The sequence below is a fragment of the Camellia sinensis genome, unplaced genomic scaffold, assembly GCF_055761805.1.
Source record: "Camellia sinensis isolate YWXY unplaced genomic scaffold, ASM5576180v1 Unanchor10, whole genome shotgun sequence".
Taxonomy (NCBI): domain Eukaryota; kingdom Viridiplantae; phylum Streptophyta; class Magnoliopsida; order Ericales; family Theaceae; genus Camellia; species Camellia sinensis.
Genome location: NW_028128988.1, coordinates 5,464,824 through 5,536,912, shown reverse-complemented (window position 1 = coordinate 5,536,912; position 72,089 = coordinate 5,464,824). Strand labels below are relative to the sequence as shown.

General features: G+C 34.9%; 3 protein-coding genes and 1 long non-coding RNA gene across 20 annotated transcripts in view; 2 read left to right on the top strand and 2 right to left on the bottom strand.

Annotated features, from left to right (window-relative positions):
* Positions 1-14,359: 14,359 nt before the first annotated feature.
* Positions 14,360-34,244, bottom strand: LOC145789251 (large ribosomal subunit protein bL35c-like). Of its 14 annotated transcripts, none has more exons than XM_082911190.1 (4): positions 33,102-34,244; positions 32,903-33,019; positions 28,238-28,294; positions 14,360-14,659 (listed from the first exon to the last, which is right to left on the bottom strand). In XM_082911190.1, the coding sequence occupies exons 1-4, from the start codon at positions 33,357-33,359 to the stop codon at positions 14,609-14,611; spliced, it is 483 nt and encodes a 160-aa protein (XP_082767316.1). In that variant the 5' UTR covers positions 33,360-34,244; the 3' UTR covers positions 14,360-14,608. The 14 variants fall into 14 exon arrangements, with proteins under 14 accessions (XP_082767316.1, XP_082767323.1, XP_082767319.1 ...); XM_082911197.1 differs by lacking the exon at positions 14,360-14,659 and adding an exon at positions 17,260-17,681 and having other exon boundaries at positions 28,218-28,294; XM_082911193.1 differs by lacking the exon at positions 14,360-14,659 and adding an exon at positions 17,260-17,689.
* Positions 34,245-35,731: 1,487 nt separating this feature from the next.
* Positions 35,732-43,218, bottom strand: LOC114315191 (nuclear pore complex protein NUP43). 2 transcript variants are annotated; one of them, XM_082911185.1, is made up of 5 exons: positions 42,479-43,218; positions 38,260-38,329; positions 36,846-37,077; positions 36,304-36,377; positions 35,732-36,153 (listed from the first exon to the last, which is right to left on the bottom strand). In XM_082911185.1, the coding sequence occupies exons 1-5, from the start codon at positions 43,108-43,110 to the stop codon at positions 36,100-36,102; spliced, it is 1,062 nt and encodes a 353-aa protein (XP_082767311.1). In that variant the 5' UTR covers positions 43,111-43,218; the 3' UTR covers positions 35,732-36,099. The 2 variants fall into 2 exon arrangements, with proteins under 2 accessions (XP_082767311.1, XP_082767310.1); XM_082911184.1 differs by having other exon boundaries at positions 35,732-36,377; positions 42,479-43,217.
* A 6,041-nt stretch (positions 43,219-49,259) lies between these two features.
* LOC114315137 (uncharacterized) lies at positions 49,260-49,905 on the top strand. Its single transcript, XR_014357688.1, has 2 exons — positions 49,260-49,547; positions 49,703-49,905. It is a non-coding gene; the product is annotated as an uncharacterized LOC114315137 (long non-coding RNA).
* Positions 49,906-71,545: 21,640 nt separating this feature from the next.
* Positions 71,546-72,089, top strand: part of LOC145814393 (uncharacterized) — a 7,288-nt gene continuing 6,744 nt past the window's right edge. For all 3 annotated transcript variants that reach the window (XM_082911177.1, XM_082911176.1, XM_082911178.1), the window contains exons 1-2: positions 71,546-71,682; positions 71,978-72,057. The gene's annotated coding sequence lies outside the window, so the exon portion shown is untranslated. The remainder of the gene's footprint in view (positions 71,683-71,977; positions 72,058-72,089) is intronic.

The window sequence follows — 72,089 nt, the reverse complement described above, 5'->3', positions numbered from 1 at the left end:
TTTTATGCTTGTTCTTAATGCGTTAAAGTGTTATTATGAGGGATAATAATCATATGTGTTGAAACTTTTCAAGGAATTCATATGTGTTGAATTTCAAAGAATTTTTTTGTGCTTGTTCTTAATGCATTACAATGTTATTATGAGGATAAGACTTGAGAGTTGGAAGAAGTTAATAAATGCTAAGGTTTTTTTTTTTTTGTTAAATCAAAAAATCAGGAAATTTAAATTGGGAGATTGGAGTTCCCACAAGACTTGGGGTTAAAAACCCCTTTTTGCTTAATATATAGTATATAATTATCAATATATGTGAATTGCGATTTTTAAATGTCTTTTTTTTTAAATGTCTTTTTTTTCCCTTTTTTATATTATATTAAAGTTTAATATTTTGATAATAATCATATGTGTTGGACTTTTCAAGGAATTCAATGTCTTCTTTTTTTTTATTATATTATATTAAAGTTTAATATTTTGATAATAATCATATGTGTTGAACTTTTCAAGAAATTTTTTTATGCTTGTTCTTAATGCATTAAAGTGTTATTATGAGGGATAATAATCATATGTGTTGGGACTTTTCAAGGAATTCATGTGTTGGATTTCAAAGAAACTTTTTTATGCTTGTTCTTAATGCATTAAAGTGTTATTATGAGGGTAAGACTTGGGGATTGGAGAAGTTAATAAATGATAAGGTTTTTTTAAAAAAAAAATCAAAAAATCAGGAAATTTAGATTGAGAGATTGGAGCTCCCACAAGGATTGGGGTTAAAAACTCCCGTTTGCTTAATATATAGTAAGTATAGATATAGATAGATTGGGCTATGTTGGTTTAGTTTTTTATTTTCTATTTTTTATTTTTTATTTTTTATTTTTTTTTTGGAATAGTGGACATCCCGCGCTAACTCAGCATTGGTTGGACTGGTTGAGTGATAAAATTGACTGATCAGTTAGGCTGTTGATTAAAATTTGTTAATTTCATATAATTTTATACGAGTCCCTACTAATTGAAATAAAAATATAACAGGGACTCGTACAAAATTATATAGAATTAATAAATTTTAACTAGCAGCTTAATTGATCAATCAATTTTATCATCTAACTAGTCCAACCCAACTCACTCACTTTATCAAATCACACAGGCTAAGTTGGTACAAGGTGTCTAGTTTTTTTGGCACATAACTACCATTTCCAAAAAAAAAAAAAAAATTCAAGGCATTCGAGCCTCAACCATTCTAGGCCCCAAACATTTCCCAAATTACATTAACCGCACTCACCTGAGGTTAAACAAAAGAAAATTTGATGGATGTGTAAAGCATTATGTCTAACGATTAATCTTATTTGGTAAGAAAAACACGTGTTGAAAAATCGTTGAAAATCTATCAACACCGAAAATGTCGATGATGATAGTGGCTAGTAGCAACAGTTGGTGGCGTGAATTGAACAAATAGGTACATAGATAGGTGACACGTATGCAGATAGTATGACATTTGAACATATAGTTGAATATTTGAACAAATAGTTGTACAAATAGGTGACATATCTATACATTTGAACAGACAGTTAGACAGATAGGCAACACTTGTACAAATAAGTACATTTGAATAGAGAATTGGACAATTAAGCTTTTGAGCAGATAGTATGTCTGTTCGGACAGATAACATCTTTTTGGCCCCAAAAAAATTAAGCTTGGCCTATCGGTCCAACAAATTTAGCACTGATGGTTAAGGTTTACCTTGCCTCGAGAGCTGGAGAATTATTTGTATTCTAAGGATACCAATACCAGACTAATAGAATCACCATTCTGCCTCAGTTGTATGCAAACCCCCTTTCACTTCACCCTCTAAAGTGGTTCTGAACGCTACACAACATCATCTTCAACCAACTCTATAGATCCAACTCTCATTGGTGAATCGATCATTCGATATCCTTTTACTTATGAGAAGATGGAATGGAAGAAAAGTCATCTCTGGTTTTAGTATCCTTAAAAACAAAACTATTTCTAAACATAATTTTCTTCAAGTTCTCAATATATATATATATATATATATTTATAAAAATTATATAATAATGGGCTTTGAACATTTCACCTTCGTCCATCTTCAAAGATGTGAAAATCAAAATCAAAGTAAGAAAATGAAAAATAATACTAAATGGTCTATAAAACTCGTTTAGTTAAATTTTTAGAACTTCTTTTTATAATTTTTAAGAAAAGAATTTAAAAACTAGTTCGATAAAGAAAATAAAAATTCACATATTAAAACTAATTCGATAAAAATAAAAATCATATGACAAATAAAAACTAGTTCAATAAAGAAATAAGAAAAAAATCACATGAAAAATAATGATTATTTTTCCATATTAAAAAAATAAGTACAAAACAAATTTTTGTAGTCTTTTTTAGTATTATCTAATTATTTATGACGAGTGCAATTAGAACTCATGTTATTTCATTTTTATTGTTTTTCTTAATGAAATTAATTTGAAAATTTTAATCTATTGTCTTTATTTTTTGAGTAATATTATAGACCCACTCTTATCAACCTAAAAATTATCCAAAATTATTATCTTGTGGTTCAGATTTATTCTATACATAGATCTCACACTACATAAATTTAATCTCCACCACATAATCACCCATCTAGAAAATTTTGGATAAGTAAGTCTAGGTTTACATACTTTTTCTTTTCTTTTTAATAATATCTTTTAGTTATGATTAAAATATTATATCACGAATTTAATAAATGACTCAATACAAATTTACAGAAATTATTGTTAAAACTATGATATGAAAAAGAAAAAAAAAAACTGTGAATACAATTGAGATTTTTATAAATATAGTAAAATCCTAAATAATTCATAAATGTTGAATCTGTCAACAAAGCATTGCAATGGAATGGGGGGTATTTTCGTCATTTCGGATAGTTGGGTGAGGAGGTGGGGGATAGACAGGTGTACCTGAATGGATATACGTGGGGGCCAGGTTTGCTAGAAACGGTGCTGTGGTTGGTGCGTGAGACACGTGTGGAGGCAGCATGACACGTGCGCTTAACACTTTTATTCCCTTGATGACCTAAAGCACCAAGGATCCTCTAGAGTGTTTTTTTCCTAAAGTTTCCTAAAGTGGTGCATTGTGTGGTTGAGATTTAATGCTGGAAAATTGATGTGACTTGTCATTAAATCTCAACCACACAATGCACCACTCTAGGAAACTTTAGGAAAAAAAAACTCTAGAGGATCCTTGCTCGACCTAAAGAGTCCCATTTTTTGGTGCACCAGGTCAATAGTATGAGCTTGAATTTTTACCAACAAGGGTTGGTTCAGTTGGTAAGATTTGTTCTCTTTGTACATTTGGTTTAGGTTCGAGTTCCGCTGCTGGCCATCCTTTGTTGATGAACGATTCGAGTCCTGCTGTCAACAGTCCGTTGTTGATGGACGATATTGCATAACGTTTTTCCTGGCCCTGAAATGAGATAGCCTCCCATTCTCCTAAACTTTTTTTTGAATCAAAAAAAAAAAAAAAAATGAGCTTGAGTTTTTATTCGTGTGCGAATTTGTCACTCATTGTTATATGAATACTACCTATCACCCGTATTATGTACGGTATTAGATGTAAAAAAATTATTTATAATTATGTTAAATATATTTTAAATTATTCATATAAAATATACGTAATATTTCTATTAATATCTATTTATTTTTTAATAAAAAAATAAAAACACACAAATAATTTTGTGCATAATATAAGTGATATGATAGTTAATATTTATATTGTGATAGAGAAGATTAAATGATCTATTATTTAACTAAATAAGTTTTTAAAAATGACAATTTAATTGTAGACAAACAAAACTAATCAAAAGCATAAATCAAACTCATATCACAATATAAATAATTTATATCTATATTGTAACTTTATAACATAAATTGGGTGTATTGGTAACTATTGACATACTTAGTGAAATTCATGATATATCAGTATTATAAAATATTTTATAATATCAAGAATGTCACTTAAAATTCACAAAGAGCGGGAAAAAAAAATCACACTCAATTTTTTTTATTTGATAGACAAAAAAAATGAAAAGAAAAGCAATCAATGAAGTCAATTGTATAAATTAAAGATTTTTTTTTATTTGGTTCCTTAAATAGGAATACCAACAGTAAATATTGCCTTAATAAAATAGGAATACCATTAGTAAACATTGCCTTAATAATAATCTTTTCCAAGAAACATTATTGAAATAAATTTGTTAGACAAAATATAATCTAATCATCATTCACAATGGATATTTTATGTGAATTTAATGAATACAATTTTTTTTTTTTATTTCAAAAAAACACAAAGATTGTCACAACTAGGGGTGTTCGCGGTTCGGATTTGGATGGTTTGCAGATCGGTTTGGACCTGCCCGTATTTATGCGGTTTGGGGAAAAGACAACCCGCAACCGCCCGCAGTGCGGTTTGCGGTTTGTGCGGGTAGGGTTCACGGATGTGCGGGCGGTTGCGGGCGGTTTGCGGATTAGACTTTTTGCTTCAAAAAATTATTTTTGAGCCTTATTTTTTTCTCATTTTGTAAATATTTATTTTGGGTCATTTTCTCCCCATTTTCTAAAATGCTCCAACATTAATAATTAATGAATTAAAACTTATAAAATTAAAAATACAACAAAATCAATTCGTAATACAAACAAATCATTCAAAATCTTAAATCAATTCAGAAACTAACACAAAGCATATATTTCAAAATCCTAAACTATAACTCCATATTCATTAAGGAATTTAAAATTTCAAATCACACTTCATCCGGGACAAGTTCAGTTATATAACAATAATAATATGATTAGTATTTATTCAGTTTCAGTTGATATAATATTATTAGAAAATGTAATGCTAGAGTAAGTTTAAAAAATAAAGGGTGTTTTGTTTTGGACAAAAATATTTAGGTGAGATATAAAAATGAAAACAATAGTTAAGATAAAAAAATAAATAAATAAATAAAGTGCGGGCGGTTTCTTGCGGGTGTGGGTTAAACCCGCAACCCGCAAAGATGCCATATTTCAAACGGCATCCGCCCGCATTGTATTTGCGAAACCGCCCATTTGTGTACGGATTGGGTGGGTTGGGCGGTTTTTGCGGATCGGATAAACCGTTGCCCACCCCTAGTCACAACCCAAACAATTTTTTTTTTCTCATCATGTGATCAAAATGGAGTGCAAAAAAACACAATTAGTTAAAAAATAAAATCACTCTGTGATCAAAATAGAATATAAAAAAACACAATCAATAATAACACAATCACATTTTTGTTCATAATTTTTGCTCAAAAAAAATACAATCACATTTTTGCTCATAATAAATAATAATAATAAAAAGCAATGAAGTTAATTGATAGTTTAAAAACACAATTATTTTTTTTTTTCAAAAAACATAGTGGATTAAAAATCCAATCACAAATTAAGTCAATTAATAGTTAAAAAAACAAAATCATTTTTTTTTTCAATTACAAAAAAAAAAAAAAAAATTGCTAGACAAAATATAATCTAATCATCATCAATAATGGGTACTTTATGTGGACCTAATAAATACAATCTATTTTTTTTTTCAAAAAACACAGAGATTGTTACAACCTAAACAATTTTTTTTCTTTTCATGTGATCAAAGTAGAGTGTAAAAAACGCAATCAGTTAAAAAATAAAATCACCGTGTGATCAAAACGGAGTGTAAAAAATAATAATAATAATAATAATAAGCAATGAAGTCAATTGATAGTTAAAAAACAAGATCGTTTTTTTTTTTTCAAAAAGCACAATGAGTTAAAAATCTAATTACAAATTAAGTCACTTGATAGTTAAAAAAGACAATCATTTTTTTTTTTCAAAACACACAGTAAGTTAAAAAATCCAATTATAATTTTTTTTTCTCAGTATGTGATTAAAATAGAGTGTAAAAAATCAGTTAAAAAATAAAATCACCGTGTGATCAAAACGGAGTGTAAAAAAATAAAATTATATTTTTGCTCATAATAAAAAATAAATAAAAGAAAAACAATCATTAAAAGAATAAATGAAAAGATTAGTTGCATGTTCTTCAAGTTCAATTGAAGATTGTAGCTATAGATGTGAATAAAAAATAAGATGTGCAGCGGTATGTGGAGATGTCAAATACAAAAAAAATATCTCATCATGTGATCAAAATACAGTATAAAAAACTTTGTGATCAAAACATAGTGTAAAAAAACACAATTATATTTTTGCTCATAATAAAAAGAAAAGCAACGAAACAATTTGTAGTTAAAAAGCACAATAAATTTTTTTTTTTAAAAAATACAATGAGTTAAAAATCCAATCACAAATTAATTACAATTTTTTTTTCTCACCATGTGATTAAAATAGAGTGTAAAAAAATACAATCGGTTTAAAAATAAAATCATCAAAACAGAGTATAAAAAATCACAATCACATTTTTGCTCATAATAATAATAAATAAATAAAAACAATGGAATCAATTGATAGCTAGAAAATAAAATCATTTTTTTTTCTAGAAAATACAGTGAGTTAAAAACCCAATCACAAATTAAGTCCATTGATATTTGAAAAATACAATCATTGTGTTTAGTTTCAATTTTCTGAATTCAATTTTCTGAAAATTAAGGGTGTGCTGGGTTTGGTTTTGGGAGATAAATTTTCAAAAAAAAAAAAAAATTGAGAAGAGAGTTTAGAAATTTTTTTGGTTTGTTTGGTTGTATATTTTGGAAATATTTTTGGAGTATGAAAGTTTGGGATGATTTGATATTTTATTGTAATTGAGTAGATGTGTGCGAGAAAAAAAATTATTGAAAATGAGAGAGGAGAGAGAAAAAGTAATTGATTGATGTGTAGGAGAGAAAAAGTGATTTTGGAAATTTTTTTCCAAAATCACTAAACCAAACAAAATTTTGGAAAATTTTCTTCAAAATTTGTTTCTCAAAAGCAAACCAAACAACGCCTAAGTTTTTTTTTTTTTTTTTTTAGTGAATTTTTTTAAAATTTTAAGCTTTTTTTTTTTTTACATTTTTAGATGTACCTTACTTAGATATATCTAAAAAGTAAAATATTGATAAAAAAATATTTTAAAAAATCAATAAATACATAAGAATATAAAAAATGTACTAAATTTTGTATTTTTGGTATTTAATAATTTTTTTAAAATAGTTTTTTACAAATATTGTACTTTTTAAATATATTTATGTTAGGTGTATCTAAAAATTAAAAAAAAATGCTTAAAATATTAAAAAAATTCAATAAAAACAAAAAAATACAAAAAATAAAAAAAAATATTTAATTTTTTGAAAAGTGAATCATGAGTTAGGAAACCAAACAAGCTAAATCATTTTTTTTTTCCTTCAAAAAACACAATGAGTTAAAAAATTCAATTGCAATTTTTTTTTTTAGCATGTGATTAAATGGAGTGTAAAAAAATATAATCAATTTAAAAATATAATCATCGTGTGATTAAAACGAAATGCAAAAAACCACAATCACATTTTTTTCTCATAATAAAAGAAATAAATGAAAAAAAGGGAATCATAATAAAAAATAAATAAATAAATGACAAAAAGGAACCATTACTTACATGTTGAATTGAAGATTGTGGCTACTGAGGTGTCAGGTTGTAGAGGTGAATAAAAAAAATGATGTGCGGTAGTATGGGAAGGTGTCAATTGAAAATAAGACGCGGCGGTAGGGTTTAGGGTTTTTAAAATTCAAAAAGACTATAATTGAATGGTGGGCGGAAGAATTTTTTTTTTTTAAATTAGAAAAATAGAAAATTAAGATTGAGATATGTGAACTCCTACAAAATTTGTGGGTTAGAAATTCTATTTTCTTTATATAATACATAGATGTGACTTTGCTACACCTGTTTCGTTTGTTTGATGGATTAGGTTGGATGGGATTATGAGTACGGTGTGATTGAATGAGGAGATTATTAGTGTGGTGATTTTAGGTTGGAGATATAAGATAAAGTGTGTTTGTTTGTGTACTAGTGTGGTGATATTAGTTTGTTAGGACTAAATCTATAAAATTACTTAAAAAACCCTCCTCATATATAATATAATTTTGTTGGTTTTATAAAATGGAGGACAAAATAATAATTTAGCCATCAATTTGTGTGAGGGGATTAACTATCCCAATCCTCTCATGGGAATGCTAATCCCACCATGGGAGGGGATTCATACTCCCATGGGATTGCTAATACTAGCTCATTTTGTTACACACAAATAGGGGTGTAAATCTGACCTGGTTCGGCCCATATCAGGCCTCGTAAGCTCTCGCCAAAATTCAGGCCGGGTTGGGCCACAAGCCAAAAAATTAAGTCCAGGCCCAGGGGTATTCAAGCCTTAGGCGAGCTAGTGGGCCAGGCCAGTCCAATGGGCTTGGGCGGGCCTGACCAATTTTTTTTGTTTTTTAGAATTTTTTCTACCAAAATTTTATTATTTTCCATTAAAAAATACACTGGGCCTCGGGCGGACTGGGTTTCGGGCCCTAAGTAGGCCTTAAGTAAACCAATGGGCTGGGCCACGGGCCTGGCCAAGTGAATGGGGCCGGGTTGGGTTTCAAAACGATGGCTCAGAGGCTTGGGCTGGGCTCGGGCTGGGCTCCGGCCTAGGCCCAAGCTGGCCTAAACGGGTTCGGGCCCATACCGGGCCACGAGCCATTTTTACACTCTTATTACACAAACATGAATTTGGTGGGTCTCATAGATTGGTAGTCCAATCCTTTCTCCCAAACTCCCAATCAAACATACCCCCAATTAAACATGACTTAAGGGTCTAGGACCTTGGGTCCTTAGAGAAAAATGACTATTTTGATAAACTGGTTAAAAGTCAAATTTTTGATTTTTTTGGTCACATTACCTTTCTATTTTTTTATACATTCTTTTCAAAAAAAAGTTTTAAAAATAAAATAAAATAAAATAAAAAGTCAACTTTTAATCAATTTTCCAAAATAACTCAAAATATTTTTAAAGGGTCTGGGACCTTGGGTCCTTAGAGAAAAATGCCTATTTTGACAAATTAGTTAAAAGTCAATTTTTTGATTTTTTTGGGGTCACATTACCTTTCTATTTTTTTCAAAAAAAAGTATTTTTTTTTAAAAGTCAACTTTTAACCAACTTTCCAAAATAACTCAAAATATTTTTAAAGGAATAAAACGGTGTATATATATATTTTTTGACATGTAGTAATCCAACTTTAAGATGTGGATTGAAATTAATTATTTTATTTTATTGATTTTTTTTTAAAAAAATAATAAGATGAAAAGAATAGTGTTTGAGTATAATTTGTTTTAGGTCTATAGATGTATTGCTTAAAAAAAATATGATTGATTGTTGTGTATACTTCATTTTTTGGCTTTTTTATTTGTTTGTTTTTTTTCAGTTTTTTTAAACATTTTTTAGTCAAAATGTTAAATTTTCAAAGGAAACCTAAATGTGGATAAAATTAAATCATTTTCTTTTTATAAAAAAAAGTTCCAAGAACATTATAATAATCATAGAATAAGGAACAACCTCTACACATGGATTGCGTCTAGTTTTGTAATTGATTTATGTATTTTTAGAAAAATTATTTTTAAAATTTAAATTAATTATATTTTACCTTCTTAACTATTATTAATTATTTTATCTTCTTTAATTTTAAAATACTATATACAAACCTATCAATTATTAAAATACATAGGGAGGATAAAAAGTGAAACAATTTTTATAATGGAGGAATACAAATATATAATTTTAAAATTGAAGGGATAAAAAGAAATTCAATAATAGTTGAGGAAGATAAGGTGTTACTAAGCCTTTAAAATTTCGATCTGTAGCATTGTATAAAATGGTTCCACAAAATAGGGATATTAATTTCATAATGGTTCTGAAAGATTAGGGGAGTTCCCATCCACTTATGCTCCTTAGCAAACTACTCGGCATTCAGCCGGAATACACCATAGGTTGGTCTAATGACTAGTTTGGTTTCTCACCGTTGTGTTTGATTGAAAAATTTAAAAATAAATTTGAAAAAAAAAAAGAAAAAAATGTGTAAAATACAAGTATATTTTATTCACAGTTTACTTTAATTTTCTCTTTCTTTTTTTCAAATCTCTTCTCAAATTTTCTAACCAAATACAACGTGATAGAAAAAGGTGATTAGAAGAACAAAATTCTAATCTTATAGACTGTTTGAGGGGTGTGATAACAAAATATAGAGAGGGGGGGTTTTGATTTTTACCAGATGGAGAGAGAAAAATAGAGAGAAAATAGGTTTGATTTTCAATAGGTAACGCGTTGAATGGAGAATGGATAGTTTGATCATTTTATAAAATCATGTCCTTATGAACTGAATAGTTTGATGCGTGGATTTTTGGACGAAAGAAATCAAAATTTAAATTTATAGCCTTAGCCCCCGTTTGTTTTGGGTTATAGCAAGGGGATTAGAATTACTAGTACCTTGGGATTAGTATATGGGGTGTTTGTTTTGAGAGATAGCCTAGGGACTATTAATACCTTGGGACTAACTAATACTTTGGTATTACTAATACCTTGTTTGTTTTGAGAGATAGGGAGGGTACTACTAATACCTTGGTATTACTAATACCCTTGGGGAGGGGATTCATAGTGAGGAGGTAGAGATGGTATTAGAAAAATAGTGAGGGGATTAGAAATTTTTTTATTTTTTTTATTTTTTATATATTGGAAATTTTTTTTAAAATATAATTTTTAATTTTTTATATTTTTTTATTTGTTTTATTATTTTATATAAAAATAATTTAATAATTCCTCACTACTAATCCCCTCACTATGAATCCCCTCACTACTAATCCCCTCACTATCAATCCCCTCACTAACAATCCCCTCATTATTAATCCCCTCACTATCAATCCCCTTCGGCCATGTTTGTTTGAGTGGACATGAGCTTGGGATTGGACTAATAGTCTAATAAAATTATTAATCCGATATTTGGTTAAACAATTGAAGTACGGATTAATTATTTTAAACTTGACTATTAGTTAAGATAGGATACATAATCTAACGGATTCGTAGTCCTAGGACTATTAGTCATAGGAATGCTAATCCAGTCCGCCCAAACAAACATGACCTTCATTCTATCTCTGAAAACAAACGACCCTCACTAACAATCCCCTCACTATTAATCCCCTCACTATCAATCCCCTCCATTTCATCTCTGGAAACAAACGGGGCCTGAGTGTCCAATTATTAATTTTTGTCTTCCTTATTCTTTATAATTTGTGCCAAATGATTTGCCAACTTTTGGCAATTGCTTTATTTAGTTTCGACCAATTAATTTTTTCCCAAAATTTAATATTTTACTATTTTGCTCCCATGTATTTTATTGTATAATTTTTATCTTATTATTATCTTCTGTACTTTGGATTGTTATTTTCTGTTTGGGTATATAATGAATTTTTAAAGTCAGAATTTTGTAATCCAAAATGGCAGTTTTAGGCATTGTAATTACATACAATTAGACACACATAATGGCATTATCTCACAAATATTGAATCATATAGGAGAAATTGCGAATCAGTTGGAAGACCAAAAAAAAATTACAAAGTAATGGAAAAATTTATAATTTCAATTATTAAAGTTTATAAATTTTATCATTAATTTATTTTTACTTTTGGAAATATGGGCTCAATTATAGTTTCCCCAATCATATAATGGTTGTACCCAAAAACAAAAGCATTTGTCATTGTTTGACATTGTACTGTGTTACAATTTAACTTTGATAATGTCATTTTGCCTATAACCATGGGGGATGCTTTTATATCAAAGTTTGAATTTGAACGTTGGTTCTAAAATATGTGAAGTAATAGAAAAATATTAAGAAAAAAAAAAAAAATAAAACAAAATAAAAGAGTAAACAATTTTCTGTTTTGTTATTAGAGCATCTCCAACGGTGACTCAAATTTTTCACCAAATCTAAGTAAAAAATGACCCATTTCACCAAATTTGATACCACTCACTCCAACGGTTCACCTTTCACCAAATCTATCCCAGGACAACCGGGTGGTCGACAGGCCGGTTGACCGGTTAGGAATTTTTTTTTTTTTTTTTTTTTTTTTTTTTCCGCGAATTGTCTGAACTTTTTTTTTGAACTTTCTGAACTTTTTTCGGGTCGACCGGCCGGTTGACCGGTTAGGCAATTTTTTTTTTTTTTTTTTTTTTTTTTTACGGTTTGAACTTTTTTCCTGAACTGTTTGAATCTTTTACTGGTCGACCGGTTGGTCAACCGGCCGGGCAACCAAATCTCCTGAACTGTTTGTATTTTACCAAATCTCGAGGGGAGTGTTTGTAATTTGCCATTTTGAGATTTACTGTAACTTCTATTTATTTTGAATTTTAACAAAACTCTGCTTTATGCTTTTTTTTTTTTGGTTCCTTTCTTGTTTTATGCATACATGGACCTCATTTGTCAACATCTATGCTATTCTATAAAACAAACACTCAAGTTGGATCTTGAAAATTGAAGAATATACAATGCCGCAAAGTACATGAAAAAGAAACTGATTTAGCTACTGAATTATCCTTCTCCTTATTCTCTAACTATCTAAGTCATTTATTCCCATGGATCATTTGTAATTAGCAATACGTAACTGTTGCATATTTGAATCACTCCTTCTAGGCTTTATAAAAGCAACTGCTTGGGTTCTTAAAATATTAGATTTGTTCATTTATTTTGGTAAAATGAAAATAAAAAACATATTTGATATTTATGTCCATTTCAAAAAATTATTTTGAGTCGATGGTTAGAGATTGTGACTAGAGATAGTTGTCGACCAATGGTGATCGAATCTGGGTGTAAGTCACAGGAGGTAATGACTAAAGGTAATTTTTGGCAAGAGGTGGTTGTGGTTATCGGTAAGTGATAGTTGCCACTTGTGGAAAGTAGTTGGTGATGTTGGAAGTAGTGGTCGAAGGTCAAAGGTTGTTGCCCAACGCCAGAAATGGTTACTGAAGGTTGTTTTCGACAAAAAATAGTAACCGTTAGCGTTTAACTGTAGGTGATTTCCATAGGTTGAAATTGGCTGTCAGCAATAAGAGGTAGGTGGTTTTCAAAGGTCATCGGCAGTAGTTGTCTAAGGTGAGGGTGGCCAAATGTGGTGATCGGTGAGGGATCAAACAAGGAATCAAGTAGTAGGATAATTAAGATAAAAATAAAAATAAAATAAAATAATAGTAGGATGGTTGTTGAATAACATTTTTTTAGCACATTACTTAAAAATAACTTTACATACAATATCATATTTTTTTAATGGAGGAAAGCAACAAAATAATTGTTAATTTTGGTGGATAATAGCGCACAAAAAAGAAAAAAAAAAAAAACTTTTGAACGCACTTTCATAAAACTTATTCATGTACATATATTATAGTTTCGTTTGGCATGAATTATTTTGATTAAACTAATTAATAAAGACAAAACAAGTTAATTTAGCCAATAAGATAAGATATCACATCTAAATTATAATTATTTCACTTTTTATCTCACAACCATCAAGTACAACAAAAATCAAAATTTATTCTAAATACAATTTTTTTTAAATAGGTTAAATTAGCACATTCCAAACGAGGACTACATATGCATTGTTTTGATCAAATTCTTTGCGTTCGTTTTCTTATATGCTAATAGCCACCATTAAGGGTATGGATCAAATTGTATGTAATTTCTTTAAGAATTGGTTGAAAAGATGACTACAACATATCAATAGAACAATAATAAAGGGTAATTCTATTCGCACCGATTCCACTCAATGCACATACTTAATGAACACTTTTTTAGTATATATATCAAAAAAATAAAAAAAATTCTCAACACACATCCATTGATTCTAATAATACCCTCATCTTTAATTTCAAAGCTCAAAATTTTCTTTCATCCACCAACTCATCATTCGCGGCCGTTACCACCACTCTGTCACCACTCTGTCAGCTCATTCCCTTTCCATCATAGACCTCCACAGTCAACTCAAAAGTGAGTGGTTTCGCGGCGAGAGACTTGTAAGCATGTATGACTCATAGCGGAATGTGGTTGCAAGCAAAAGAGAAAGAGACAACACGAAGAGATGACGGAAGAGAGGTGGCGCAAGTGATGGAGGATAGTTGTGGTGTCTTAGATTTAGGATTTGGGTGCAACAAGATATGGATATCATGATATTTGTGTCCTAGATATTTTTATTCTAGGACAAAAGTATATTAAGAAAAATCTTCATTAAATGTATGAAGGGATAGAAATTAGTTTGTGAAAATAAAATTACTAAATAATGACCCATAAAATATACATATAATTTATGCAAGATGGGCATTTAACTAGAAGAGATTAGGGTAAATAGATTATTGCAATCCTCAATTAAGAAACATTTTTCTGAAAAGTATAGGAGAAAATAGCATGCATGTGCTATTAGATCTCTCACTATTAATAGGAATTTAATAAATTAGACATATATGATCACAATACAACCATGTCTGAACAAAATGACAATACCGTAGAAATACCAGGAACTGAATCAGTAACAACTGCAGGAAATACTGTTTCCTCATTAGCCGAAGCAGCAGAATTAGTTGCATATCAGGATGTTAAACAGGCCCTAGACAAATGGACCATACCATCAGTAGATCCCTACACCATATACAGAAAAGGAAAATTCCAATTCCTTAGCCGAACAATTATCAAGACATTTGAACATGCATCTTGTATCCAGAATAATGATGAAATTATTAGATTAATCCATATCAATGATTTTGTCCCTTTTCTGAAAGATTATAAGTACATCCATATAGGATTGGTACAGATTGCATTCAAACCTTTGACCCTTCTTGGTCAAAACACCAGTATTCAATGCACCCTTCGTGATGGACGCTGCCTTGATTGGCGAGCTTCACTTATGGGAGCTATTGAGACAAGTTTGTCTCATGGACCAGTATATTTTGATATTTATCCGAATCTTAGTGTTGCCTTATGTGATGCTAATCTATCTAATGTTTTAGAACTCAGAGTTTTAACTCATGGGTATAATTATAAACCAGGTACTCCACTCTTTTCTGTACATTCCCGAATCTACATAAAGGCTTTAACAACTTTAAACCCTTATGTAAAAAAGAAAACTGAAACAGGCAAACAGTCCTAATTGAGACTAACCTCTACAGTAGCCAAGTTGCTGTCCCCAAGATGATTGCTTGGAAAGACATCACTTTTCCAGATAGGTGGGAAATTCCTAATGCCGTACCACCCAAACCTATGATCCAACATAACATCGATGATGTTATTCAGACTCAAGGAGGTCATGTTTATCTCCAATTCCAGAAACCTTTACTTCCTAGAAGTAATTCTTCTAATGCCAGTTTTAGAACTGCACCTAGAAGTTTTTCAAATAACAGTTTTAGATCTGTTCCTCCTTACCAAGTGGACTATCCCGAATCCAGCCGTCATTCAGTAGATAATGCACCAACCAGAAGACAAATAGAAAATATACTTCAACAGATACCTTCTAGGCCTCCTAGTAGACCACCTAGTGATCCACAGGAGGATCCTATGACTTCAGAAATTCAAAGAATCCGTCTTTCTCAAAATAGAATTCCTCATGGTGTGTATACCCAACCTACACAACCCTCACCAGATAGCCCTACGGCCAGTGATATGAATTTTGATATTTAATGGATTTTACACCAGGAAGTGAAAATCGAAAAATAATTAACCAGGAATTTAACCAGAACCAATACAAAGAATTTAGGAATTGGTATTTTGCCAATCATACTCCTGAACAATTAACAGAATATAAAACTCAATTCTACCAACATCTTGAGTTACATCAGAAAATAATACCCTTTGTTGAATGGTATCAATCTGTAACCCAACCTTGCTTAACCGCTATTGAAGATCAGTATAAAGCTTGGACTACTACAGAAGGACAAATAGTTCATTCTATTCACCCTCCTGCCCAAGCCCTAGAGCTTGTTCCTAATGGTGAAACTACCAGACAACCCTTATCTGCTACTGCATATATTGATGCACAATCAGCAAAATTAAGTAAAACAGATACTTTACTCGTAAGACAGAATAATTATACTAATCTTATCTGTCAAACCATCAGTAAACAATTAACTCGTGTTGAAGAAGCTGTTACTACCTTTAAGGATAGAACCTTAACTCCACCAGTTACAGGAGTCTCGACTCTGCATCCAGTATCTATTAAACCATCATTAGACATCACTAACTTTAAGTTAAAATCGTCTAATACTGAGTTTATAGACACTCTTTTACAGAAAATGCAGAATCTTAATGTTCGCCCGCCTGAACCTCCTAGACCACCAGAACAATCTAGCAGTGGATCTATCCACATGTTACGAGCAGAAACCAACCCTGACCAGGACACGTTATCACCTGCACAAATTCAGGAGATTCAATTGAATTTCCAAGAACCATCATCTGTTAATAAGATGAACTATTATAGTTCTTCTAAACCAGCTTTTCTACCTCATACCAGAAATTACTATTCTAGACCAACTCCGCCAGATATTCTTTATGAAGAATCCTATCTTAATGAACAGAATAGTTACCATGGTAAAACCATTTATGAGTGGAATATCGATGGTGAATCTGAATTTGGTATTTACAAAAAATTACACCAGATGATGATGTATGCTACTGTATGTCGTCAATACAGTAATAATGACCAAGCCATTGCTAAATTTATTATTAATGGCTTTACCGGAATCCTCAAAGGATGGTGGGATAATATTATTACTCCACTCCAACAAACAGAAATCCTTACTGCTATTAAGCTTGAACTCGATCCGACTACCAACCAGCAAGTCCAACAGTCTGATGCTGTTTATACCCTTATCCAAACAGTTATCTACCATTTTATTGGTACCAGTACTTCTACTCAGGACCGTGGTCGTGAGCTTCTCCAGAACTTGCGTTGTCCATCTTTAACCCATTTTCGGTGGTATAAGGATGTTTTTCTCCTTAAGGTTACTCAACGCCCTGATGCTAACAGTACTCATTGGAAAGCCAAATTTATTGATGGCCTTCCTACCCTCTTTGCCGAACGTGTTAGGAAAAAACTTCGGGACCGTCATGACCGGATGTCTATTCCTTACGAACAGTATACTTATGGACAACTTGTGTCCATTATCACAGATGAAGGCCTTTCTCTTTGTAATGACCTTAAACTCCAGTATCAAATGAAACAACAAAACTTAACAGGAAGAAAAGAATTAGGAGAATTCTGTGACCAGTTTGCATATGAGCCAGGTATTAAATACCCAGCAAAATCCAGAAAAATTATCCATAAAAAATCCTCCAAACCTTACAGAAAGAAGTCTAGTCCAAAGACTAGCTATCCCAAACCTACCAAGAAGTTTTATCCGAAAAAATCCACTAATAAATCTAAAGGAAAATCCAAATCCGAAGTTAAATGCTACAAATGTGGCCAAACAGGACATTATGCTAATAGATGTAGATCTAAAGCTAAATCCAAGGTCAATGAATTAAATCTTGATCCAGACATTAAAGACCAGTTAATCCAAGCCTTAGAAGCTGAAGAAATCTCAACAGAAGATGAAATCCCTTCTGATGATGAGCTTAACCAGTTATACTCTTCCTCCTCTAATGAAGATGATCCAGAAGAACCATGTCCCTGTAGTACTAATCAGGAACAAATATCAGAAATTAATTACTGGAAATCCATAGTGGAAATGAATGGTTTAAACTTAGGAGAACCCAGTAGTATAAATGTTTTAACAGATACACAAAAGGATATGCTTGCTGTTGCAGACCAGATCCAGGATCCAGAAATAAAAATAAAATATTTAAAAATGTGCTATGAACATCAGCAGACAATAACGGACACTCCTCCCATACCCGATTATTCTTATAATCTTCAAACAGTCATTAATAGAATTCAAACTAAAACAGTAGTGGAACAACCAACTACTCTCCAGGATTTAAAAATGAAAATTAATGTTCTAAAAACAGAAGTTAAACACTTGCAGACTGCCAGTGAAGCTACCATCAAAGATATAAAATATCTTCATACCCAAATTCCCAAACAGAAAGAAAAAGAAACTGAACAAAAACTTGATCTTAACAAGAATGAACCAGAATCTTCTACTCCTTATCTATTACTTGTTAATCAAGTCACTTTTCAGAAATGGTATATCAAAATTTCTTTTATGATTAAACCGAATTTTATCATTAAGGATGCCATTGCCTTAGTTGATAGTGGAGCAGATATGAACTGTATCCAAGAAGGTATAGTTCCAACCAGATACTTTGAAAAAACTACCCAGAGTCTTACCAGTGCAAGTGGAAATTCTCTCCAAATCAGGTATAAAATTCCAGAAGCTTATATTTGCAATGAAGATCTCTGTCTTCCCACATCCTTTGTACTAGTCAGAAATCTTGCGACAAATATCATTTTAGGCACACCTTTTTTATGTCTTTTGATGCCTATTCAGAAAATTGATTCAACAGGAATTTACTCCCAATTACAAGGAAAATCAGTTATTTTTGAATTTATTACTCAACCGTATACTAAAGAATTAGATCAAATTCGTGATTTAATTTCTGTCAAACAAAACCAGATAAATTTGATTCAAAAAGAAGTTTCTTTTTTGACAACAGAACAAAGACTACAGCAAAGTTCTTTTCAACAAAAAATTAAATTGATTGAAAAAGAATTTCAAACAGAAGTCTGTGGTACTGTACCTAATGCTTTTTGGAATCGCAAAAAGTATATTGTAACTTTACCATATGAACCCGATTTTGATGAAAAATATATTCCAACTAGAGCTCGACCCAGTCAAATGAAAAAGGAATATATGGAATTATGTAAAACAGAAATTCAAGATCTTCTTACTAAGAAACTTATCCGATCTAGTCACTCCCCGTGGAGTTGTACCGCTTTTTATGTCAATAAAAATGCAGAGTTAGAGCGAGGTGTTCCCCGCCTTGTGATTAACTATAAACCGTTAAATGATAAGTTAAAATGGATTAGATATCCTATTCCGAACAAAAAGGATCTCTTAGATCGTCTCCAGGATGCCATAATCTTCTCTAAATTCGATCTTAAATCAGGATATTGGCAAGTTGAGATTGCTGAACAGGATCGCTATAAAACAGCTTTTACAGTACCTTTTGGGCATTACGAATGGAATGTTATGCCATTTGGTTTAAAAAATGCACCATCAGAATTCCAGCATATCATGAATGATATTTTTAATCCATTTACAGAATTTACCTTATCATATATTGATGATGTTTTAATTTTTTCTTCATCAATTGACCAGCATGTAAAACATCTTAATATTTTTAAGAATGTTATTATCAGAAATGGTTTGGTTTTATCTGCCCCAAAAATGCAATTGTTTCAAACCACCATCAGATATTTAGGACATAATATTTCTAATGGTAGTATTATTCCTATTAACAGAAGCATGGAGTTTGCCTCTAAATTTTCAGATGAAATTAAAGACAAAACTCAATTATAGAGATTTTTAGGAAGTCTTAATTATATTAGAGACTATTATCATAATTTATCTGCCGATGCTAACATTTTGTATTCCAGGTTAAGGAAGAATCCTCCACCTTGGACACCAGAACATACTTTAGCAGTCCAGAAAATTAAAGCTAAAGTCCAACAGTTACCTTGTCTCAATTTACCTAATCCTGAATGGAAGAAAATTGTTGAAACCGATGCTTCCAATGAAGGATTTGGTGGTATTTTAAAACAGTTTAATCCCAAAACTCAGAAAGAAGAACTTCTACGTTTTCATTCTGGGCATTGGAATCAAGCTGCTTTAAATTATCCGACCATTAAACAGGAATGCTTAGCCATTGTAAAATGTGTTATGAAATTCCAGGATGATTTATTAAACCAGCATTTTCTCATCAGAGTTGATTGCTCTGCTGCTAGACAGATATTTAAACAGGATATTAAAAATCTTGTTTCTAAACAGATATTTGTAAGCTGGCAAGGTTATTTATCCAATTTCGATTTTGATATTGAATATATTAAAGGAGAAACTAACTCTTTGCCTGACTTTTTGACCCGTGAATATTTGCAGAAATCAGCAAATGACCAGTAGAGGCCAAAGAGGTCGAGGTCGTGGCCGGGGTTCTAACCCTCGCTATGATCCATCCGAATATCCACCCCTCTCTCGAGGAGGTCAAACCAGTAACCCAACGGCAAGGGATGTTCTCCTGAGGCCGGAAGATCCGTATACGCCAAACAGTCTTTCTGACGAAACTGTTCTTTGGATTGAACCATCCGATGAACAGTGGATGATAGATCCGTGGGAGATTAAACGCCGTTATCTCACCACCCAACAGTCACCCCCTCATTTTGATCAATACAGGTATATTTACGAACAGATACTTGTTGAAACTGGAGCTGTTGAAATCAAGCATACTTTGCATGATGCCAACAAGACTGCCAGTCCCATCCAATTCAGTAAAATGGTTATCCGTCAGATTATGCCCATTTCTACTTGGGGCATCCATCCGCATACCACCCGAGATATTGATCTACGGAACAAACAGACCAAATACTCTTACTGGGACTATATTGATGCCTTTACTCAGGTCTTCTACTACCAGAACCCTATCAAGAATCATTCTTGGTTTATCCGTATCACGTCCGATGTTCTCAAAAACGATGTCCCTTCCTGGTTCCTCGTTTGGTGGGATAAGTTCGGACTTTCTCTTGATATTTTACCAGAATCAGTAAGAACAGAATTTGATGAATGGCATGCTGCCTATTCCCGTGCCTATTCATATTTAAATAAAAACAGAGAATCATCAATCAGAAAAGCTATAGTCCATTTCTCTATCCGTTTTAGCATTCCATGGATTTGGAAATGGGACTTTGCATGTGACTACCAGAATAAGATCCCCCGATTAAAAAGAATTTATTTTATCAAATGGTGGGATAAAATGGATCTCAAAGATCTCCTTCCGAAAATTCAACAGCATACCAAGGCTTGTTGGGAATCAGTTAAACAACCAGCCTTACCAGCACCCTCTTCTCCAGTTACCAATCCCTTTGTCCAAATGCAAAAGGAGTTAAAACAGAAGTTCCCTAATCTTTCAGATAATGAATTAATTCTTAAAAGCATGGATTATCTGAAAGAACAATTCCTTCAATCCGTTAATCCAGAAGATGACACCTCTATGAGGTCAGGCACCAGTCATACCCAATCAGAATCCGAGGCTGATCCAATCGACCACGTGTTAGCAGGAGAGTCTCAATCAGAAGATGAAGCAGAACCCAATCTTGGAGATTTTTGGGATTCCTTTACAGCTGCACTAGCGGATAAGATGGCTCAAGACAAAGGCAATAAAGGAAAGGGCCCCGAGCTTTAGAGCGTCGGCACAACAGGACAAGCGACTTTTCAGAAAGCAGATACCCCATCAGTATCAGGGATAAAGCTGTTCCCCACTTCCGCCAACTTTGAAGATAAGAAGATAGGTGTAATCTATCGGTGCAATGAGAGACTTCCACCTGTCCTTATGTAATAATTGTATCTTATCTTCTTTTGTCTATTTAAGGGAAGGTCCTCACCCTTGTTGAGGCAGACTTTAGAAATTTTCAGCTCTTAAATTTCTTTCTCCTTTCTTTTGTAATCTCTTTCAAAACCCCCTCTTGTAAAATATTTTACTTCCTCAATAAAAGTTTGCTAAGCGTATTTCAATATGTATGCCCTCTGTTGACCTATTAGAACAGTTATTAACCTTTTTAGACTTCTGGCAAACCCAAAAACAGCATTTCCTTAATACTCCTGTAGATCTCTATACCCAACAGTATATAGCTGAACGTCTAGCCGAGTGTGATCAGAGGATTGCAGAGTTGCAGGTTCTAATCAACGAGAATCTGGTGGCTTGGGCGGCCAGAAGGCCTCCGCCACCCCAACAGTAAAGGTATATGAGATCATATATGTCCTAATTTATTTTATTTATGTCATTATTATGTGTGTATTAATTCTTGGGTTTGTGCTTATGTAAGGTTAATTAAAGATTAGGGTTAGTGGGACGTCACCCAAGTCGCGTAGGGTTTAGGTCGTGTTGCAGAGAGTGCGTTGACCGTTGGATGCCCGTAAGTCGTTGACAGACGTGCTAATCTTACCTTTAGTGAGCATCTTTCATGGTATCAGAGCCAAGTTTTAGTAACAGTGGCAGATATGTAAATACGGCGTTTACTTACAGTTTCTCACGCATTAGGGTTCGAACACTCGAACACCTATACGGATTCTCCTGCACAGTGGCAGATATGTAAATATGGCGTTTACATACCATTTCTCACGCATTAGGGTTCGAACCCTCGAACACCTATACGGATTCTCCTGCACAGTGGCAGATATGTAAATACGGCGTTTACTTACAGTTTCTCACGCATTAGGGTTCGAACACTCGAACACCTATACGGATTCTCCTGCACAGTGGCAGATATGTAAATACGGCGTTTACATACCATTTCTCACGCATTAGGGTTCGAACCCTCGAACACCTATACGGATTCTCCTGCACAGTGGCAGATATGTGAATACGGCGTTTACTTACCGTTTCTCACGCATTAGGGTTCGAACACTCGAACACCTATACGGATTTTCCTGCACAGTGGCAGATATGTCAATACGGCGTTTACATACCATTTCTCACGCATTAGGGTTCGAACCCTCGAACACCTATACGGATTCTCCATATCTCATGCATTACGGTTCGAACACTCGAACACCTATACGGATTATCCTGCACAGTGACAGATATGTAAATACGGCGTGTACTTACCATTTCACACGTATTAGGGTTCGAACACTCGAACACCTATACGGATTCTCCTGCACAGCGGCAGATATGTAAATACGGCGTTTACTTACCATTTCTCATGCATTAGGGTTCGAAAACTCGAACACCTATACGGATTATCCTGCACAGTGGCAGATATGTAAATACAGCGTTTACTTACCATATCTCATGCATTACGGTTCGAACACTCGAACATCTATACGGATTCTCCTGCACAGTGGCAGATATGTAAATACGGCGTTTACTTACCATTTCACACGCATTACGGTTCGAACACTCGAACACCTATACGGATTCTCCTGCACAGTGGCAGAGATGTAAATACGGCGTTTACTTACCATATCTCATGCATTACGGTTCGAACACTCGAACACCTATACGGATTATCCTGCACAGTGGCAGATATGTAAATACGGCGTTCACTTACCATATCTCAGGCATTACGGTTCGAACACTCGAACACCTATACGGATTCTCCTGCACAGTGACAGATATGTAAATACGGCGTGTACTTACCATTTCACACGCATTAGGGTTCGAACACTCGAACACCTATACGGATTCTCCTGCACAGCGGCAGATATGTAAATACGGCGTTTACTTACCATTTCTCAGGCATTAGGGTTCGAAAACTCGAACACTTATATGGATTATCCTGCACAGTGGCAGATATGTAAATACGGGGTTTACATACCATTTCTTGCGCATTACGGTTCGAACACTCGAACACCTATACAGATTCTCCTGCACAGTGGCAGATATGTAAATACGGCGCTTACATACCATTTCTCACGCATTAGGGTTCGAACACTCGAACACCTATACGGATTCTCCTGCACAGTGGCAGATATGTAAATACGGGGTTTACATACCATTTCTTGCGCATTACGGTTCGAACACTCGAACACCTATACGGATTCTCCGACACAGTGGCAGATATGTAAATACGGGGTTTACATAACATTTCTTGCGCATTACGGTTCGAAAACTCAAACACCTATACGGATTCTCCTACACAGTGGCAGATATGTAAATACGGGGTTTACATACCATTTCTTGCGCATTACGGTTCGAACAATAGAACACCTATACAGATTCTCTTGCACAGTGGCAGATATGTAAATACGGGGTTTCCATACCATTTCTTGCACATTACGGTTCGAACACTCGAACACCTATACGGATTCTCCTGCACAGTAGCAGATATGTAAATACGGCGTTTACTTACCATTTCTCACGCATTAGGGTTCGAACACTCGAACACCTATACGGATTAGGGTTTAGGGTTTAGGGTTTAGGGTAAGATGCTCACTAAAGGTAAGATTAGCACGTCTGTCAACGACTTACGGGCATCCAACGGTCAACGCACTCTCTGCAACACGACCTAAACCCTACGCGACTTGGGTGACGTCCCACTAACCCTAATCTTTAATTAACCTTACATAAGCACAAACCCAAGAATTAATACACACATAATAATGACATAAATAAAATAAATTAGGACATATATGATCTCATATACCTTTACTGTTGGGGTGGCGGAGGCCTTCTGGCCGCCCAAGCCACCAGATTCTCGTTGATTAGAACCTGCAACTCTGCAATCCTCTGATCACACTCGGCTAGACGTTCAGCTATATACTGTTGGGTATAGAGATCTACATGAGTATTAAGGTAATGCTGTTTTTGGGTTTGCCAGAAGTCTAAAAAGGTTAATAACTGTTCTAATAGGTCAACAGAGGGCATACATATTGAAATACGCTTAGCAAACTTTTATTGAGGAAGTAAAATATTTTACAAGAGGGGGTTTTGAAAGAGATTACAAAAGAAAGGAGAAAGAAATTTAAGAGCTGAAAATTTCTAAAGTCTGCCTCAACAAGGGTGAGGACCTTCCCTTAAATAGACAAAAGAAGATAAGATACAATTATTACATAAGGACAGGTGGAAGTCTCTCATTGCACCGATAGATTACACCTATCTTCTTATCTTCAAAGTTGGCGGAAGTGGGGAACAGCTTTATCCCTGATACTGATGGGGTATCTGCTTTCTGAAAAGTCGCTTGTCCTGTTGTGCCGACGCTCTAAAGCTCGGGGCCCTTTCCTTTATTGCCTTTGTCTTGAGCCATCTTATCCGCTAGTGCAGCTGTAAAGGAATCCCAAAAATCTCCAAGATTGAGTTCTGCTTCATCTTCTGATTGAGACTCTCCTGCTAACACGTGGTCGATTGGATCAGCCTCGGATTCTGATTGGGTATGACTGGTGCCTGACCTCATAGAGGTGTCATCTTCTGGATTAACGGATTGAAGGAATTGTTCTTTCAGATAATCCATGCTTTTAAGAATTAATTCATTATCTGAAAGATTAGGGAACTTCTGTTTTAACTCCTTTTGCATTTGGACAAAGGGATTGGTAACTGGAGAAGAGGGTGCTGGTAAGGCTGGTTGTTTAATTGATTCCCAACAAGCCTTGGTATGCTGTTGAATTTTCGGAAGGAGATCTTTGAGATCCATTTTATCCCACCATTTGATAAAATAAATTCTTTTTAATCGGGGGATCTTATTCTGGTAGTCACATGCAAAGTCCCATTTCCAAATCCATGGAATGCTAAAACGGATAGAGAAATGGACTATAGCTTTTCTGATTGATAATTCTCTGTTTTTATTTAAATATGAATAGGCACGGGAATAGGCAGCATGCCATTCATCAAATTCTGTTCTTACTGATTCTGGTAAAATATCAAGAGAAAGTTCGGATTAGCACGTTCCAAACGAGGACTACATATGCATTGTTTTGATCAAATTCTTTGCGTTCGTTTTCTTATATGCTAATAGCCACCATTAAGGGTATGGATCAAATTGTATGTAATTTCTTTAAGAATTGGTTGAAAAGATGACTACAACATATCAATAGAACAATAATAAAGGGTAATTCTATTCGCACCGATTCCACTCAATGCACATACTTAATGAACACTTTTTTAGTATATATATCAAAAAAATAAAAAAAATTCTCAATACACATCCATTGATTCTAATAATACCCTCATCTTTAATTTCAAAGCTCAAAATTTTCTTTCATCCACCAACTCATCATTCGCGGCCGTTACCACCACTCTGTCACCACTCTGTCAGCTCATTCCCTTTCCATCATAGACCTCCACAGTCAACTCAAAAGTGAGTGGTTTCGCGGCGAGAGACTTGTAAGCATGTATGACTCATAGCGGAATGTGGTTGCAAGCAAAAGAGAAAGAGACAACACGAAGAGATGACGGAAGAGAGGTGGCGCAAGTGATGGAGGATAGTTGTGGTGTCTTAGATTTAGGATTTGGGTGCAACAAGATATGGATATCATGATATTTGTGTCCTAGATATTTTTATTCTAGGACAAAAGTATATTAAGAAAAATCTTCATTAAATGTATGACGGGATAGAAATTAGTTTGTGAAAATAAAATTACTAAATAATGACCCATAAAATATACATATAATTTATGCAAGATGGGCATTTAACTAGAAGAGATTAGGGTAAATAGATTATTGCAATCCTCAATTAAGAAACATTTTTCTGAAAAGTATAGGAGAAAATAGCATGCATGTGCTATTAGATCTCTCACTATTAATAGGAATTTAATAAGAGCACTATGCAATCCATTTATATAAAACTCAAAAGTTTCATCAGTTCTTTGTCATACCACTTGCCTGCCTTGCTCTCAACAACATTATGCAGTTGAGACAAAAGGGTAGCCCAAGTGGTAAGGGCCCCTTTTACTAGACCCCAAGTCTGGGTTTCGAGTCTCACCTCCCCTCCCCTCCCCTAGGTTAGATTACAACTGTGTTGTGAAAAGAAGTTGCAATTGACCATAGCAAACATGTTAGGAGGTAATGAACCTAACATTATCACAGAATGGCCATTTAGGAGAGACCTTACAGTAAGAGAAAGGGATGGGCATTTCTCTAGTCCACAAAGTGGACTAGACCGTACTATTGGATCTGTTGGACCTGTAGAACTCACCACGAGTCCCGTTTCAATAATCTGAACCGTTCAATATGTAGAGCTCGTCCAGTACTTCATCCCTGCAAAAAAATCACGTTGATCGAATATCGATAGCCCCTCGATCGGAATACATTTTTGTTAACAATTTATTTTAAAAATCATATTTACTACTGACAAAAATGTGTTCCGATCAAAGAGCTATCGGTATCTGGTTAAAGTGATTTTTTTTTGCAGGAATGAACTACCGCATAATGGCATAGAACAAATTTTTACATGGTGAAAAAAGCATACAATCCCCAGAGATGTATAAAACAGTAAAATTATACCTTAGCCTCTATAATTCACCTCTTGTGTCGATTTGATCTACGTAGTTCCAATTATAGCAATTTCACTCTTTCATTTTTCACATTGTGTTAATTTAGTCCAATTGATAACATCCATCAAGAAATTGAACAGAAATCAAGGCTGAAATAATGCATTAAAAAAAGAATGCAACATTTCAAATTGGATGCCAACCCCTCAATCACTTTTAGGAGAGTGAATACACTAGTTTGCTCCTTGGTTTTAGTGAAGTTTTTGAAGAGCCATTATCAATTGGACTGAATTGATAGAATGTGAAAAATTCAAAGGTAAAATTGATGTAATTACAACTACAAAAACTAAATTGACACAAAAGAAAAACTATAAGAACTATAGTCGTAATTTTTCCAAAAGAAAAATTGCAAAAATAAAAATAAAATGTTTGAGAAATATGGTGCAAGATCATGAGGCAAAAGAAGATGGGATAGACATTCATGACCATGGAGTTGTGCTAGGATAACAAATATTTCAAAGTTAAGCCTCTACAGAGAGGAAATGGTTAATCAAGCAAACCCATTATAGATAAAACCTAACAGTTCTACCACATAGCAGTGGTTTAAAGAGCCATCAAAATTTTGCCCAAAAATACCAATTATCGATGGTCAACTTACTTGCTAATGGTTGATAAAAAAATAAACATCAGTTAACTGAAACCAATAATGATGCAAATTTAAGTAGACCCTTTAATTTGATACAACTATCTGTTAACTAGTCTTGGCATGCTACACAATAAATAAATAAAAACACCCCAATGCAGTGCCAAGAAAGCCAAAGTTACCAGTGCTTGAAAGCTGCAAGGAACAAAGCTGTGCAAAACTCAATCCCCATGAAAGTCAACTTCATCATATTGTGTGTGTTGTGTTCATCCTACGACTGCATTTCCGTGTACTCAATAAAACTGAATTTGAACTTCAAGGTTAAAAAATTTCATTACACAAGTTGATTAGGAGAACTTAAACCATTAACAGATTATAGTTTACACAAAACGGGAGAAATCATCTTCCAAAACAATTGAAACATCACCTCTAATTTTGTCGATTTACCTTCAGATATGGCAAGGCACCAATGACATTGTCATAGTCACTGCGGTTAACTTGTAGCTGTAAGAGAACAAAATTCAATCAAAATTGAGATACAACTGAAGGATCAACGTACTGATATCAGCATATGTTCTATTCTTTTGAATTTATTTTTCTTACTCGTAAACAATTCTCTATCAGAAAATCAGAAACTATGATTCCAGATCAATGGTAATATCAACCAATCACTGATATATATATGCATATATATATTAGCAATGATTATTTAAAATGTGTCCATTTTGTTTTTCATGAGATATGGGCAACTAGTTCATTTCCCTAGATGTCATAACATCATTCATTTGGGTAAATGTTACTCATTAAATTTTCAAGGTCCAAGCTCTCTCTCATTGCAGAGAAAGGCTATTTGTATCCAACAACCACTATCTTTTATCCAAGTAATTTTACTAGCCAAAGCTTTAGAAAGGGGGGGAAAAATCTAAAAACAAAGAAATATCGATGACATCACAATATTCAAAGGTTTGTTGGGGAAGTGGTTTTTTTTTGTGGCTCTTTGGCTAAAATATGGGTGAAAAAAACAGAAGTATTTAGGAATGGCTTTTTATGTAAAAACGTGCTTTTTTGTACGGACTTTTGATTTTTTGGCTTTTTTTAAATGACTTTTTAACCTTTTGGCTAAATTAGCCTATTGCGAAATGACCCCTAAGGTTGTGTTTGATTGGAGGATTTAATTAGAGAAATGGAAAGAGAAAAGGAAATATAATCCCACTTTTTGTTTGGTTATCATGAAAAACACAGAGAAAATGAAAATGAGAGGGAAATGCAATCCCACTTTTTTGTCTTTTGATTCACTTAGCCTCTTTTTTTTTTTCAAATTCCCAACTCAACCAAATATAGCTTGGAATTTGAGTCCTATTAATTCTTTCTCCTTCTCTTTCTATTTCCCTTTCCCTTTCCATTTCTCTCATCAAATCCTCTAACCAAACACAGTCTAAATTTCTGCTAAAGCTTAGATTCCAAGGCCCCGTTTGTTTTGGGTTATAGCAAGGGGATTAGGATTACTAGTACCTTGGGATTAGTATATGGGGTGTTTGTTTTGAGAGATAGCCTTGGGACTATTAATACCTTGGGACTAACTAATACCTTGGTATTACTAATACCTTGTTTGTTTTGAGAGATAGGGAGGGTATTACTAATACCTTGGTATTACTAATACCCTTGGGGAGGGGATTCATAGTGAGGAGGTAGAGATGGTATTAGAAAAATAGTGAGGGGATTAGAAATTTTTTTATTTTTTTTATTTTTTATATATTGGAAATTTTTTTTAAAATATAATTTTTAATTTTTTATATTTTTTATTTGTTTTGTTATTTTATATAAAAATAATTTAACAACTCCTCACTACTAATCCTCTCACTACTAATCCCCTCACTATCAATCCCCTCACTAACAATCCCCTCATTATTAATCCCCTCACTATCGATCCCCTCCATTCTATCTCTGAAAACAAACGACCCTCACTAACAATCCCCTCACTATCAATCCCCTCCATTCCATCTCTGGAAACAAACGGGGCCCAAAGGTAAGAAGTCAGGCCTTGGGTTTGAAATGAGCCACATAAACCCCTTCATTGTCTGCAATAGCAAGTGGACAAAATAATCAATACTTGAGAGAACCCTCACCATGATCACCACAGACAATCTCCCTTAAAGCTAATTGTCATGAAGTTGCCTTGTCAACATCATCATGTGATGCTTTGTTATGAGAATTTTACGATTCATGATTTTGCATTTTTTGCAAAATCGATACGAATCTATGAGTGAATCTATTTTGATGTGAATCTCTAGTGAAACGCACGGTTCACTATTGATTCACGAATTGATTTACGATTTGATTCAATTTTTACGATTCATGCAATTCTTGAAACTATGACAACTAGCATATTTTGATTCTTTTTTTCTCCATTTTTTTTTAATAGTTAAAATGGCATAATACAACTTCTAATAGTGTTTAGTACAAAATAACTAACATTTATACATAATTTGTTGTTATTTTGGAGATGATGGAGTTTTCAATGGGATCAAATTAGATTGAGTGAGTCAAACAATATGTTTTTAACCTTTCTTCTAATTTTTTTCTTTTCTTAAAAAAAAATTATAGTGTATTTTCTGAGGATGCCTCATCCTCCTCTCTTTGGCTTTGTGCCGTAATATATTCTTGTTTGTTGCTAATCAAAAAAAAAAAAAGAAGAGTAACTTGCAATATGAATTATCTATTGCTATTTTATTGAAAGAAATGTACTTCAATATTATATGGGTGAGGTAATATTGAAGTAGAAAATAAGAATATACGCTTATGACATATCAATATGGTGTCAGGTTATTATTACTTAGAAATTGAGAGTTTATCTTTGTTTACTTTCTTTATTAAGAATGGCTGATAAGCAATATCTATAAAAAAAAAAGGTATGATGGTAATCTTACATGAGAACCTGTCTTAACTTCTTACCTATTAGACAACGTGATTATCATTCAAAACACCATGTTCATTGATTTAAGTCTAAATATTTTATATTTATAAGATATATTTAACATCTAAGTGTGTAAATATATTTTTCTAAGTAATTTATAAAAAGTGACCAAATCTTTACGATTTACGATTTGATTTGATTAGTGATTCGGTACAAGGTCATTTTGATTCACGACTTGACGACTATGATGTGATGTAGCACTAGAAGAAAAGTAAAGGAGAAGAAGAAATATAGAGAAGCAGCAGACAGAGAAAAAAGGGGAGGAACCAATTTCACAAATCAATTTTCAATTAATTAATATCCAAACCAAGTCTACAAAACCTATTATATATAGGCTTATTCATAGGCATGTTAGAAAATCCTGATAAAAGTTATTAAAAAAAATTATAATAATTAAATCCAAACTAAATAATGAAACCCAAATAATAATAATAATAATTAAATCCTAACTAAATAAAGAAACCCAATAAATATAAAATAATGCCAAAATAAAATATTAAAACTTTGTCAAGGTGGTCCACTCGTAAAATTATATTATATCCATACTCACCGGTACTTATTCAAAAATATTTCCATTTTTGCATGTGTATTATGCCTCCATCTATTTCGTACTTTGTCAATAGAAGTTAACACAACTAATCTGGTATCTTTGATATGTAAAACCAAAAATCCATTTAGATTCTAACACCAAATTCATCATTGAGCACCTTTCCAAGCCTTTTTTCCTTAAGAAGCACTAATTTTTCAATCATAACACCATATGTTTCCTCACTGCTAGTAAGTACATGCAGCCTGCTCAAGGTTTTCGCAATGTGGCTAACTTATCTAAAAGAAAATTGAGGGAAAGAAAGGTAGAAAGGAGATAAGAAGTCTCTTAAAGAAAATAAAATAAACAATAGAACAAAAGGGCAATATCAACTTCTGCTTGCTTCTAGGTTTAAGAATTCCTTCATTGTTGCACCGAAACATACAAATATTGACTACTACAAATCCCCATGAAGCTTCCTTGCGGAGGAACATAATCAGCCTTACAAGGCCTGCCTATAATAGCCCTTTCTTTGCCATGGATCAGCCTCATCATAACCTTATCGATTCATCAGAAGTAACTAGCTTAAGGCCTCCAGCTTAAGAATAGACAAGTCATTCTATTATCAATCTGGTACCCATTCTTATGAGAACACCAATCCAAATTCAGCTTTATCTCTAAGACAAGAGGCTTCCAAAATTCATTAATTAAAACTCAACCAAGTTGGTACACAGAATGGATCATTTGGCCCAATACTATCTAAATAGGCCCCATAGTAACAGCTGAATAAATAACTTCAGGGTTGAAATCTTGAAATCGCTATCCAATATTGGATTCCTTAGAAAACTTCAAACTTCATAACAAATTATGATCAAATGAATGTCAATCTTACCAATGGATTTTAGCTTTCATCTTTCAAGCCTAATCATATTTAAAGAACTAATAGTGATCTTTACATATCATATACACACATACATGCATGGTTGTTAGAATCGTACGATTCACAATTTGATTCATATGATTCAATATAAGTTTTAACAAAAACAATTCGAATTGTGATGTTGATTCGGAAATTGAGTGACTTGTGCAATTCAATTTGCGATTCACTATGATTTGTTACGATTCAGTTCTATTCTATTTTTGTTTTCTCTTACATAATGCATGAAATCAGATGGTGTTCGCCAAACTATAAAGACATATAGAAAAGAACAATTAGTTATATTCATATACATGATGTTATAAGTATATACATATATAAAAATTAGTTATATTTATTTTTACATCATTTTAAACACTATGATTTATATAGATATATAAGATTATATCTTATATTAAATAAAATTAATCTTATGACTCACGATTCAATACTGTTCACTATTCTCTATTTTGGCAAGACAATTTAGGATTCAATTTGCGATTTGACAACAATGCACACGTGTATATATATATATATATAAACTGAGAAATTGAATGAAATAAAAACGCAATTAATACCTCCTATTCTAACACATAACTATTAACTAAAAGGGTGAAACAATCGCATGGCCATAAAATTATGCATAAAGAAGAGATTGAGAATGAGTTAAAAGAGGGAAAAAAAAAAAGCCCTAACCATCTTGGAGAGTCGCAATTTCCTCTTGGTATTCTTCTTTCCAAGCAAATGCTGCTTCCCAGCTCTCCTCCTCATAATCTTCCCACTACCCGTGACTCGAAATCGCTTCGCCGAAGCCTAAAAACACCCCAAAAAACAAATAAAATAAGTACCCAATTCCTCAATTACCGACAAAACACACAGAGATAGAGAGAAAGACCTTGTGGGTTTTCATTTTGTAGCCTTTTGCAGAGACGACGGTGAGAGATGGGGGGTTTGGAGTGGGAAAGTTGAGACGAGGAAGGATTGGGAAGAAGCCAGATATGGTGTGTGAGGAACTGAGGTTGAGTGAGGATTTCTTGGTGAATTGTGAGAGGCGAACAATGGTAGGAGTGGTACGAAGACTAGTAGTAGAAGAGCGAGCAATTGGGGGTGAGACTTTGAAAGCAAAAGAGAAGGTTGTTGAGGACCACGCCATTGTTGCTCTCTCTCTGCTATGTGTTGTTTTGGTTGAGAGGAAGGACCTCTTCTAGTTGTGTTTGTTTACTGGGTGCGTGTGGATAATGAATGGTTGTGTTGCATTCTGTGCTATAAAATGGATAAATTTTAGGAGTCATGACAGAGGCCCTCTAATCACCATCCCACAACCGCTGGTTAGAGAAGCAGGAAAAAAAGAAAAAAAAAAATTTAATCAATGAAAAAAAGAGGGAGTCAAAAGGGATGAAAAAAAAGGAGGCATGAAACATTTTTGAAATTTTAGAGACCCGAATGTTTCAATTTTTTAAATTTAGGGTTCTTTTGGAGGTGGATTAGTGGTCAAATGTTAGCTTTTAACCTATTTTAGTTTATATTATTTTTCTAATTTTTTTATATATTTTAAAAAAAAATTAAAAAATTAACTTTTAACTATATTTTTAAAACAATTCTTAATGATGTGTAGTGTAGGTGATATAATTGGTTAATGATTAAGAAAATATGAGTGAATGTTATCTTAAAAATCTAATTGATTGTTGTATTATTAAATTTGAAAATTGAGTCTAATTTTTAGACTTGTATAGCAATGTCCGAAATAAAAATAGGTCTATTTTGAGAACTCAGTTAAAAGTTTTTTTTTTAATTAATTAATTTATTTTTATCACATTACCTTTCTATTTTTTTTACACATATTTTATTTTTAAAAGTAAAAAGTAAATAAATATAAAAAATAAAAAATCAATTTTTAACATACTTCTTAAAATAGACCATAATCGCATAAATAAAAATAAAAATAAAAATAATTCATCCACTAAAAAATGGTTACATGGGTCTTTTTGTCATTTTCAACCTTGCTTTCGTTTGAAATAAAATAATTCTAAACTTGATATTATTTTGTAAATATATTGTTAGTATAAGCAGAGTGTTTTTATCTTTTTTTTATTTTAATTTTTTTTGATTGAGGTGTTTTAACTTAGTTAACAATATTACATATTAAAAAAAATAAATAATCAAAAAAATAACTTATATTTTAATTATAATCATCATCAGTTTTTCATTATTAAGTAATTTTATAATAAAAAAATGTGAAACATGTTTGGGAAGATGTGCGTTGGGTTTTTTTTTTTTTTTTACACAAAAAGACAAACTTTTTGCAAAACTAAAAAAAACAAATCTAAACAAAATATTATATCCAACCCCATAATTATTTCATTTTTCTCTCACAAACATCACATCCAACCATAAAAAAAAAACCAACTATCTTTCCAAATACCAAAAAGTTTTTATCCAATAATATTGTACAACTAAAAAAACCTACATAAAAACTCACTTTCCAAAGACCCACTTTAAATGCATGTAAATTAAATAGATATAAAATCAGAAAAATATTTCCTTTGCATTATCATTTTACTAACATACACAAATATTTTTTTTTTTGTGTATGTTAAGAGTAAAATGATAAAAATCACCTAAATTAAAAACTACTTAGTAGGCTGGGTTTTTGAGTTGAGGTTTGTGTGCTTGGGCAATTGAGTTTTGAAAACGCGTTGGTGAAAATCTTAATCAAATAAGTTTTTGTTTCAAAACTTGAATTCATAAAAAGTTTTGAAATATATGCTGTGAAAGTCAAATAAGTTTTAGATTTTCAATTTTGAAAAAATAATTCAAAAATTCAACCAAAGAGACTAAGCTTTTTTATTACTTCAATGAAGCCGTTTGCGGGTTAACTACCAAAATAAATGTATATTAACCTAATCCCTAATTGTAGTGACTAGGTTACAATTTGAAGTTGTTTGAGATGATCTAAATAAGTACACTTTTTGTCTTTTTACGAAAAGATGTACAGAAAAGTAAAGAGGTGATGTGATAAAAAAAAGATAAAAAGATAAAAAGATTGATTATTTTTTAGTTGCCAAAACAAAGAGAAAAGGAACTGCCACATGCCACTGTCGTAATGACTTTTTTCTCCAAATGACACATTTCAACTTTTTTTATTATTATTATTTTAAAAAAGGACAAATTATCAACACCCCTCAAGATTTGAATAAAATACAGATTCACTCCTGAAATTTGAAAAATTACATTCCGTCCCCTGAGATTTATATTTACATTACAAATTGACCATTGAGATTTATATTTGCATAACAAATTGCACCCTCATTTGTTATGTAAATATAAACCTCAAGAGGCAATTTGTAATTTTCCATACCTTAGGAGAGAATCTGTATTTTAGTCAAACCTCGAGATAACTATTGGTAATTAAAAAAAAAAACCATAAATATTATCCAGAAACATCAGTGTGGTTAAAATTCATGTAAGCCATGCACCCCACAATATAATAAATCAATCTCAGCCATGCACTAGTGCTCTGAACAGTTTTCATGGCAACTTTTTTTGGGTCCATGGCTTTAGTGTTTCATTAGCAATGTCTTTCAAAACAAAAGCAGATGGCCCAAGATTAGAACAATTACTTTTCCAACATGGATTCAGTCTGGTGCTGTTAAAAAGCCATCTGTATTCTGTACTATTAGACAAGAAGGAGCATAACTATAAACCTTACATTTTTGGGTGCATATGCTGGTTACCAGAACACACTGAAGCTACCCAGTTCATCTTCCCAAAATCATAATGTGCTGCTTCTTTTTGCCCCAAGTAGATCATCACTTTCACTCTTTAAGATACACTGAAAGGATAATGAACAGATCCTATTTATGCCACCGAATTCTTCATCTTAGTCTCAGAAATTATGCCCTCATCAAGATGGCAATAGCCTCCCACTCTAAACTACATATCACATCCTGTTATGGCAACAATTGAAATCATCAATCATTTTTAGCAATTCCACAGATATATGACATAGCAAAGTAATTTATCCCCAATATCAAAATGTTGTACATCTCTGAGATAAAACTGAGTATAGGAGAAAGAGAGAAGAAAAAACACATCACCGAGGGGTTCTGTCGGTCAATGTCAAAGCTGTTGATAGCACATGGTTCAGCCAAGAGTTCAATGGGTTCCTCACCTGTGCAAAGGAACAGTGTGCAACAAATCAACCACCAGATAAGAGAGGTTACAAATTGTCTGAAGCAAGTATTCCTTTGGTAGAGGAGGCAAAAGATTTGGATGAGTCAAAACGAATAATGCATTTAAAAAACCTGACCATTTAATAAACGGGTTTAAGTGATTTGGGTTGAATTTGGTACACAGGTATGGAAAATTAATCTGATCAACCCACTAACCCGACAAATTAACCAGATCAACCCAACAGGTATACAACTCATTTATAACCTGTTTATTTATATATTTTGACGAGAGTTTAAATGGGTGAAATTGGATGGATTTAAGGTTTCCGGTTAAGTGTGCCAGCTCTATCTTTTTGCCACAGAAAACAAGAAATATGAATTCAGCCACTTAGCAAATAAGATGACCTTAAGCCTTTCCACTAGAGCACTCAAATGGAAAAAGCCAGACATGGCAACAAACTTCATACCTTGTTCAACAACAGCAAGGATTCCATCTTCTGAGCAGATCATAACAGGTAACACCCGTGATGTTGACGTGTTACCAATGTTTGAAGTATAGCTATCATACTGGACCTCCCAAATTTCACTCTCAGATAATGAGTGGGACTGAAACTCACCTGCTGCAACCCCAGAAAGAACTATTGGCTGCTGTTGCCACCGAAGATCCCATGCAAATACAGCACCAGAAGAGCCTCCTGCCTTCATGTAAACCAGCAAAATAAATAAACAATCTCGAAATTTTTCTCAAGTCAGAACACAGAAAGACAACTTATTCGGTTTCCAAATAACCATGTAATCCAATAATTAAACATGGAAGAATTTCAATGTGATCACAAAATCCTTTGAATCATCACCCAGCATAAAATTTAACCATGTCAACCAATATATTATCATGATCAATCAAAATATTCAGCTTGCATAAAATTCATGTAGAATGATTTTGTTCAGATGCTTACAAAAATAACCATCTTAAATGAATGTGTTTTTTTTTTTTTTTTTTGAACAGTAAAAAAGGGGTTCTCCTTGGAGGCATCATCTTAAATGAATGTTCATAAGCATAATTCCTGTCTGGTCTATTTAATATTAAAAGGAAAAAAACAAAAAAAGCGAAATCAAAATTCATAGACTTTGACAAACTAAGTTTAAGAAAGTGAATCATTCTAAACCCTTGGACACAGAAATATACGCCATAGAAACAATTTCAGTCAGAGTTGGTAGTATTTGCGCCAATACATAAATCTCAATGATCATCAAGAAGCAACTAGATACAACCAGAGCTATCTCGGCTACTTAATCAGCAGACAATTAGAGATCCTATTTATCTCAAAAAAACCTAATCAGTTGACCCAAGGACAGAATATCAGCATGCATCTGCAGCAGCAGTACAACAGCAAACTCCGTTACAGTGTGGCAATCAAATAAACCATATAATTATATAGCTGCCCAAACCCCTTATAATACCACAATGTGATACATTTTGATAAGATCTGTTTCTAACACAAATAACAGTAGGCTTTAGTTTATATTCCAAATCATCATCTTTATTATCTTTACCAAGTCATTACTGAACCTTTTAGCAACTAAGAAAACTACAGATAAAGCATAAATATTATCAGCCACTGGATATTCCAAATATACTGTAATTTTGCTCCCCCAAAAACATATTAGGTGAGGGGAGACAGAGAGAGAGAGAGAACAAAGGGGACAGCTAAAACAAAACCCAATAGTTCGTACACCCCTGTCCTAATGCCTTAGCATTTACATTCTAATGTTTTTAATTCTTACTTGATGGACACTACATTATGCCCATGAGTTAAGCTTAGTGCATTAAATCTACATATTTTTATGAGAGGAATGAAGAATGAGAAAGCAGCATCTTACAATACAAGTGTGTTTTCTTGATGGATGAATATCAATGGAGTGTACAATCCCAGAAGTAGTTCCATGAGCCCTGCAACATTATTAATATGAAGAATCACATCTCATCACAACAAAAACAAACCATGAAACAAAAAAACTGCTTCTACTCAGATGGACAGAGTTGAATCCAACTGTCAAAATATGCCGTTAAGATAGTGCAAACAGAACAAAAATAAACACTGAATTTAGAAGCATAATAGAAACTCATCTAAGAAAATGACTAATACCACTTAAGAACACATTAAGCTTCAAGAAATTCCTACATTGGTATGTTTAAATTATCAACAAATTATGAACTCCTCATGATCCTTGCATGTGAAGCGTATCACCATCCATCTTTTCTCTTTTGTTTATTTTCCCAAAATCATAACTTTATTTGATAAGAAGCAAATTTTATCAGAACATATAGGAAATAGGTCCCCTTAACACATTAGAGCACAAAAAAACAACAGATTTTAGTTCAAATAAATAATATAATAGTTCTCAAAAAAAATAAAAATAAAAGAAGTCTGAAATGAAAAAGAAATAAATAAATAAAGAACCTGAGTGGAGAACAAAATAATTCTCATAAAGAGCCATGTTCAAAAAGGGGGATGAACGAAAATCTCATTAAAATGCTCTAATTAGAGGCTTTAACCTTAGTTGCACGAAGCGGGAGCGGGAGTGGGTGCGGGAGCGGGGAAGCGTGAGCTGATAGAAGTTTCTTAGGTTGGGAGCGCCTCGGGGAGCGGTAATATATATATATATATATATTAATACAAATTAGAAGTTTTTTCATAAATATTTTTTATAATACACATTAATTATTTTATTTATTTATTATATTTTTTAAATAATATGTTATTGTTAATTTATTTTTTTATTTTTAATTGATATATATATTATAAATAAAAAAATATAACAAATAAGGAATAATAAAATATGTTAAAATAATTAATAAAAAATTAGATGATTTATTTTATAAATTTTATTAAATTTTTTTATTATATATGATTTAATTAGATTTATTATATAACAAATTATATTATTTATTATATAACGAATTATATTATAATTATATTATTTAAATATAACAAATTATATTATTTATTATATAACAAATTATATTATAATTATATTATTTATTATACTCATTAGTTACAAACGGGAGGGGACAGATCTGATCGACGAAAGAGAGAGAGAGAGAGAGAGAGAGATAGAGAGAGGAAGAAGAAGACGAAGACGACCAGATCAGAGGAGATCGAGAAAGACGAAGACAGAGAGACAGAAGAGGAGGTCGAGAGAGATGAAGACAGAGAGTGAAGAGGAGATCGTGACCAGATCAGCGGAGATCGTGACCAGATCAGAGGAGATGTAACAGAGATCGAAGGCTATCTTCGTTGACTGAATCGAAGATGTGTCTGAGAAACCCTACCATTGTTCACTGTAAGTTTCTCTGAAAAACCCTTCTTCCTCTCATTTCGACATGGAAGGCTAGGGTCTCTCTCTCTCTCTCTCTCTCTCTCTTTCCCCTTTACGACCCCGTCTTGGACTGAATCGCGTTTCTCTTTGCACAAAAATGCGATTCCTACATGTTTCTCTCTAAGAAACGCGGAATCGCGATTCTTACTCAGAATCGCCACCTAGTTGGACGATTTCTGCAACTAAGGCTTTAACCTTGTGTCCTGGCCTCCAAAACTCTACTAGACATGAAAATGTGATCAATAGGTGACAACTGCTAAATTAGCTGAAACCTCCAAGTATATAAATCACAGAACTCTTTGTACTCTCAAATATTACTTGCCAGCAAGTTACACTTAAGCCAGATTGAACTAACCTAAAGCTCAAGTGATCGCCCTTTAAAGCCAACAACATAAACTCTAAACATTTCCAACCATTATCTAGAACACACCTTTAAACCCACCTCATATTGATAAAAGTATGTAACTACACACCTTTAAGGTGTGTCAAGATGGGATCCGGATTCTCTCCAACACTTTCTTCATACAACCATCATCCGACAGTTTATCCAAATACCACAAATGATAATGACTAGCTATTGAATTGTGGTATTTGGATCAAGTGTTGAATGATGGTCGTATAAAGTAAGTGTTGGAACTGGAAAGGGTGTTCCCCCAAGATGTACCCAAAATAAAGGTTCATTTTTGGCTATGAAGCACAAACACCGCTCTGAGGGCTCCGTACCAGTGTCGAACACGTGTCGGACATGGTGGACACGTGCTCGACACGCAGCTAAGAGTGTCCCAATTCTTTTTTATTTTTTTTTGCAGCCGGACACGTTCCGGACACCTTCGGGGACACGTTCAGGGTCAATTTCACAGTTTATGGAACTTTTGTGGGTCAATTTGTAAAAAAATAAAAACAAAACAATATGTGCCCTAAATGAAGGTAGAACAGAGCAGAAAGAGAGAGAAGAGAACAGAAGAACAGAGAAGAAAGAGATAGCAGACCTGATCGTTCGTCGTCGTCACTCGTCGGCTATTATCTAAGGTACACATTCGCTTCTTGTTCTTCTTCGTTCTTCTTCGTTCTTCTTCTTCTTCATTCTTCGATCTTCGATTTTCTTCTTTGATCTTCTTCTTCTCCGATGCTGTATCTCTCTCTCTCACAGTCACTCATTCTCTCTCTCTCTCTCTTGCAGTGGCTGTCGCTCTCTCTCGCAGTCACTCTCTCTCTCTCTCTCTCTCGTTGTCTCTAATCTTCTTCAATCTTTTTTTTTTTTGTTTTCGTTTTCTTTTTCTTTTATACGGTCAGTGAGTGGGAGTCTCGCTCTCTTCAATATTTTTTTTTTCTAATTTCATTTTATATTTTCTCTTCTCTCTATGTGCCTTTGTTATAATTTTTTTTTGTGATAAGTAAAAAAAAATGCCTCTGTTATAATTTTAATAGTATTATTTTGTATTTTTTATTATTTTTGAATAATTTTTTTATAATTTTATGACATATAATAAATAAAATCAATTATATATATTAAACGTGTCCCCAGCGTGTCGTGTCCCTTATTTTTTGAAAATTTGCGTGTCCGCGTGTCCATGTTGGGTCGTGTCGCGTCGCGTGTCTGTGCTTCATAGATTTTGGGTATGGGGTAGGCAACTAATAGGCATGATAAATTTATGACATCTCCAGAATCCAAAGCCAAATTGAACTAGGACTTGAAAAATTCAACCTAAATTGCAGTTTTCACTAGTAAAAGATAAAAGACAATAGTAGAGCAACCCATGCAATCTGCATAGGACTCTCACTGAAATATATTTCAAATTAACATTCCTTCCTAATTTTTAATTTAATATTTATCACTACTTTTCAAAAAATGGGAAGATTACCCAGTCCTATCTCATGTTTTCACTCCTCTACATTCTTAATTTTATACTATCTTTTACCCATTTAGTTTTACTTATAAATAGGAGAAAAAGAATAAAAAACACAACGGAGATTGCTCCATACAAGGATTGTAGGCCTTAAACAAAAATTTTAATGGACGAAAAATTGAAAACTAGCTGCCTAGTAATACCCAGACCAATCAATGGGAACCATGCAATTGCAAGGAATCACAAGCAGAAAAGACTACCAACATAAATAATCATCCGTCTCTTTTTAAATCTCTCCAAAAGGGAACGGGGATTAGGGATCTTGTCTCTCTTCTTTCATTTGTTTGGGACATGGTAAGCTAAAATTTTTTAAAAAGCGACGATTGGGAAAGGACACTTTGAAGCATATTTCTAATCCCAACTCCATACTTTGAAGCATTCACTCTACATCATGTACACAAAACACACCCACATACATTAAGTACATGCATTATTGCAGATAGATTGCACCCTTGTGACATTGGATGAGTCCTTGTTTCAACTCAAATATGGGCGGCAAATAAACATGATCAAGTCCAGACCTTGCCCATATGATTGACATGTATAACAACATTTGCCACATCTGAACCCAATTAGAATCCGTATTTTGATAGAATTTTCTTATTATTCAAATAGGGAGATCAACAAGTTCCATGAGATCATTTTGAAGATAAAGTTTGCAAATTTGCATCTCAGGTTGAAAATGAGTTAGTCACAGACCTACTTGCCACTACTTCTATCCAGATTTTTGGATGAAACTACAATGTTTAAAATGAAATTTCTATACAATAATTGTACAAAATGGAAAAATAAATAAATTGGTATTTGCTTACCAAATACCCTTGAACTGAGAAGCTGGTCCTCCAGGCTTTCTCTGATCCCACCACTGAAGACTAAACCCCAATCCACCCGTGGCAAACTCCATCGGCGACGCCCACGTCGCCGCTGTGTACGACACCAACCCATTGCTATCGAAAAACCGGCGGTGACTCAAATTCGAATTACCAACGCTCACCAAATTCACCCTCCCATCTTCCCCAACACTAACACACTCAGACCCATTTTCCTGCACATCAATACACGAAATGGGTCCAACGTGCAATGTCTTCCCAGGCACCGAAACCTCCGATTCGATCAACGCATCGACCGGGTCAGCGAGCAGGACGTGGAGCGAGCCGGAGAAGGTGGATGCGGCGATGAGGGGTTTGTGGAGGGTTTGAGAGGCTTTGAGGGAGGAAATTCTTGAGGGTGAGGACCATGAGGATTGGAGAGTTAGATTTGCGGGGTTTGATCGGGTTAGGGAGTGGATTTCGATGGCGGAGGAGTTGGAATCGGAGTCGAATACGGCGAGGACGACGAAGCGATCAAAGGCGGAGAGAGGTGGAAGCCAGCGGAGGGCATCGATGTATTTGGAGAGTGGGAGTCTGTGGACTTGGAGGGTCTCTGGTGTCCCGTTCACCGCCATGGCTAGGGTTTTGTAAGGTTTTTGGACAGTAGTGAACTGTATGTGAAAGTGAGACGTGTGTGAGTGATGGTAGGGTAATGGAAGGTTTTGGTCTTTGGATAATTCATTATGATGTTCAAATTTAACGCCTCATTTGGTAACTAAGGTTTTTTTTTTTTTTTTTTTTCCCCTGAGATTTGGGGTTAAATTAGTTATTAAAAAATAAAATAAATTTAAAAATTAACAAAATAAAATATCACATTTAAATTATAATCATTTTACTCTATCTCTTTTAAAAGTTAAGAAAACTAACTCAAACGAACTTTTTAATCCCAAATTAAGGGCTAGTTTGGCATGTACTAAATAAGCCAAAAAGTCAAAAAGTCACTATCTTATTTAAGTCACATCATCTTATTTAAATCACATCACCTCTCTAACACATCACATCAAACCCAACCTAAACCCACCAATAAGTCAAAAAGTGCACTTTTTTAGGACATCCCAAACCAACCCTAAATGTTAGTTTGAAATATTCTAAATAAATAAGAAAAGATATGTTAATTGATATGACTCAAATAAGTGTACTTATATAAAATAATATATTTATATAATTTAATCCAAGTAAAAATTTAAATTAATTAAAAAATTAAAAAACCAACTCCCATATCAAACGAAACGTAAATATGAATTTAACAAAATTTAAAAGATTTCTGAAATGAAAATTTCTCACGGCCTGAAATCCCTTAACCCAAACCTGCCAGATAACCATCTCTTCAAACCAAAGCCAACTCATCAAGTCTCATTACCAATAGTACTCAAGTTGTTTGGAATGTTTTAAATAAGTGTAATTTATGATTTTTTTTATAAAATATGGATTGAATTTAAAGTAATGTGATATAGAGATGATGTAACTTAAATAAGATGATATGATTTAAATAATATAGTAATTTTTTGACTTTTTAACTGTTTTAAGGTATGCTAAACCTAACCTAAATCAACAAGTCCCATTACCAATAATTCTCACTAAATTATAAATTGACCTCAAAATCTGGAAAAATTACAAAAAATTATAAATAGTTATAAAAAAATTATATTTTTGTATAAATTTAGAATTAATATTTATATGCGTTTAATTACAGAATTTAGAGCTAAAATAAAATATAGTTTAGATTATATTTTTGAATTAGAAAGTGAATTAAATTAATTAAATTTTCTTTTGGCTATTATTTCAGAACAAATTGTAATAAATTATAGTCAGAGAATTGATAGCATTAAGGAGACAAATTCCTTAGAAAAGGCCAGTGTAAATTACCAATGAAAGTTTTTACAAGAGTTAATATTAAATTAGATCTGCAAACCCTTAATTGAAATTGGTATTAGAGCTTGGTTTCTCTACCTTGCCAATAACATTTGCATGAGAATTAAATATAGTTAAAAAGTAGAATATGATAATTTAAATAATAATATTTCTTTACAAATAATAATAGAATAAAATAATACATTAATTAGGCTATTAAAAAAATTAACAAAATTTTTAGAACTAATCAATTAGAAATAATAAATAAAATTAGACATTTTATACAAGATCTAAAAACAAGTAGCCATTTTTGAAGGAAAACAAAAAGAATTAGATCTATATCCTTATCCATATAAATGAAATAATCCAGAAGAACCATTTGAACTAGTTTCACCAGCAAACTAAAAAGATAATGGAGTCAAGTAACTATAGCCTAAAATAGTTAGAAGAAATGGCTGAAAAGGAAAATGATAATGAAATAAAATACAAAATAATATTAGAAATAGCTGAACAATTAGATATGATAGATGAAGAAATAATAGAAGAAATAAATAATGAGAGAATAGAATTAGAAGAAGATATATATAAACAATTAGGATTAATCAATTTGAGAGAAATGAAATACATTCTCCTTGAAGATTTAGAACAAACAATGAGAAATAGTTATGCAGAAAAAAAAAAATAATGTCCTACAAGGCATAGGAAAAGAAAAAGAAGATAATACGTTAGAAGGGTTCGAAGAGACTAATAACATTAATGATATTGATATGGTAGTTGTAAAACAAAAAAGAAGTGGCTTGTCTGCTCCACCTAATCCAAATCATCCAAATTTTAGAAACTTTATTAGGCATCAATTGGAAGATGACGCTATAAATTATGACTATAGAAAAAGAATGAGAAACTACAGTTATTTAAATAGAGGATCATTTGCTAGGGGAGTACCCAATTATGCAAAATTTATCCCTAGAAAAGAAGTATTTTTAAGAGAAGTACCACTAAAACCAATAAGTAATATATGATATTTATTAGATATTGATTCTACTACAAATACAAGTGAGGTAATAAAACAATGGAAGAGAGGTACACGCCATGTACTAAATATCCATAGCAGCAGCTGGAGTGCAAAGTTTTCTAAATTATATTGAACATAATTTCACGGATATAGTAACAAGTTGATATGATAGCCTGAGAGAAAGTGATAAAGAAAAATTAACAATAGAAACTACCTCAGAAGGTATGTCAACCCTATTTGTAAAATATATTGAAGATGTGTGATTGATAGTAGTGTAAGAGCATCTGCAAGGTTTACTCTCTCTTTTTTCATCAAATTTGAGTAAAAATTTGAGTTCAACGCTAAATTTTTAATTTTCATCAAATAATCGGTCGACTAGGAGGATTTTTGGGTGGTTGTCCGGCTCAATATAAATTTTCTTCAAAATCTCTCCAATTCGGTCGTCTACCCAGTTATCCGGCCAGTTGTCCACCGGTTGACCGACCGGTCATCTACCAATGGCCAACTGCGAGATTTGATGATAGATTAAACGTTCTCTTGATTTAATGAAAAAGTAGAACTCCATTCATTTAATACCAATTTAGTGAAATAGTTGGAACACCATTTTCATCAAATTTAAATTTGATTAAAGAGTTGAGTTTGAGTTGGGGATGGTCTAATGGATGGTTTGGCCTTAGATAATTCAGTTTGAGTTATGATGTTCAAATTTAAATATAAATTTAAGAAAATTTAAAAGACTTGCGAAATTCATAGTTCTGTTTTATTGACTTGAATCGTTTACGTTGTAAAGTTGTGTATTTTACTCCAAAAAAAAAAGAAAAAGATTTAATTGATTGGATAATTATAACATTTTTATTTTATAATGTTTGTATCTTAAAATTGAAGAAGCATGCTTTTCTAAATAGACCATCTATTTTTTTTAAACAAATATGATAAAATGTAAAAATTGCATTTATTAGATTGACATAATTTTTTTTTAATTTTTTTTATAGATGATATATATATATATATATATATATATATATATATATATATAAAACCTTACAAAATAAATGATTTTGATCATTGAAATGAATACAACTGTTCAACGCTAAATTTTTAATTTTCATCAAATAATCAGTTGACCAGGAGGATGTCCAAGTGGGTGTCCGGCTTAATGTAAATTTTCTTCAAAATTTATCTAATCCGGTTGTCTACCCTGTTGTCTGGCCGGTCGTCCACCGGTTGACCGGTCGATCATCTATCCGGTCGTCCACCAACGGCCACCTACGAGATTTGATGAAAAGTTAAACGTTCTCTTGATTTGATGAAAAAATTAGGACTCCTTTTATTTTATACCAATTTAGTGAAACTGTTAGATCACCGTTTTCACCAAATTTTCATCAAATTTACATTTGATTAAAGATTTGAGTTTGAGTTGGAGATGGTCTAATGGATGGTTTTGGCGTTAGATAATTCAGTTTGAGTTCTTATGTTCAAATTTAAATATAAATTTAAGAACACTTAACAGACTTGTGAAATTCATAGTTTTGTTTTGTTGATCTGAATAGTTTATTTGGTAAATTTTTTATTTTATTTTACTAAAAAAAAATTAAATTGATCGAATAACTGTAACATTTTTATTTTATAATGTTTGTGTCTAAAAAATGAAGAAGCATTTTTTTTTTAAATAGACCATCTATTTTTGTTTTTTAAACAAATATGATAAAATGTAAAAATTGCGTTTATTAGATTGATATAATTTTTTATTTTTATTTTTATGAATAATATATATGAAAGACTTTACAAAATAAACGACTTAAATGAATAAGCCCTTTTAAATTCTATCAAGTTTAACTATGAATTTTAAAAAACAATTATGCTACATCCACTGAGATTATGCCCACCTGAAATGCTCGAATAAGATGGAAAGTCTTACGCCAATGCTAGTCCCATTTGCCCAAAAAATGTGAGTTTCACAATTATGCTACATCCAGTCCCGAAATCGCATTTGATTGCTCTCTTTTGTCTGGTCTCAAAATCATGAACCTCTCTCGTTCAACAATTTCAATGACAAGTGGGTGGTTCAGAGATTTGATTTTAACACTTGAAATATCCAAAATTTCATAAACCCACCTCACAAAATTCACGCAAAAAACACAAACCTATCAAGAAAAACATCAAGAAACAAAAATTCCGATAAAAAAACAAAGCTTTAGTCTTGGCTTTTGTCAATTTCATCATCATCAACTATTGTTTTGGCCATGGTTGTATGTATTGCACATGTACTGGAAAAGAGAGAAGTCTTAAATTGAAGAACAAATGCTTGATCTCTTTACACCCATTCAATTACCTTTCAAGATAGACAAAATTAGGGATGGTTAGTTTCGAGATCGAGTCAGGATAATCATGGGTTGTAGGGGATTTTTTTTTTTTTGGGTCTGGCTTCCCTTCAATCCCAGATTAGATTGGGGATATTGTTGGGCCGTGAAAGCTCATCATGGGTCTTTTTTCGATAATTCAAATAATTTAATGTGTATAATTCGTCGAATACTGGAGAGAAGCCCGTCCTTTTGTTTTGTTTTGTTTTTTTTTTTTTGTGTTATGAAAGAATGTGTGTGAAAATATGTGGAGTTCGTACCAAAATGGAGGTCTTGTGGATTTTGATCATTAGAGTTTTAAAGAAAGAGAGTGAAAATGGTGCTTTAAACCCACTATTACCCTTTCATTCTTGCTTCTCTCTCTGGCGCGGTGACCCGCGATCTGCAGTTGCGAAAAAAGGGGTTGGACTTGTGACGGTGAGGTTCGTGAAAGGTGGTGGGTGGTTCATGATGGTCGGCAAAGGAGTGGCGGCGAGGGTGTGGAGGTCGGTTCTCTGATCACCCTCTCCCTTCTTTCTTTTCTTCATAGATTCAGATCTGCAAGAGGGGAGAAAAAGACTACATTTGTTTGAGAAACAGAGAGAAGAGAGAGAGAGAGAGAGAGGACTGTCAGTGTAGACAAAGAAAGCAAAGAAATGCGTGTTTTTTTTTTTTTTTTTTTGTGAATGCCACGTAATTCAGGCTGGGTTAGACTGAGGATTTTGTATGGGCCAAACATTATTCTTTTAAAAACACCTAACCCATTGAGTTTATTAGGGACAATGAATGCCTAATTTTCTACCCCAGCAATGTGATATTCATATAATTTTTTCTTCTGTGTGTTTCCTAAATATATTTTTGACCGGTAAAAAGGTCATAATCATTTTCTTATAGGTCAAAAAAAAATATTTGGAAGAAAAAAATTGTGTAAATGAATCATTTTTGTTTTCACACAAAATTCTCCGAAATCTCTTATACACCCATGTGAGATAGTCTATAAATTTGTGTAAAAATTGGATAATTATATCTTTACTCTAATTCTATTCCTAATTATCATTATTTTTTTTTTCCATGTATAAATTATTTATGTTGTTCGAATCTTAACTTTCAAATAAAAATTAATTGATCGAATTTCAATTTTAAACAAAATTCAATTGTTCAAATAAATTTTTTATTCAATATGACATTCAAACAAATAATTTTCTTTGGAAGTTAATATTATTTTTGGACAATTGATATCGAAATAATACAAACGATGTATACTAAGGTCTCGTTTCAGGATTAAATATTTTAGCAAAAAAGCTAAAAAGTCATTATAAGTTGTCATACCATGCTCTCTACTTTTCTACATATTTTTTTTGTAAAAAATCAAAAATTACTAAAATAACATATTCCCAAAACGAGGCATAATAAGATAAAGTTGGGTTTGGTACTTGAATGCTGATCAAATGTTAGAAAATTTAGAGTTCGCTTTTTTTGTTAAATGACATTTTTGCCCTAACCTTGAGTTTTTTTTTTTTTTTTTTTTTTTTGACATATATGTAATGATAGCCACCAATGAATATGCAAGAAAGGACTTGGACAAGAAAATGCTGACCATAGAAAGGAGTGTTATCTCCAACATCCTTACACACATGGTTGTGAAGAAAAATGGGACAAAGTTTAGAAGCAATACAGTAGTATCTCAAAAGAGAGAATTGGGTGAGAAATCAAGGAACAAACAGGAACCTATTTTTTCATTGAGAGTTTCAAACACAATTCTTGCTCAATCTGTAGTTACAATGCTTGGATTGGGGTTCATCGATGCGGGGTAATCTCCTAGAAATTACTTCTACTAATTTTTTTTTTTTTCTTGTGTGTGTGTGATCTAAATAGGTATAGTAGTGTTTAGACTTCACCAGTATCTACTCTCTCTCTCTCTCTCTATCTCTCTAACTTGCAAAATCTGCACAATTCAATGTGAAGGTATAGTGGAGACTGGTCAAGGATTGGAGTGATTTCAAAAAAGACTGAAGATTTGTTAAAGCTTGCAGCATTTGTTGTAGTCCCTTTGTGCCTCTTTCTCTAATTTTCTTTCTCTAAGAAACAAGAGGCTTGAAATTTCGAACATGATTGTACCATTTTCTAGGCAAAAAGAAGAAGAATTTTGTGGTGGTTTATTTTTTCTATTTTTCCTTGTCCTTTCACTCAGCAAGAGCCATGACATGCCCTATAAAAAAAGGATAATATTTTTGTTAGTTTGCATCAAAATGCAGCCTTTTACCATTAAACAAAAAAATGCAACTTCCGTTCAATGGTCGGAGATACCTTTGTATTGTTTTGTCTCTTGTTTTTATTAGCAAAATAGAAGAGTTCTATCACATAATGTGGAAATAGAACCAATAATTATGGGATTATTTACACCATGACCTCCTAAATTATTGCAAAAATATTATTTTGACCTCCTAAGTTATAAAAGCGTGTAAATGGATTTCCTAGACTAATGTGAAGTATCACTTGGTCCCTGAAATTATAAAAACGTGCAAATAAACTCCCTAAACTATTGGCGTCCCTTTCGTTAGGGGTCTAATTTGTACAGTTTTATAGACTATGGGCGTGTTTCAATCTGAGCCCTTCTATTCGGGGTCCAATCTGTACGGTTTTTATAATTTAAGAAGTTCATTTATACGCCTTTATAATTAATGGGACAAAGTGACATTTCACAATAATTTAAGGGTTCATTTGTAAACTTTTATAATTTAAAAATCAAAATGATATTTTTTTTAATAATCTAAAAGTCCTCCATATAAATAGCCATACCTACATTATATTAGAATCACTAGTGGACAAGTTAGGAGGTATACATTACAATCACAAGTGTAAGTGGGTATTAGTTGGAAAAATTCTATGACACATGTCTAGTTATGATTTTTTTTAGTTTTTGATTATTATTGGTTCTGGTATTAGTTGACTATGACTAATTGTAATGTAAATTATAATTTGATTATAATCACTTCTTGTTTTATTTTAGTTATGTCTGAAGAGGTATTTGATTATGCCTCAATTAGTCTTTGGTTATGACCCTTAGTTATGTTGTAAAGTTGGTTATACTATAACAAATAAGAGTTTTAAAGATCAGTTTTTTGTTTCAAAATATAAAAATTTTATTGCAAAAAATATTTAAGGACCAATTTGTGTCACGAGAATAATTGCGAAAAGGTTAATTTGAAAAAAAAAAAAAGAAGTTTTAGAAATAAAATTTTAAAATTGTTGCTGATAGATGCATTTTTAGGGACAATCATTTTTTTAGATAAAATTCAGGTCCCAAAAAAAATAATAATTTATCACTAAATGTCCAATTTTGTCTCTAAAAATACAATAATGCTATTTTTGACCCAAAAAAAAAATATTACGTATCTAAAAAGTGATTTTATCCCTAAATTTTTGTTTTTAAAACCTTCATTTGTTGTAGTGTTATAACTTATTATAATTATTATTTTAGTTATGATCGAAAAAGTCTTAATCATGTCATAAGTGATATTTGATCATGATCCATTATATTATCTTTAATTTTGAATATAAAAGTAATTTAGTTATAATATTTATGATATGGATGACATAACTTACCTATGATATATACTAAAAAAAAAAATGTGTGCTGTAAAACAACCAAATATTATTATTTTATTTAGACACATCAAATTTATATAATTTATATTTCTTTCTAAAGTCAAGCATCGACGGAGAGTAGAGTCACCAAGTCAAACCTATTAGGCTCCTCATCATTGATCATTTTAATTTTGTTGTAATTTCATGTAAAATTTTATAAATATTTCTTTTTTACTCATTTTGATTGGTGTTGACATCAAGAATTATAGCGTAACGGATCATATACTTTGAGACTTGAAATAGAACAATTAAAATATTGAGATTTAAAATGTTACGTAATGTATGCTTTAAAGACCATCAGCGTAATTACTCTTTAAAAAAAAATTACAATTTATCTCAATACATTGACGTAGTTTGAATCAACAATTATAGCATAGATAACTACAAATAAACTCCCGAAGAAGGAGAGAGATATTCCAAATAATTGCAAGGGTAATACAATCCTTATGCAGGTGAAAAGAGTCGAACTCTTAACCTCTTAGTACACTTTAAGAGCTCTAGCCAATGGATTAATTCTTTTAAATGCTAATAGAAGGACAAATGTTGCCAAATTAAGGAAGATAGGTATACGTAGCTACTGTGTATGAAGCACAACAGTCACTGTTGTACAGCTAACTGGGCTCACTTCGGGCCTTATTTTGATAATCTGAATCATTCAATTTTTAGAGATATTGAGTAAAATATACTCGGAAAAAAATTAAATTAATCGGATATTGGTAGCCCTTTCATCTAAGTACATTTGTATTCTATTTTATACACAAAATCACATTAACCATTCATTTTTTTTTAATACAAATGTAAATAGATGAAAAAGTTATCGATATCCGATCAATTTGATTTTTTTACAGATATATTTTTGAGAGGGCAATTTTTGTGAAAATTGGGCCGAGCTATGAGATGGTCATTATGGCCCAAAGTACGAAGGGCTGGGTAAAAAGGCTGTAAAGTTACTCCGGCCCAAGATGAATGTAAAGTTACTCCGGTCCGGAAGCGACTTGGAGTTAGGCCGGTCTCAGAATTAGTCCGATCATGGCGTAATGTGGTTAGAACGGTCAGAACCTTGCTACTCTTTAGCTCGGTCTAAACATACCATGGTTTGTGCACGAGAGCACCGAGATAAGGAGGAGTAAAAGGAAGAACCGAACTAAGGATAGTACGGCTTACTCTGTGGCTCAGCATAGCCATGATTACTTCGGTCATGTGGAAGTCCGGTCATGGTAATAACCATCTCACTTGGTTTAAGCAGTGAGGGGGTGTTGGAGGATAAACATTATCTTTCAGGAGTATGAATCCTAGGAGGACTCTGCATGGAGGAATAGAAGTCCTACTAGGATTGTGCCACACGAAACCTATAAAAGCTCACAAACATCACCTTTGGAGAGGTAACACACAACTTTGCTTTCTGAATACACAGAGTTTTTGTCTATTTGTCAAGCTTACTGACTTAGGCATCGGAGAGGTTTCCGGCACACACCCGCCGGCTAGCTCACGTTTGTGTTTTCAGGTGATAAAGCGACGACGTACGGAGGAGAGTGGACTTGGTCAACAGGATTATACGAGAAAGTTTATTTCTTTCCCGTACAATTGGCGCCGTCTGTGGGAAAAACAGACAGGACAAAACCTCTTGATCAAACTTTGCCTCTTGAAGAACAATGGCGCACAATGAAGAATTACCACAGTCCGCCATCGACGGGCAAACACCAGATGGGGGGGCCAGGCGTGAAGGACTACCTTCTACCCTCCCATGGCAGATTTGGAGCCCCAACGACATAACACCAGGAGGGATACTAGGGGAAGACGGACACACAGCCCCCGTCGCTCTCGTTCACAAAGTCCTGACAGGCAAAGACGGAGGATTGATTCTCAAGCTCTGGAGGACCGCGTGAAGGAGCAAGACGAATTAATAAGGAAGATGGCGGCCGACATGGAAGCCTTGAAGCGCCAGATAAATAAAAAAGAAATGGCGACAGGAGAGGGGCGCAAAAACAAGACGCCCCCTCGCCACTCAGAAAATCGTAGTAGGAATACCACACCCTCGCAAGGAAAGAGTAGAAGCCTCAGGACAGGCGATACTCAATCCTGGTCTTCCAGAACTCGTCACTCCAGGTCTGAGAGGACGAGATCTAAAAGATCATACACTGAAGGAAGCACGTATTGGCCCTTACATACGCACCAAACCAGATCTAGACAGACGGAGTTACCCAGATAATCCGACTTACGAACCGTGCTCGAAGAAAAAGCACGATGCAATGAGGATGCCAGGGCACGGGATCCACACAGAGTTTCTGCCTTACAGCGGTTGGCTCCTCGGACGCATGGAAGCGTCGAGGTTGGAATGCCAATGCCGCGCCCTGCCTACGAACCAACGGACAAAGCATTAGCAAGGCTACAGACTTCGCCGTTTGTTCCGGCGATTGAAAACGCGCCCCTACCATCAGGCTTCCTTCAGCCCAAATTCACTACATATGAAGGGAAGACGGACCCTTACTCACACTTTCGCCACTTTCGCCACTTTCGCCAGGTCATAGCTGTATACAGGCGAAACGAGGCCCTAATGTGTATACTCTTCCCATCTAGCCTTGGCGACCTAGGCTTAACTTGGTTCGAGAAACTTCCAGAAGGCAACATAGCCTCTTGGGCACAATTGGCAGAGGCCTTCGTAACAAGGTTCCGAACGAACACTAAAACCCCGGTGGAGATTGACCAATTGCTCTCCATCGACATGGGCGATAAAGAAACCCTAAGATCCTACAATAGTCGCTACTGGGAGACATTCAATCAGATTGAGGACTGCCCCACCAATCTCGCCATTGCACAATATAAAAGAGGCCTTCCAGTCGAGAACAGACTAAGGGACTCAATCACCATGACGCCGCCCCTCACCATGGAAGCCTTGATGGAAAGAGTGCATCAGCACATCAGGGTAGAAGAGGATGGCGCACGTGCCAAAGCAAAATCTGGGGCGACCACAGTACCAGAAAAGAAGACCTCAGCGAAGGTCAATGCAGTAGACCAACAGAACAGAAACGGACGTAGCAGACGAGACAACGGAGAGGACCCAGATAAAAGATGGTTAAGAATCCGCACTGCCATAACCACGGTATTCAAGAAACCAATATATCGGATTCTAAGCGAAATAAGAGATGAGCTTTTCGTCAAGTGGCTAGCCAAGCTGGGAGAAGCACAGAAAGACTACGACGAAAGATCGCGGTGCACCTTCTATAAAGAAAAGGGGCACCGCACTGAGAATTGCACACCATCGAGACAACACTTGGAGGAGTTGGTGGCAGCAGGACATTTGGATAAGTACATTGAAGGAGGGACGCAACCAGCCCCCCAAGACCATAATAACCCCAATGGGATGCCAATCGACGCCCCACCTCAAGGCATTATCAATGTGATACATGGAGTTTTTGAACCTGAGCGTGTATGCAAGCTCAGAGGATCAATCAAAAAGGCTGAACATTTAAGAGAGGTGCTAAGTGCCCAACCTGCCACCAAGAAGGGGAAGACAGAGGCAACAAACGTCATGTCTTTTTCGGATAAAGACTTAGAACGGATATATTGCCCTTACAATGATGCCCTAGTCGTCACTTTCCGAGTCAAGAATTTTGACGTCAAGCGGATTCTGATTGACCAGGGTAGTTCATGTGAAATCATGTACTACGAAACATTTAAACAACTGAAGCTACAAGACAAAGACTTGGCACCTGCTGTATCACCCCTAATTGGATTCAACTCTATGCCAGAATGGCCCGTCGGCAAAATAATTCTTCCAGTTAGAGCAGGAAGCGTGACGAAACAAGTGGAGTTCTGGGTATTGAAGGTCCCCTCCACTTACAACATCATCTTGGGCAAAACATGGCTGCATGCCATGTGATCGGTGGCGTCATCCTACCACCAAGTAATGCGGTTCCCCAACGACACCGGTGTAATTGAAGAAGTCTATAGAGATCAGATCATGTCAAAGCAATGCTTCGTCACGGTGAATGGCAGCCGCGCTGCCAAAGGATACGTTCATTCGGTGGAGGAACCTGAGAGTAATGAGCTATTCGCAGATGTCGGCAAAGCGGCGGATCAGAAAGCAGTGGAGGACTTGGTAGAGGTAAAAATAGATGAAAACAACCCGGATAAGTTCTTTTTGCTCGGTTCGTCGCTATCCAGCACTGAGAGATTAGAGGTCTTGGAATTCTTAACCTCTAACATCGAAGTGTTCGCCTGGACACCGTACGACATGCCAGGCATTGATCCAACTTTTATCTGTCACCAACTCAATGTCCACCCCGCAGATCGGCACTTCACTATGCCGAAATAGTGGCAGAAGAAGTAGGTAACCTGCTGGAGGCAGGAGCAATTAGAGAGGTGCACTACCCGAAATGGATCTCCAACACGGTCGTAGTGCCAAAGAAGAATGGAAAATGGCGTGTCTGCGTCGACTACAAAACGGTCAACAAGGCGTGCCCAAAAGACAGTTTTCCTCTACCACGGATAGATCAACTGGTAGACCTAACGGCGGGGCACAACCGACTTAGCTTTCTGGATGCATACAGAGGCTACCACCAAATCGCCATGCATGAACCAGACCAGGAGGTCACATCCTTTACAACTCCAAGAGGACTATATTGTTACAAGGTCATGCCCTTTGGCCTGAAGAACGCAGGGGCAACATTCCAACGAATGGTCACCAAGATGTTTGAACCATTGTTAGGAAGAACGATGGAGGCTTACATCGACGACATGGTAGTCAAAAGCAAGGATGAAAATGACCATCTCAAGGACCTAGGAAAGATGTTTGAAATCCTGAAGAGGCACAAGTTGCGCCTCAACGCATTCAAGTGTGCATTCGGTGTAGGATCTGGCAAATTCTTGGGCTTCCTTGTGACCAACTGGGGTATAGAAGCGGACCCCTCCCAGATCAAAGCAATTCAGGATTTGGAGAGACCAAACTCAGTAAAAGAAGTACAGCATCTCACTGGCATGGTGGCCGCGCTCAACCGGTTCATAAGCCGATCGTCAGACAGACTACGACCATTCTTTCAAGCTTTAAAAGCCAAGTTCGAATGGGACGAAGAATGCGACCAAGCACTGGAAAGCCTGAAACAATACATGTCCTCTCCACCATTGCTGGTCACCCCAATACCAGGAGAAGAACTCTTCCTATACCTTGTAGTCTCTCAGCACGCAATTAGCGCAGTGTTGGTCCGTGCGGAAGGAATTCAACATCTGCCCATCTATTATGTCAGCAAGACATTGCTGGGAGCCGAAACAAGGTATTTGCCACTGGAAAAACTGGCATTAGCCTTAATGATGGCCTCCAGGAAATTGGCACACTACTTTCACGCCCACACCATAGTTGTCCTTACAGCTTTTCCACTAAAAGCTTTGTTTGAGAGGGCGAACTTTTCTGGGCGAATTTTGAAGTGGGCAGTAAAGCTGGGACAATTCGACGTCAAGTTCCAACCTAGAACCGCAGTAAAGGCCCAATCTTTGGCAGACTTCGTCGCAGAATTTACTCCAGGAAGTCATCATATCTGCCCAATCGACCTAACTGACACAACCGAACTAGGGATGGAAGTTGACGCCGGAATAGCGCAACCCCTAGCAGAAGGCACTCAGTCAGACTCCAAGGCAGACCAAACTAAGACAGCAAGGAAGAAACAAACCAAGCTTCAACAAACCAAGACTCACCAACAAATAAATACTTGGTTCAATCAGATAGCGAGGGACAGACAACAAGCATGGACCTTGAAGAAAACACCAGCAACATTCTTGACCCCACGACATCATCCGACCCCTCCACCTGCTGGAAGTTGTTCGTTGGTGAGATGTGGAAGCTCTTTGTGGATGGAGCATCCAACCGGCATGGTGCAGGACTTGGCATAGTTCTCATCTCACCAGACGGCCTGGTTGTGAAGCAAGCAATCAACCTTGGCTTCCCAGCATCGAACAACGAAGCAGAATATGAAGCACTTCTAGCAAGACTCAAATCAGCATACCACATGAAGGCCACCGAATTAATGGTCTACAGCGACTCACAGCTGGTGGTAAACCAAATTTCTGGCGACTATGAAGCAAAGGATGATAGGATGGCCAAATACCAAGAATTGGTCAGAACAGAAATCAAGAAATTTGAAGTAGTGAGGATAGAACAGATAGGCAGGGAGGAGAACAGTAGAGCAGACGAACTAGCAGGCTTCGCCTCAATGGCAGACACCTCCATCCCTCATCCGCTACTGATCGACTACCTACCTAGACCAAGCATTGAGGACCCTGAAGCAGAAGAGGTATGTTGCACAGAACTAGGCCCCTCATGGATGGATCCCATCATACTATTCTTGAAAGATGACGTCCTACTGGAAGAAAAGAAAGAAACCAACAAAATTAAAGCAAAGTCACAGCGATTTTGGCTTTCCCCATCTTTGGCATTATACAAAAAGTCGTTCTCAGGACCCTATCTAAAGTGTGTCCACCCCAGCAAAGTGGAAGCATTCTTGTACGAGATACACGAAGGGGCGTGCGGGAGCCATCAAGGAGGAAGATCGCTAGCTTACAGGGCCATTTCACAAGGATATTGGTGGCCATACATGCAGGCAGACTCAGAGAAATATGTGAAGAGGTGTGAGAAATGCCAAAAATTCGCACACCAAATACATCAACCAGCAAGAGAACTCCTACCATTAACTAGCCCATGGCCTTTCGCAATGTGGGGCTTGGACATAGTAAGACCACTTCCAACAGCACCTGGCAACAGGAAGTTCTTTTTCGCAGCAACAGACTACTTCACAAAGTGAGTGGAAGCAGAAGCATTGGCATCAATCAAGGAAAGAGATGTAAAGAAGTTTGTCTGGCAAAATATCATCACTCGGTTTGGAATACCAAAAGCCCTAATCTCAGACGATGGCACTCAGTTCGACGGTAGAATCTTCAGAGGCTTTTGTGAAGAGTACAAGATAGAATTCTACAATTCCACACCAGCGTATCCTCAAGCAAATGGCCAAGCAGAAGCATCGAATAAAGTTGTCTTGGATGGACTGAAGAACAGGTTAGAAAAGGCAAAAGGCAAGTGGGCGGAAGAACTTCCTCATGTTTTATGGGCTTACCGCACCACACCTCGACGCTCAACTGGAGAAACACCATTCTCTTTAGCCTACGGAATAGAAGCAGTAATCCGACTGGAAGTTGGCCTCCCCACAATTCGAAGCGAAAATTTTGATCCCGACTTAAATGGAGAAGCCATAACATTGGAGCTCGACCTTGCCGAAGAAAGAAGAGAAAAAGCACTAGTCCACATTGACTCGTATCAACAAGAGTTATCCAGGAAATACAACAAAATGGTGCATCCAAGACAATTCAAGATCGGAGATTGGGTACTATGCAAAGTGATGGGAAATACCTTGATACCAGGAGATGGCAAGCTAGGGCCAAACTGGGAAGGTCCTTACAAATTGGTTGGGTTAGCAGGCAAAGGGGCATACCACCTAGAAGACAAGGATGGCAAAGCAATCCCTAGGCCATGGAACACGGCCAATCTCAAGTTATTTTATTTTTAGTTTTCTTCTTTTCAAACATGTGTAATTTCTTTTTCCTCAATAAAACAATCAATTCTTTTCAGCATAGTTGTTCTCTGTAAAAGTTAGCTTCAGTGAAGTGAGGAATATTGCAAATATTATTCTAAGTTGGCTGGAAAACCTAACTTAGAGGTTGGCTGGATTAAACCAACACCCCTCCTAAACCCAAGATAAGGATCCAGGCTGCAGGACGTTTGGTCGGAATAACCAAACACTTTATTCTAAGTTGGTTGGAAAAACTAACTTAGAGGTTGGCTGGATTAAACCAACACCCCTCCTAAGCCCAAGATAAGGATCCAGGCTGCAGGACGTTTGGTCGAAATAACCAAACACTTTATTCTAAGTTGGCTGGAAAAACTAACTTAGAGGTTGGCTGGAATAAACCAACACCCCTCCTAAGCCCAGGATAAGGATCCAGACTGCAGGACGTTTGGTCGGAATAACCAAACATTATTCTAAGTTGGCTGAAAAAACTAACTTAGAGGTTGGCTGGATTAAACCAACACCCTTCCTAAGCCTAGGATAAGGATCCAGGCCGCAGGACGTTTGGTCGGAATAACCAAACATTATTCTAAGTTGGCTGAAAAAAACTAACTTAAAAGTTGGCTGGATTAAACTAACACCCTTCTTAAGCCCAGGATAAGGATCCAGGCTGCAGGACGTTTGGTCGAAATAACCAAACATTATTCTAAGTTGGCTGAAAAAACTAACTTAGAGGTTGGCTGGATTAAACCAACTCTTTGTACTCTTCAGCCGAAGTAAGGGTATGGCTGAAGAGTGGTTGGCTGGATTAAACCAACTTTTTGTACTCTTCAGCCGAAATAAGGGTATGGCTGAAGAGTGGTTGGCTGGATTAAACCAACTCTTTGTACTCTTCAGCCGGAGTAAGGGTATGACTGAAGAGTGGTTGGCTGACTTTTAACTCTTTGTAACTCCTCAGCCGAAGTAATTATGTCGGCTAAAGAGTGGTTGGCTAGTAAGCATAGTTAGATTGACCGAGATAAAAGTTGGAAGTGAAAAGATTATGGAAAAATCATTACAAACATACAGTTCAACCGAAATAAGTTCAAAAAAATTTTCATTCATCAAAAATCAAATACAAAGGAGGGGCCATAGCCTGGTTACAAGAAGCAAAAAGTAACAAAGAAGAAAAGTACAAAATCAACTGAAAAGGTCTTTAATTTCGGAGTCAATATCAACTTGAACACCGGTTGTAGATGGAAGATCAGTCTCAGTAGCAACTGGCAGAACGATATCAGTCGATGGCTCAACAGTCAGGTCTTCAACCGTTGCCTCCAACCGAGCTGATTGATCGTTGACTTGCTCGTTGACTACCGGAGTAATAGTTTGTTCGTTTTCATCATCTTCATCATCTGAATCCTGCAAAAACTGTTCTTGGACCGAAGCAGCATATTCCGCTAGTGAGTCTGGAATGAAGTACTGTGGAGCATTGTAGACCTCGGTTTCAGGCCTACAGCCGAGCTGTTCCACAGCACTCCTCCAGCCACACTTAAAGAATAAGTCCTTCCCCCCCTCGCACTGCGGAATGTAGAGGCCCTCCGCCTCTTTGAAACCTTGGGCGTTGGCATCACCAACCTTCTTCTTCAGATCGACTATTTTGGCGTCTTTTTTTCCTTCGAGTTTGGCCAACTCGCGCAAGTATTTATCTTTCACCGTTACTGCAATTTTTTGTTTTTCAGCTTCAGCTGAGCTAACAAGTCCGGTCAAGCGACCGTTCTCGAACTGTAGCTCGGCTATCTGCTTCTTGGGTTGTTCAAGCTCGGCTGTCTTTGCCTCGGCTTCTGCCACTGCTTGTCTCGTTGTTTTCCGGAGCTCCAGCACTTTCCTATGTGCAATGTTGTTCTTCTGAATGGCCTACAAAATAATAACTCTCTTTAGCCGGACTAACAGTTGGGAAAAAGTTAGACAAAGAAAACAGAGAGCCACCTACCAGGATCATTGATTTTGTTGATGACCGGATGGCCTTCAGCTCGGTGTTTAGTTGCTTATTGTGGTGCTCCATATCTTTTGGAAGGCAAACACTCTTGGCTAGATTGAAAGCCATCAAGTGATCCTTCTCAGCAACGACGGAGTCAGTCTCCTGGATATTTCGGTCTTGAAAGGTGAGAATTGGAGCCCATTTGGAGGAGTCAGCTCGGTCAGATTGCTCCGGTTGAAGGATGGGTTGAGGACTTGGTGGAGGGATGGATTCATCCTCATCCACAAGTTGTTGTTCGGTCGGGGTAGATCGGGCGCGCTTAGAGGGGCGTGATGAAGAAGGCTATTGAGAAGGAAGGGCCACAACGGCAGGCTGCGTTTGACTTGGTGGCGGTAGTTCGGGTCTGTTGGTCTCGGTCAAGAGGGCCCTGACTCTGTTTCTTTTGGCCATTTCTTCTTCAGCGGTTAGTGGGATTAGTCTGATCTCTGGCAAGGTTCTGGGGCCTCCTCTAGCAGAAAGTCGGTCACTCTCGCTTTTCGGCGACCGCTGTATCTATAGGTCGGCTCGAATTTTAGCAGCTTGGCCCAACTACGTTCTGGATACCGTAGTGCGGCGCGCAAAGTCCCTAAATTTGGGTAGCTGTATAAAGAATGAAGGTGGGCAGAATCTGCGAAAGAAGAACTGTTAGTCCGGCTGAAAGTTTAAAAAATCGAAATATAAAATAGCACGCAAGAAAACCGAAGTAATTATACCGGGTTCTCCTTTTTTCCAATTGATCCTTCGGCCAAGAATCTGGGCTTGGTGGTCCTCAAAGTTCCCAGACACCTAGAAAAAATCGTCGTCGTTTAAGTCTTTATCCGGTGTATTCTTTATTATTTTCTCACGACGACGGCGTATTCTAAGATAATACACCCAGCCGTCTTCCTTCGAACCAATGGAGTATTGGCGAAAGATTTCGGCCAGACCGAGGTTGAGACCGGCTTGGCGGTTCAGTTCGGCTATACCCATTATTATACGGTAGGAATTGGTGGACAGTTGGGTTGGACATAGTCTAGTTTGCCTAAGAAACTCACAAATCAGGGGTTGGACTGGAAATCGTAGTCCGGTTTCAATAATTAACAAAAGGGTGAAGGGGACAAAGCCTTCATTGCCCCAAGGTATGACGTCCTTTTCGGCTAAAATCAGGTGGACGTCATCAGGTATATTGTAGTCTTTTCTGAATTCAGCTAGGCCGCCTGGAGTGTCTACTAGATACCTATACTTCCCCATTTATTGTATAAATTACGAATAAATTAGTTCGGTCCAAAAATTGTTCTCAGAAGCTCAGTTGAGCGCGCAGAGGAGTGCCTGGGCAACCTAAGTCTGCAAAGTAGAAAACAAAGGGGTTAAACACAGATTATTGGACCGTGCTACAAAATAAAAGTAAAAAATAGGAGCCCTACTTCGGCTATGTGGATACTACAGGTCTTATCTCGGTTTCTGCAAGGTGATTGGTAGCTCAGTTTGAGCAGGGTTTTGTTAGTTCAGGCTTGGCAAGCGTCTAGATATCTCGGTTGTGGAAATGGTTCTGTTTGACCGGTTGATCGTCTAGGGGCAGCTTTCTGAGTTCTATCTAAAAAACTAAGAAAGCTGGTTTAGCCCCAAAGGCCTAGATCGGTTGGAGTTCAGGTATCTCAGTGTGATTAAGTGCAAACTTAGTTCGGTTGGTTACCACGGCTAAAGTCTATCAAGAAGTGGTTTGACTTATTCAAAGCTACTGGTGTGAACGTGAAGTGTTAGTCCAGTTGTAAGCTGACTAGACTTTTACCTAGCTTAAACAGTATCCTAGTTCGGTTGCATCATGATTTTGGATCAAAAACCTGTTTTCTACAAGGTATTTCATATACTCATATGTTTTACTGTTAAGTTTTTTCCATAGAAGTGCAGAGCAAAGCAAAACGGAAAAAACGTGTTTGCAAAAAACACAGGAAACAAAACACATAGAACAAATACGAAAACAAATAGAGCAAAAAAGATAGATTTGCTTACCAAGTTGAAGTAGAGGATCTGGAAATGAATGCAACAGCAGTAAAAGACGCACGTAAAGCAAGCTTCACAGTTACAAAAGTTGGGAAGCAATGGAGGCTCAGAGGGAAAGAAACTAAAAAGTGTACCAAGATGAAGAGATTTTTTGCTTTAGGGTTTGCTTTTGTTAAAAAGCCCAAAATTTGGGCGGGACTGTTCAAAAAACACATAGTACGAAGACGGCGTGACAGCCGTCCTCAGTCAATCAGAGCGTGCCACGTGCCATTAGAATGGGAAGCGTTACAGTCGCTGTGATTGAAGAGACGTTTTGACCGGACAAGCGGAGAACGATGTGAAATTAGCTCGGCTGAAAGGCTTAAAAGTTTTAGCTCGGTTGGAAAGGCTAAAGGGTTTTTTAGCTCGGCTGGAAAGGTTTAAAAACTTCAGCTTGGCTGATAGACAGGTAATCCCAATCATGCTGTGCAGATGGAATTAAGGGGCAATTGAGAGGGTAATTTTTGTGAAAATTGGGCCGAGCTATAAGATGGTCATTATGGCCCAAAGTACGAAGGGCTGGGTAAAAAGGCCGTAAAGTTACTCCGGCCCGAGAGAGGTAAAAAATTATTCCAGGCCAAGATGAATGTAAAGTTACTCCGGTCCGGAAGCGACTTGGAGTTAGGCCGGTCTCAGAATTAGTACGGTCATGGCGTAATGTGGTTAGAACGGTCAGAACCTTGCTACTCGTTGGCTCGGTCTAAACATACCATGGTTTGTGCATGAGAGCACCGAGATAAGGAGGAGTAAAAGGAAGAACCGAACTAAGGATAGTACGGCTTACTCTGTGGCTCAGCATAGCCATGATTACTTCGGTCATGTGGGAGTCCGGTCATGGTAATAACCATCTCACTTGGTTTAAGCAGTGAGGGGGGTGTTGGAGGATAAACATTATCTTTCAGGAGTATGAATCCTAGGAGGACTCTGCATGGAGGAATAAAAGTCCTACTAGGATTGTGCCACACGAAACCTATAAAAGCTCACAAACATCACCTTTGGAGAGGTAACACACAACTTTGCTTTTTGAATACACAGAGCTTTTGTCTATTTGTCAAGCTTACTGACTTAGGCATCGGAGAGGTTTCCGGCACACACCCGCCGGCTAGCTCACGTTTGTGTTTTCAGGTGATAAAGAGACGACGTACGGAGGAGAGTGGACTTGGTCAACAGGATTATACGAGAAGGTTTATTTCTTTCCCGTACAATTTTATTTGATATACTCTAAATAGTGAATGATTCAGATTATTGAAATAAGACCCATAATGAACCCTATTGACCGCACAACAGTGACCTGTGCATAAAGCACAATAATCACCCCAAATTCAAATTTAAACACCATGGCTAGTTAAATTCTGTTTTGTTTTCTTTCCAATCTAGCAAATTGCATACTTTTTTTTTTAATTTTATTTTTATGCACTTTTGTGTATATATGAATGTAATGAACTAACAAGTAATTTGTTGTCCCTTTCTCTAAATCAAACTGCAATGCAAGCAAGTAGTTTGTTCGATCCTTATTTTTTTTATAAACCAAAGTGTAAGCAAGTAATCTATTCTCTTCTTTTCGGTCCTTTGATATTGATATACTTTGGTTCTACCTATAGAAACTGATTGGCCTACAACTAGTCAGTCCGGTCATGACAGTTAAACACCAGGCCGTAGACCATTCAAACAATGGCTTTAGTCCCCATATTGGATGAGTCTCCAACAAAAAAAACGAGTCCGGATTCTCGGCCGCCCTACCCGGCGGCCGTTTCCGGCAGCCCGCAAAACGACGTCGTTTTGGGGGTAAATTTTCAAAAAAAAAAAACGCAGAGGAAGAGAGGGAGGAAGGAGAGGAAGAGGGAGGGAGGAGGAGGAGGAGGAAGGGAAGGGCCGGACTGGAGGGGGCCATAACCAGTGGGGGAGGAGGAGGAGGAGGAGGCGGAGGCGGAGGCGACGGTGGTGTAGCTGCTGCGACGAGGCGACGGGCTGCGACGCGCCGGCGGCGAGGCGACGAGGCGGAGGCGGAGACGGCTGCGACGGCCGGCGGCGAGGCGACGGGCTGCGACGTGCAGCCTCCTCCCTCCCCTTCCCTCTGGTTATGGCAGCTCGTCGGAAAAAATGGAGAAGAAGGAAAGAACGAAGAAGAAAAAAAGAAAGAAAAAAAAAAAAAAAAAACCCCCAAAACGACGTCGTTTTGGGGGGCTGCCGGGTAGGGCGGCCGAGGATCCGGATTCAAAAAAAACATGTCATTTTCAAAAGATCCAACAAAAAAAATACTTCCCTTACCCAAAAGACTAAAAGAATTCGTTTGGTTTGGTTTGGTTTGATTTTAAAATCAATTTTGAAAGATATATTTTTTAAAAAAGTTTTTAAAATTTAAAATTTTATTTAGTTGTGTGTTTTAAAAACTAGCGAGTGACATACGTAATATGTGTGCAATTCAAATTAATAATAATAAAAGAAAGTGATAATGAAATTAATATTATAATATGTATTTAGCTTAAGTGGTATAAGTTCTCTTATCTTAAACTCATGATCATGGTATGAGGAGAATAAGATTTCACTATACCAACTATTTATATAAAACACTGCCACGTGGCATGAGGGTCTTTGTGTAATTTTTTATAAATAAAAAACACTATTTATATAAAACATTGTCACGTGTCATGAGGAGTAAGGTTTAACTACACTAATTGAGACATTCACTTAATAATTGTATAGATAGAATTTGTAATTTGGGATGATTTGTAATTTTTTTTTAGATGAATGGATGAGTACGCAAGAAAACGTTATTGATTGATGTGTATGATGTAATAGACGAGAGAGAAAAAATAATTAATTGATGTGTTGAATGTAAGAGAAGAATGGATATAGAAAAATTGATTTAAAACAATTTTGAAAAAATTATAAAACCAAACAATTTTTTATTTTGAGCGCCCAAAAATTGATTTGAACGTGAAACAAGCCCTAAGAAATTCAAATTTTTTTTTTTATCAAGTCCCAGCCAAATAATCTCTGTCCAAAAGTCTTCAATTGTAAAAATTGAGAAAAATATTCTTTATCAACAGACTCAGAAAAGAATTTTATTCATTGAGTGATGATACATTAAAGAAAAAAAAAAAAAAAACCCTCCTTTTCTGAAGGATCAATAAATAAAAACTTCATATTCAAATGTCAACTAAAAAAAATGATTATCCAAAAGTGCTCCCAATATTAACACTTAGAATTTTAATTACAAAAAGACAAATTGCAACAGTAATTCTTATATTTTGATTCTTGTGTCATTTTAGTTATTATAATTTCAATTGACTTGATTTTGATTATGAATTTATGATTTTGTTTCAATTTAGTCTAATTGATAACTCTTAATATTGTTTTATGAAAAACATGCATGTAAGTGGTATGTGTCATATTTTTTAGAGTAAAATTATATAAATTTACTAACTTCAGTGAGTTATCTCAACCAATTCAGTAATTATTTTCAGTCAAAAACATTAATGATATTATCAATTGAATCAAATTGACACAAAATTTAAAATTAAGGGTTAAAATTGTATCAATTGAAAGTGTAGGGATTATAATGGCATAAGGGGCAAAATGTAAAGAGTACCCTTACAAGAATTAAACAAATGATTTTCATAATATAAAAATTAATAAAATTTATTTAAATATTAATAAAAACCTAATTTGCCTTAACCTCATGAAAGGTTGGGCACATCAATGCAACATCCCCCAAACCTATCAAAAGAAATGGCAGCAGCCTTTTGCGTTTGGTCGGAAAACATTTTTTGAAATATATATATATATATATATATATATATATATATATATATATTGTATTTTTTGGTATTTGAAACAATAGAAAATGAAAGTTAATGAAAAATATTTTCTATAGTTTACAGAAAACAAGTCTATATGAACAGAAAATAGATTTTACTTTTAAAAAATAAAAAACGTTTTCCACACTAAAATCTTAACAATGCCACCACACTACCACCGTCACGTCACCTCCACCACCACACCACCATCACCACAGCCACGGCTAGTGCCACCATCACCGTTGTCAATGCCCCACCACCATGCCACTACCTCTACCTCCACCTTTGTTTCACCACCACCACCACTACCACTAAATATAGAAACATGTTTTCTCTAGAAAACATTTTCTGAAAAAAAATTTCCATAAAAAATATTTTTTGTCCAAACAAACGGAGCATAAGGTCACAACCTAATCAGTTTCATTTCCCTTAATTCTTAAACTTTAATCCATATTATTCCATTAATGCATCTTTGAAAAAATACTAACCAAAAAAATTAGAACTTGATGCATTTCATAAATTTTTTAAAAAATACTTCTTTTGTGTTATTAATTTTGATGGCATTAACGTTAGGGATTAAAGTGTAACAAATCACATAATTTGAGAACAAAAATGGAACAATTAAAAATCGGGACTAAAATATAGTATAACTTATCCTTTGAAGATCATTAGTGTAGTTAACCCTTTTTTAATTACATTTTTTCTCAAAACATTGAACTAGTTTGAATTAACAATTATAATATAAAGAACTACAAATAAACTCCCAAAGAAAGAAAGAGATACCCAAAACAACTACAAGGCGAATAGGACCCTCACGCAGGTAGGAGGTATCGAACTCTTGACCTCTTAGTACGGTGCAAGACTTCTGGTCAATGGGCTAAATTCTGTTAAATGTCAAGTGCAGGACAAATGTTGCCAAATTTTAAACACCATATGGCTGGTTAAATTCGCTTTTGTTTTCTAAACTAGATTCCAAGCTAGTAAATTGTTTTGTTTTTATTTTTCTTCTTTGTCCTTTGATACACTTTCTTTGTATATATAAATGTAAGGAACAAGTAAGTAATTTGTTCTCCCTTTACTCTAAATCAGATTGCAAGCAAGGAATTTGCTCTCTTCTCAATTTTTTCCTATACCAAAATGCAAGCAAGTAATTTATTTTCTTCCTTTGTCCTTTGACATACTTTGTTTCTGTATAAATATAAGGATTGGGAGGTAATATGGAGTACCAACTGAGAGGGAGATTTATGATCTGGATTGGGCCGTGGTAATGGCTAGGCAGATTTGGGCCGAACACAGTTGGGCCGTGGTAGCATGGGCCTGTCTAGAAAGGTTTTGCTCGGTTAAGGCAAGGTGTGGTAGGACCAAGCTACTTGGTTTCAGGGTGCAGAAACCGGTCGAGTGATGGTCCGGCCGAGATGTCCGCTACCTCACTGGGTTCCACGGTTTGTGGGTTAGCCCGGCAGGAAGGCCGACGGCTAACCAGCTTGAGCTATCCCGAGCTCGGCTATGCCGGAATGCAACCGAGCTCGGTCGTCATCGAGCTTGGCGAGCGGAGCGCTCTGGCTAGCAACATAGCACGGCCTTTGGCAGTCGAGATGCTACAGCCCGGCTGCCGAGCTCCCAGTAGTGTGGGCTGGCAGTTTGGTTAGGTAATGTTCAGCTAGATTTACACTGACAGATGGGATAGCAGCACCACGTGTCGAGAGACTAATGGGAGTAGATTTGGGGCGCAGAAGGTATATAAGCGAGTCTGAGCCCCCCATGCTGGGATATATGAAACATTTGGTGAGATTTACACAAAAACAATCAGTCCTCTCTCTCTCTCTATCCCTGTGTGTGTCTAACTTGATCGTTGGAGGGATACTTCGGCCACATACCGCCGAGTAACTCACCGCTGTTGTGCTTGCAGGTCGATCGGACATGCAGGAGCTTGGAAAAAAGGAGTACGGGCTTGCCGGAATATTTGCTCCCCGTACACCAACCATATCATCATTGATCTTCTTGCTTTCAAAGTCATCACAAGCTACAAAATAGAGGTACGAAAGAGTGTTTTTCTTTTCTTCTTTTTAAGAATATATATGTTTTCTTTTTAATTAGTTGGTACTGTCTAACTTCTATTTTTTAGTTTACATGTTAGCTACAATAAGAATTTAATATCATTGCAGGGGTCACCAAGTGAGATTCTAACTTCTTTAAAGTTAAGCTTGATTTGTCCTACATTATTGTTATCTCTATATTCATAATGCCTTAACAATGCTGTTTATGAGAAATGTTTTTCGAGGTTCAAATATTTGCAAAATAATTACTATTATAATATGTATTTAGCTTAAGTGATATAAGTTCTCTTATCTTAAACTCATGATCAGGAGAATAAGACTTCACTATACCAACTATTTATATAACACATTGCCACGTGGCATGAGGATCTTTGTGTAACTTTTTACAAATAAAAAACACTATTTATAAAAAACATTGTCACGTGGCATGAGAAGAATAAGGTTCAACTACACTAATTGAGACATTCACTTAATAATTGTATAGATAGAATTTGTAATTTGGGATGATTTGTAATTTTTTTTGTAGATGAATGGATGAGTGGGTGAGAAAACGTTATTGATTGATGTGTATGATGTAATAGAGCAGAGAGAAAAAAAAAATTAATTGATGTGTTGAATATAAGAGAAGAATGGAGATAGAAAAATTGATTTAAAACAATTTTGAAAAAATTATAAAACCAAACAAATTTTTATTTTCAGCGCCCAAAAATTGATTTGAACGTGAAACAAGCCCTAAGAAATTCAAATTTTTTTTTTTATCAAGTCCCAGCCAAATAATCTATGTCCAAAAGTCTTCAATTGTAAAAATTGAGAAAAATATTCTTTATCAACAGGCCCAGAAAAGAATTTTATTCTTTGAGTGATGAAAAAAAAAAAACCCCTCCTTTTCTGAAGGATCAATAAATAAAAACTTCATATTCAAAGCTCAACTAAAAAAATAATTCTCCAAAAGTGCTCCCAATATTAACACTTAGAATTTTAATTACAAGAAGGACAAATTGCAACAGTAATTCTTATATTTTGATTCTTGTGTCATTTTGGTTATTATAATTTCAATTGACTTGATTTTGATTATGAATTTATAATTTTGTTTCAATTTAGTCTAATTGATAACTCTTAATATTGTTTTATGAAAAATATGCATGTAAGTGGTATGTGTCATATTTTTTAGAGTAAAATTATATAAATTTACTAACTTCAGTGAGTTATCTCAACCAATTCAATAATTATTTTCAGTCAAAAACATTAACGATATTATCAATTGGATCAAATTGACACAAAATTTAAAATTAAGGGTTAAAACTGTATCAATTGAAAGTGTAGGGATTATAATGGCATAAGGGGCAAAATGTAAAGAGTACCAGTGTAATTTTCCCTTACAAGAATTAAACATATGATTTTCATAAAATATTTCATAATATAAAAATTAATAAAAGTTATTTAAATATTAAAAAAAACCTAATTTGCCTTAACCTCGTGAAAGGTTGGGCACATCAAATACAACATCCCCCAAACGTATCAAAAGAAATGGCAGGGAGCCTTTTGAGTTTGGTCGGAAAACATTTTTTGAAATATATATATATATATATATATATATATATATATATTTTGTATTTTTTGATATTTGAAACAATAGAAAATGAAAGTTAATGAAAAATATTTTCTATAGTTTACAGAAAACAAGTCTATATGAACAGAAAATAGTTTTTACTTTTAAAAAATAAAAAACGTTTTCCACACTAAAATCTTAACAATGCCTCCACACTACCACTGTCACCTCACCTCCACCACCACACCACGATCACCACGGCCACGGCTAGTGCCACCATCACCGTTGTCAATGCCCCACCACTGTGCCACCACCTCTACCTCCACCTTTATTTCACCACCACCACCACCACTACCACTAAATATAGAAAAATGTTTTCTCTAGAAAACATTTTTCTGAAAAAAAATTTCCATAAAAAATATTTTTTGTCAAACAACGGAGCATAAGGTCACAACCTAATCAGTTTCATTTCCCTTAATTTTTAAACTTTAATCCATATTATTCCATTAATGCATCTTTAAAAAATACTAACCAAAAAAATTAGAACTTGATGCATTTCATAAATTTTAAAAAAAATACTTATTGTGTTATTAATTTTGATGGCATTAACGTTAGGGATTAAAGTGTAACAAATCACATAATTTGAGAACAAAAATGGAACAATTAAAAATCGGGACTAAAATATAGTATAACTTATCCTTTGAAGATCATTAGTGTAGTTAACCCTTTTTTAATTACATTTTTTCTCAAAACATTGAACTAGTTTGAATTAACAATTATACCATAGAGAACTACAAATAAACTCCCAAAGAAAGAAAGAGATACCCAAAACAACTGCAAGGCGAATAGGACCCTCACGCAGGTAGGAGGTATCGAACTCTTGACCACTTAGTGCGGTGCAAGAGTTCTGGTCAATGGGCTAAATTCTATTAAATGTCAAGTGCAGGACAAATGTTGCCAAATTTTAAACACCATATGGCTGGTTAAATTTGCTTTTGTTTTCTAAACTAGATTCCAAGCTAGTAAATTGTTTTGTTTTTATTTTTCTTCTTTGTCCTTTGATACACTTTCTTTGTATATATAAATGTAAGGAACAAGTAAGTAATTTGTTCCCCCTTTACTCTAAATCAGATTGCAAGCAAGGAATTTGTTCTCTCCTCAATTTTTTCCTACACCAAAATGCAAGCAAGTAATTTATTCTCTTCCTTTGTCCTTTGACATACTTTGTTTCTGTATAACTACAAGGATTGGGAGGTAATATGGAGTACCAACCATATCATCATTGATCTTCTTGCTTTCAAAGTCATCACAGGCTACAAAATAGAGGTACGAAAGAGTGTTTTTCTTTTCTTCTTTTTAAGAATATATATGTTTTCTTTTTAATTAGTTGGCACTGTCTAACTTCTATCTTTTAGTTTACATGTTAGCCACAATAAGAATTTAATATCATTGCAGGGGTCACCAAGTGAGATTCTAACTTCTTTAAAGTTAATCTTGATTTGTCCTACATTATTGTTATCCCTATATTCATAAAGCCTTAACAATGTTGTTTATGAGAAATGTTTTTCGAGGTTCAAATATTTGCAAAATAATGTAGACCTTGTATTTGATTTTTTACCAGAGGGGTTACTTGCAGATCCCTTGTTGCGGTTCCCTGCGTTTCTGAGCCTATTTAAGACCTCGTATTTGATTTTTCAACAGGTAAATACTCATATAATTAACATTGAGAGAGG

What these genes read in the sequence shown, in the direction of transcription:
- LOC114315191 (XM_082911184.1), bottom strand. Translation starts at nt 43,110, where the DNA reads ATGGCGGTGAACGGGACACCAGAGACCCTCCAAGTCCACAGACTCCCA. An exon ending in CAAGAAAACACACTTGTATT is followed by an intron (nt 37,078 to 38,259) that starts GTAAGATGCTGC and finishes GTTTACATGAAG; the next exon opens with GCAGGAGGCTCTTCTGGTGC. An exon ending in CCTTGCTGTTGTTGAACAAG is followed by an intron (nt 36,378 to 36,845) that starts GTATGAAGTTTG and finishes TCCTTTGCACAG; the next exon opens with GTGAGGAACCCATTGAACTC.
- LOC145789251 (XM_082911186.1), bottom strand. Translation starts at nt 33,359, where the DNA reads ATGGCGTGGTCCTCAACAACCTTCTCTTTTGCTTTCAAAGTCTCACCC. An exon ending in ACAAAATGAAAACCCACAAG is followed by an intron (nt 33,020 to 33,101) that starts GTCTTTCTCTCT and finishes GGGTGTTTTTAG; the next exon opens with GCTTCGGCGAAGCGATTTCG. An exon ending in AATTGCGACTCTCCAAGATG is followed by an intron (nt 28,295 to 32,902) that starts GTTAGGGCTTTT and finishes GTTCTCTTACAG; the next exon opens with CTACAAGTTAACCGCAGTGA.